Source organism: Myotis nattereri (genome assembly GCF_964212035.1).
Source record: "Myotis nattereri genome assembly, chromosome: X".
Taxonomy (NCBI): domain Eukaryota; kingdom Metazoa; phylum Chordata; class Mammalia; order Chiroptera; family Vespertilionidae; genus Myotis; species Myotis nattereri.
The window spans coordinates 55,227,397-55,288,344 of NC_138078.1; the positions used below are offsets into that span (position 1 = coordinate 55,227,397).

Below are 60,948 nucleotides of genomic sequence, written 5' to 3' on the forward strand. Positions count from 1 at the left end.
GGTGTATAGAAATGCCTCAGATTTCTTGGGGTCATTTTTGTATCCTGCTACATTGCCAAATTCATGTATTAAGTCTAGTAGCTTTTTGATGGAGTCTCTAGGGTTTTGTATGTATAATATCATGTCGTCTGCAAATAAGGACAGTTTTACTTCCTCTTTTCCAATTTGGATGCCTTTTATTTCTTCTTCTTGCCGAATTGCAATGGCTAACACTTCCAGTACTATGTTGAACAGGAGTGGTGAGAGGGGTCATCCCTGTCTTGTTCCTGTTCTTAGGGGAAATGGTGTTAGTTTTTGTCCATTGGGTATGATGTTGGCTGTGGGCCTGTCATATATGGCTTTTATTATGTTGAGGTATGATCCTTCTACTCCCACCTTGCTGAGAGCTTTTATCAAAAATGGGTGTTGAATTTTGTCAAATGCTTTTTCTGCATCAATTGATATGACTATGTGGTTTTTTTCTTTCAATTTGTTTATGTGATGTATCACGTTTATTGATTTGCGGATATTGTACCATCCTTGCATCCCTGGGATAAATCCTACTTGGTCATGGTGTATGATCTTTCTGATGTACTGCTGGATCCGATTTGCTAAGATTTTGTTGAGGATTTTGGCATCTATGTTCATGAGGGATATTGGCCCGTAATTCTCTTTCATTGTGTTGTCTTTACCTGGTTTTGGTATTAGGGTGATGCTGGCTTCATAGAATGAGCTTGGAAGTGTTCCTTCCTCTTGAATTTTTTTTAGTAGTCTGAGGAGGATAGGTTTTAGTTCTTCCTTGAATGTTTGGTAAAACTCCCCTGTGAAGCCGTCTGGTCCTGGGCTTTTGTTTGCTGGAAGCTTTTTGATGACTGCTTCAATTTCTTCCATAGTTATTGACTTGTTGAGATTTTTAGATTCTTCCTGATTGAGTTTTGGAATGTTGTATTTTTCTAAGAATTTGTCCATTTCCTCCAGGTTGTCTAGTTTGTTGGAATAGAGCTGTCCATAGTATTTTTTAACAATCATTTGTATTTCTGTGGGGTCTGTTGTTATTTTGCCTCTATCATTTCTTATTTTGTTTATTTGGGTCCTCTCTCTTTGCTTCTTGGTGAGTCTGGCTAGAGGTTTGTCAATCTTGTTTATCCTTTCAAAAAACCAGCTCTTGGTTTCGTTGATTTTCTCTATTGTTTTTTTGGTCTCTATGTCATTTATTTCTGCTCTAATCTTTATTATCTCCTTCCTTCTGCTCACTCTGGGGTTTTCTTGTTGCTCTCTTTCTAATTCTTTGAGTTGTAGAGCTAGCTGATTTACTACCATTTTTTCTTGTTTTTTGAGATAGGCCTGTAGAGCTATAAACTTCCCTCTCAGGACTGCTTTCATTGTGTCCCATAGGTTTTGGATTGTTGTGTTTTCATTGTCATTAGTTTCCAGGATCATTTTAATTTCTTCTGTGATCTCATTGGTAACCCAATCAATATTTAATAACATGCTATTCAGCTTCCAAGTATTTGAGTATTTTGGGTTGTTTTTATTGCAGTTTATTTCTAATATTATGCCATCGTGGTCTGCGAAGACGCTTTTTATGATTTCAATCTTCTTGAATTTGGGGGTACTTTGCTTGTGACCCAATATATGGTCTATTTTTGAATATGTCTTATGAGCATTTGAGTAGAATGTATATTCCCTGGCTTTGGGGTGAAGTGTTCTGAAGATGTCTATTAAGTCCATCTGATCTAGTGAGTCATTTAGGATTGCTGTATCTTTGCTGATTGTTTGTCTAGAGGGCTTATCCAGTGTTGTCAGTGGTGTATTAAAGTCCCCTACTATGATTGTATTGTTGTCGATCTCTCCTTTGATATCTTCCGGGAGTTTTTTTATGAATTTGGGTGCTCCTGCATTGGGTGCATATATGTTTACCAGAGTTATATCTTCCTGTTGTATTGATCCCTTTAGTATTATGAAGTGGCCTTCCTTATCTCTTGTTATGGCCTTCACTTTGAGGTCTATTTTGTCCGATATAAGTATTGCTACCCCAGCTTTCTTTTCCTTTCCATTTGCCTGAAAGATATTTTTCCATCCTTTCACTTTCAGTCTGTGTGAGTCCCTTCTAATGAGGTGGGTTACTTGTAGACAGCAGATGTATGGGTCAAGTTTTTTTATCCATTCAGCCACTCGATGTCTTTTGTTTGGAGCATTTAGTCCGTTTACGTTTAAAGTTATTATTGAAAGGTACTTGTTTGTAGCCATTTCTGTTTTTGTGTGGCTGTTTTCTTTCTGAGCTTTTTATTTCTTATTTTTACACCAGTCCCTTTAGTATTCCTTGCATTGCTGGCTTGGTGGTGATAAACTCCCTTAGCCTTTTTTTGTCTGTGAAGCTTCTTATTTCCCCTTCAAGTTTGAATGATAACCTTGCTGGATAGAGTATTCTTGGATTCAGTCCTTTGCTTTGCATCACTTTGTAAATTTCTGTCCATTCTTTTCTGGCCTGATGTGTTTCTGTGATAAATCATTTGACAATCTAATGGGAGATCCCTTGTATGTAACTTTCTGTCTCTCTCTTGCAGCCTGTAAGATTCTCTCTTTGTCCTGAACGTTTGCCATGGTAATTATGATGTGTCTTGGTGTGGGTCTTTTCGGGTTCACCTTGTTTGGGACTTTCTGGGCTTGTGTGACTTTTTTCTTCCCCACCTCAGGGAAGTTTTCTCATATTATTTCTTCAATAGGTTTTCTAATCCTTGTTCATCCTTCTGTTGTTCTGGTACCCCTATTATTCGTATGTTGTTTCGTTTCATGTTGTCCCAAAGCTCCCTTAGGCTCTCCTCCTGTCTTTTAATTTTTTTCTCCAATTGCAGTTCAGTTTGGGTGTGTTTTGCTTCCTTGTCTTCTAATTCACTAATTCGGTCCTCCGCTTCTCCTAGTCTACTGTTGATACTTTCAATGGAGTTTTTCATTGCAGCTATATCACTCTTCATTTTTTCTTGGGTCTTACTTAAGTTGTTGATTTTTTCATCTGTTTCTTCTAGCTTCTTGCAGAGGTTGTCGATTTTTTCTCCATCCGGTTTATGCACTCTATGATCCTTATTCTGAATTCTTTTTCTGTCATGTTGCATGCCTCTGTATTACTTAGCTGCTTTTCTGGAGAATCCTCCTTCTCTTTCCTTTGGGGGTTTCTTTGTCTACCCATGTTTAATCTCACTGACATATCTAGACGTTGAGTCGTTCAGTGGTTGCTCCCTTGGTGGCAGTGACTCCTTGGTCTGTGGTTGCTCTTCGGGCGGTTGCGGTAGCAGCTGCTCCTCAGTTGGCAGCAGCTTCTCTGGTGGGTGCTGTTCACAGCTGTGGTGGCTCTTCTGGCTGGTGGGGCGAGGTTTCACGTACAGCTGCTGTTCTTCAGCAGAGGGTGTGGTGCTCAGGAGGTTGCTGTTGCGTGGATATCCTGCGTTGATTTAAAGGCACAAAATACAACACAACAAGGCACCACGTACCAGGCACTATACACAAATATATTCACGATATTAATAACCCCAAATAAAGGTGACTGCCCGAATTAAGAGAATTAGGGGATAAGGAAGAAGGAAGAGAAAAAGATAAAAGAGAAAAAAGAAAAGAAAAGTAGGGACCAAAAAAAGGAGTGCAATAATGAAATTGGGAAAAAGGAGGGGGGGAAATAAAAGCGAGAAAAGAAAAGGAAAGAAAAAAAAAAGAGCGAAAAGAGAGAATGAAGTGGAAGAGGGGAAGAGACTTTTTTATATGAGGAGAATACTCCTATAGAACAGCCATTAATCCCAACAAATTCCAGCAACAGCTCCCTGGAGATGAATGCAAACTAGAAACAACCAATAATATAACGATGAAAATAGAATGGAGAACACTAATCCCAAAATGAAATAAAGAGAAATTAAAATGGCACTTTAAAAAAAATGGTAAAATGGTAACTGTAGTAATACTGGTTAAAAATAAGAAGGTAGAGAGGAAGAAAATGGCGGAGGTTTAGACAGACGTGTTGGTGCCTTGTCCCGGAGCAGATAAGGGCGGGCAGCTGAAACGGGTAGCATACAGCCCGAATAAGCAGAGGAGATTCAGCTGAGACAGTCTGCAGCCAGGAAAGACAGAGAAATCCTAGATAAAGGGAACGGTTAGAGGCTGAGGCTGAAACCTCTCCAGGTGTGCCGGCACAGCCGCGGAGACCGTGCCATCTTGGGTGACTGTCGCCGGCATCCAGAGACCAGCTACTAACCCGGCAACAACGGCTCTCAAGCAGAGCGACTACGTGAACTCAGAGGAACTCTGCTTCTCCCCACAGAAAGGTTAGACTTTCCCCAAAGGTGCGGTTTGCAGTTTAGGTTGGAGAGTGGAACGCGCGCAGGGGGGTGGGGGCTCTGTGCCCCACAAAGACCGCGGCCGTTGGAGCCAGCGTGACCCACGAGTGTGGAAGGGCACCCCCAGGGCTGTTGGCAGAAGGGAACGCTATAAATAAGCACACAGTTGGACGGGTCACAAACGGGCAGCCTCAGATTCCACCAGTTTGCCGGCTACTCGGTGCCAGGAGCCAGAGCGGGCGCAGAGACTTCGCGCAGATTTGGAAGGTGAAGCGTTGCGAGTTCGCACAACTTCCCAGGCTCTTAAATCTGTGCATTTGATTGTTGAACCCAGTGCAAGGGACTACCCAGTTGGGGTCAGTCACAGAGCTTGTAAGGGAAGGCTGTTTTGGGGGAGCCTGGGAAACAGAGCGGAGAGTGCCTACTGGAAAACCAGCTCTGGGCGGAGGACATTCCCAAACCAGCTTCCAGTACAATAGAGAACACCTGGTCAGAGAGGTCCTATACCCTCGGAGGTCAATCCCGACGCACTGCCACCCAGAGGCAGAGCCACGAACTGACTCTTCTGTAAATACAGATAAGGGCTGTCTGGGAAACCAATGTAGCCTGCCTTAAAATCAGGACTGTGGCTTACAACACAGAGCAACAGTGTATCAGAGGGAAATTCAACATTCTCCTGAATACCTGGTGTGCCAAAAAGAGGAGCAGAAGATCTGAAGCACCTTCATTACAGCCCATTTTTTTAAAATTATTTTTTTAAATTATTGTTTCACCTTTTAACTAAGAAACCATTTATTTTCTTTTTTCATCACCTGATTTTACCCTTTTAATTACTACATTTTTATTTTTAACCAGTATTATTACTGCTGCCATTTTACCATTTTTTTTAAAGTGTCATTTTATTTTCTCTTTATTTTATTTTGGGACTAAGGTTCTCCATTCTATTTTCATCGTTCCTTTAGCATCATTTTCCTCTACCTCAATTGTGCTGTTGTGCTAAAACTCTCTTCCCCACTTTTCCCCTTTTGCTGTCCTGTTTCTCTTACCCTATTCCTGCTTTAGATTTTCCCTATTCTTCATACGCCCTGTCTAAATTTCACCCTACTTATATATCCCTTTTCCAATCACCTGCTCTAAATCCTTATCCACCTCTCCCTTATCTTTCTTCATTATCCAAATTTTTTATTCTCTCCTTTTCTCTATTGTTTTGTTGTTGCTTGCTCGATTGTTGAGTATATTGTGTTTTTTTTCTTTTCTTTTCTTTAAGGATTGTATGTGAGGTTGTTCTGCTTTTTCTTTTTCTTTTTCTGTGTCCCATTACCCCTCCCCACCCCCCCACCCCCCCACCTGGCCAGTTATTTTTGTGCTTCTGCTTTCCCTTGCCTCACTTGATATTATTGGCTGTTTGTAGTTTGTATTCACTCCAGAGATCCGTTGCTGGAATTTGTTGGGCTTAGTGGCGGTTCTATCGGAGTTTTCTCCTCATATGAATAGTCTCCTCCCCTCTTCTACTTCATTCTATTTATCTTTTTTTTTCTTTCTCTTCTTTTTTTTTTCTCTTTTTTCTGTTTTTCTCTCTATCTTTTTCTCTTCTTTCTTCCTTACCCCCCAACTCTCTTAGCTTGGGTGGCCATCTTTATTTGGGGTTATTAATACCGTAATTCATTTGTGTTCAGTGCCTGGTACGTTGTGCCTTGTTGTGTTGTATTTTGTGCCTTTAAATCAACGCAGCAGATCCAAGCGACAGCGCCCTCCTGATCTCCACACGCTCTGTCTGAGGAACAGCTGCTGTGGGTGAAGCCTCCCTCCACCAGCCAGAAGAGCCACAACAGCTGTGAACAGCACCCATCAGAAGACCCGCTAACAACAGAGGAGCAGCTGCTACCACAACTGCCCAGGGAGCAACCACAGCCCGAGGAGCCACTGCCACCTAGGGAGCAGCCACTGAACGACTCAATATCTATATACGTCAGTGAGATCAAACATGGGTAGACAAAGAAATCCCCAAAGGAAAGAAAAGGAGGACTCACCAGAAAAGCAGCTAAGTGATACAGAGGCATACAACATGACAGAAAAAGAATTCAGAATAAGGGTCTTAGAGTGCATACACCGGATGGAGGAAAAAATCGACAACTTATCCAAGAAGCAAGAAGAAACAGATGAAAAAATCGACAACTTAACTAAGACCCAAGAAGAAATGAAGTGCGATATAGCTGCAATAAAGAACACCATTGAAAGTATCAACAGTAGACTAGGAGAAGCGGAAGACCGAATTAGTGAATTAGAAGACAGGGAAGCAAAACACACCCAAACTGTACTTCAGTTGGAGAAAAAATTTAAAAGACAGGAGGAGAGCCTAAGGGAGCTTTGGGACAACATGAAACGAAACAACATACGAATAATAGGGGTGCCAGAACAACAGAAAGAGGAACAAGGGTTAGAAAACCTATTGAAGAAATAATATCAGAAAACTTCCCTGAGGTGGGGAAGAAAAAAGTCACACAAGCCCAGAGAGTCCCAAGCAAGGTGAACCCGAAAAGACCCACACCAAGACACATCATAATTACCATGGCAAATGTTCAGGACAAAGAGAGAATCTTACAGGCTGCAAGAGAGAGACGGAAAGTTACATACAAGGGATCTCCCATTAGATTATCAAATGATTTCTCAACAGAAACACATCAGGCCAGAAAAGAATGGACGGAAATTTACAAAGTGATGCAAAGCAAAGGACTGAATCCAAGAATACTCTATCCAGCAAGCCTATCATTCAAACTTGAAGGGGAAATAAGAAGCTTCACAGACAAAAAAAGGCTAAGGGAGTTTATCACCACCAAGCCAGCAATGCAAGAAATGCTAAAGGGACTGGTGTAAAAAGAAGAAATAAAAATCCCAGAAAGAAAACAGCCACACACACACACAAAAAGAAATGGCTACAAACAAGTACCTTTCAATAATAACTTTAAATGTAAACGGGCTAAATGCTCCAACCAAAACATATTGAGTGGCTGACTGGATAAAAATCATGACCCATACATTTGCTGTCTAAAAGAGACCCACCTTATTAGAAAGGACTCACACAGACTGAAAGTGAAGGGATGGAAAAATATCTTTCAGGCTAATGGAAAAGAAAAGAAAGCTGGGGTAGCAATACTTATATCAGACAAAATAGACCTCAAAGTGAAGACCATAACAAGAGATACGGAAGGCCACTTCATAATACTAAAAGGATCAATACAACAAGAACATATAACCCTGATAAACATATATGCACCCAATGCAGGAGCACCCAAATACATAAAAAATCTTCTAGAAGATATCAAAGGAGAGATCGACAACAATACAATCATAGTAGGGGACTTTAATACACCACTGTCATCACTGGATAAGTCCTCTAGACAAACAATCAGCAAAGATACAGCAATACTAAATGACTCACTAGATCAGATGGACTTAATAGATATCTTCAGAACACTTCACCCCAGTGCCACGGAATATACATTCTACTCAAGTGCTCATGACACATATTCAAAAATAGACCATATATTGGGTCACAAGCAAAGTATCCCCAAATTCAAGAAGATTGAAATCATAAAAAGCGTCTTCGCAGACCACGATGGCATAATATTAGAAATAAACTGCAATAAAAACAACCCAAAATACTCAAACACCTGGAAGCTGAATAGCATGCTATTAAATATTGATTGGGTTACCAATGAAATCAAAGAAGAAATTCAAAACATCCTGGAAACTAATGACAATAAAAACACAACAATCCAAAACCTATGGGACACAATGAAAGCAGTCCTGAGAGGGAAGTTTATAGCTCTACAGGCCTATCTCAAAAAACAAGAAAAAATGGTAGTAAATCAGCTAACTCTACAACTCAAACAATTAGAAAGAGAGCAACAAGAAAACCCCAGAGTGAGCAGAAGGAAGGAGATAATAAAGATTAGAGCAGAAATAAATAACATAGAGACCAAAAAAATAATACAGAAAATCAATGAAACCAAGAGCTGGTTCTTTGAAAGGATAAACAAGATTGACAAACCTCTAGCCAGACTCACCAAGAAGCAAAGAGAGAGGACCCAAATAAACAAAATCAGAAATGACAGAGGCGAAATAACAACAGACCCCACAGAAATACAAATGATTGTTAAAAAATACTATGGACAGCTCTATTCCAGCAAACTAGACAACCTGGAGGAAATGGACAAATTCCTAGAAAAATACAACATTCCAAAACTCAATCAGGAAGAATCTAAAAATCTCAACAGGCCAATAACTATGGAAGAAATTGAAGCAGTCATCAAAAAGCTTCCATCAAACAAAAGCCCAGGACCAGACGGCTTCACAGGGGAGTTTTACCAAACATTCAAGGAAGAACTAAAACCTATCCTCCTCAGACTACTACAAAAAATTCAAGAGGAAGGAACACTTCCAAGCTCATTCTATGAAGCCAGCATCATCCTAATACCAAAACCAGGTAAAGACAACTTAATGAAAGAGAATTACAGGCCAATATCTCTCATGAACATAGATGCCAAAATCCTCAACAAAATCTTAGCAAATCGGATCCAGCAGTACATCAGAAAGATCATACACCATGACCAAGTAGGATTTATCCCAGGGATGCAAGGATGGTACAATATCCGCAAATCAATAAACGTGATACATCACATAAACAAATGGAAAGAAAAAAACCACATGGTCATATCAATTGATGCAGAAAAAGCATTTGACAAAATTCAACACCCATTTTTGATAAAAACTCTCAGCAAGGTGGGAGTAGAAGGATCATACCTCAACATAATAAAAGCCATATATGACAGGCCCACAGCCAACATCATACTCAATGGACAAAAACTAACACCATTTCCCCTAAGAACAGGAACAAGACAGGGATGCCCCCTCTCACCACTCCTGTTCAACATAGTACTGGAAGTGTTAGCCATTGCAATTCGGCAAGAAGAAGAAATAAAAGGCATCCAAATTGGAAAAGAGGAAGTAAAACTGTCCTTATTTGCAGACGACATGATATTATACATACAAAACCCTAGAGACTCCATCAAAAAGCTACTAGACTTCATACATGAATTTGGCAATGTAGCAGGATACAAAATTAACCCCAAGAAATCTGAGGCATTTCTATACACCAATAGTGAACTTTCAGAAAGAGAGATTATAAAAACAATCCCATTTACCATCGCACCAAAAAAACTAAGCTACCTAGGAATAATCTTAACTAAAGAGGTAAAAGACCTCTACTCAGAAAACTACAGGACGTTGAAAAAAGATATAGAGGAAGACATAAACAGATGGAAGAACATACCGTGTTCGTGGATTGGTAGAATCAACATCATTAAAATGTCCATACTACCCAAAGCAATCTATAAATTCAATGCACTTCCCATTAAAATACCAACGGCATACTTCATAGATCTAGAACGAACTCTCCAAAAATTCATCTGGAATAAAAAAAGACCCCGAATAGCTGCAGAAATCCTGAAAAAGAACAAAGTAGGTGGGATCTCAATACCAGATATCAAGTTGTATTACAAAGCCACTGTTCTCAAAACTGCCTGGTACTGGCACAAGAATAGGCATATAGATCAATGGAATAGAATAGAGAGCCCAGAAATCGGCCCGAACCAGTATGCTCAATTAATATTTGACAAAGGAGGCAAGAACATTCAATGGAGCCAAGATAGTCTCTTCAATAAATGGTGCTGGGAAAATTGGACAGATATATGCAAGAAAATGAAACTAGACCACCAACTTACACCATACACAAAAATAAACTCAAAATGGATAAAGGACTTAAATGTACGACAGGAAACCATAAAAATTCTAGAAGAATCCAAAGGCAACAAAATCTCAGACATATGCCGAAGCAATTTCTTAACTGATACAGCTCCTAGGGCACTTGAAACTAAAGAGAAAATGAACAAATGGGACTACATCAAAATAAAAAGCTTCTGCACAGCAAAAGAAACCATCAACAAAACATGAGAAAACCCACTGTGTGGGAAAACATATTTACAAATGTCATATCTGATAAGGGCCTAATCTCCAAAATTTATAGGGAACTCATACAACTTAACAAAAGGAAGATAAACAATCCAATCAAAAAATGGGCAAAGGACCTAAATAGACACCTTTCAAAAGAGGACATTCAGAAAGCCGAGAGACATATGAAAACATGCTCAAAGTCACTAATCATCTGAGAGATGCAAGTCAAAACAACAATGAGGTACCATCTCACACCTGTCAGACTGGCTATCATCAACAAATCAGCAAACGACAAGTGCTGGAGAGTATGTGGAGAAAAAGGAACACTTGTGCACTGCTGGTGGGAATGCAGACTGGTGCAGCCACTATGGAAGACAGTATGGAGTTTCCTTAAAAAACTGAAAATGGAACTCCCATTTGACCCTGTGATCCCAAATCTAGGAATATATCCCAAGAAACCAGAAACACCAATCAGAAAAGATATATGCACCCCTATGTTCATAGCAGCACAATTCACCATAGCTAAGATCTGGAAACAGCCTAAGTGTCCATCAGTAGATGAATGGATTAGAAAGCCGTGGTAAATCTACACGATGGAATACTATGCTGCTCTAAAAAGGAAGGAACTCTTACCATTTGCAACGTCATGGATGGAACTGGAGAGCATTATGCTAAGTGAAATAAGCCAGTCAATGAAGAAAAAATACCACATGATCTCACTCATTCATGGATAATAGAGACCATTGTAAACTTTTGAACAATAATAGATACAGAGGCAGAGCTGCCTCAAACAGATTGTCAAACTGCAGCGGGAAGGCCGGGCAGGGTTGGGGGGCAGGAGGTAGGGGGGTAAGAGATCAACTAAAGGACTTGTATGCATGCGTATAAGCATAACCAATGGACATAAGACACTGGGGGATAGGGGAGGCTGGGGGACTGTCTAGGGCGGGGGGATAAAATGGACACATATGTAATACCCTTTGTAATACTTTAAGCAATAAAAAAACATATAAAAAAATAAGAAGGTAGTAATTAAAAGGGTAAAATCAGGTGATGGAAAAAAGAAGAAAAAAAAATAAGAAAAGAAAAAAAATTGGTTTCTTAGTTAAAAGGTGAAAAAAGAAAAAAAAAATTGCAGTAGTGAAGGTCCTTCGGTTCTTCTATTCGTCAGTGTGGCTCACCTTAGACCTGCCAGGTATTCAGGAGAGTGTTAAGTTTCCCTGCGATACACTGTTCCTCTGTGTTGTAAACCACAGTCCTCATTTTAAAGCAAGCCACATTTGTTTCCCAGACTGCCTTATTTGGTGTTTAGCAAAGAGTCAGTTTGCGGGTCAGCCTCTGGGTGGCAGTGTTCTGGGGTTTGCCTCTGAGGCTATAGGGCCTCTCTTTCCAGTGGAAGTTCACTGCCCAGAGCTGGCTGCGTAATAGTTAGTTACCAGCGCTGTGTTGTTGCTGGGATTGAAAATCCCTCTATAGGCCTGACCCTGTTAACTCCCAGGGACTGATCAGGTTATTTTAATCCTTGATCTCATACAGGGTGGAATCTGGGTGTGGCTGTGCTCCTTGCCTGGGGGCTAGGGGGAGGAGTCTCACTCTCTGGAGAGAATGGCTGCCCCAGTCCTGGGCTCAGGGGTGTCTCAGCACTCAATTCGCTGCCACCTCTCCCGGCCCCCCTTCTCTCCTCAGTCTCTCCCCAGATTCCACTCCTCCGCACACTGTCCCTCTCTTCAGCACAGGTGAGTGTCTGTATCCGAAATGTCCCATGAACAGGATTCAGTAAAAACAAACAAACAAACAAACGCCAGCTTGAAACGGGAAAGGCTTGGTTTCTGTAAGCTTCTTCTCTTACCGGGACTGCATGGTCTGGTCAGCTCTTCAGGCTGCCCCCTTTAGGCTCAGTCCTCTGTGATCACAGAACCCAGCTCTCAATTCCCCCCGGCGGCACCAGGAATCCCGCGGTTCTCCTTTCCCCTGTCAGGGGCTGTGCCTGTCCCAAGGGACGCGGCTGTCTGCCACGAGGTCTCCCTCCGACTCTCAGGGCTCAGAGGTCTGGCAAACTTTCCTGCCCAAATCCCTGGTTTTTTTACCTTTCCAGGGGAGTTCTGCTCTTCCCGGCTGCAAACTGTCTCACCAGCTGAGCAATTTTGCCAATTCGGGGTGGATGTTACTAGTTTCAGCTGCTCACTCCATTTGCTCCGGGACACGACCTGGGACGCGTCTGCCGATACCGCCGCCATCTTGCTCCTCCTCTGGTATTCATCACTTTGAATATTTCTTGCCACTCCCTTCTGGCCTGCAAAGTTTCTGTTGAGAAATCAGCTGACAGTCGTATGGGTATTCCCTTGTAGGTAACTGAGTTTCTTCCTCTTGCTGTTTTTAAGATTCTCTCTTTATCTTTTGCTCTTGGCATTTTAATTATGATGTGACTTGGTGTGGTCCTCTTTGGATTCCTTTTGTTTGGGGTTCTCCGTGCTTCTTGGACCTGTAAGTCCATTTCTTTCACCAGGTGGGGGAAGTTTTCTGTCATTATTTCTTCAAATAGGTTTTCAATATCTTGGTCTCTCTCATCTTCTGGCACCCCTATAATTCTGATGTTGGTACGCTTGAAGCTGTCCCAGAGGCTCCTTACACTATGCTTGCATTTTTGGATTCTTTTTTCATTTTGCTTTTCCGGTTGGGTGTTTTTTGCTTCCTCGCATTTCAAATCATTGACTTGATTCTTGCGCTCCTCTGGCCTGCTGTCAGGAGTCTGTATAATATTTGTTATTTCAGTCCGTGTATGCTTAATTTCTAGTTGGTTCCCCAATATAACATCGAGGGTCTCATTAGTTTTCTTGTAGATCTCATTAAGTTTATCAGCGGCTTCTAAACAGTTCTTGAGAGACCTTAAAAGTGTGGTTCTGAACTCTATATCTTCCATTGACAATTTTGTCCTGTTTCTTTGTCTCCGCATTTTGTTATGCTTCCTTGGTACACCCCCTAGTGGTCTTTGTGCGCAGTCTTATAGTTAAACCTTGATTGTTGTAGCTAATACCAGGGAGGGTTTGACCTCCAGGCCAAGTGGCTATGATAATCAGCTGTGTCTGCAGTGAGAGAACTTCTGTCCTCTAGGGAGGTGCTAGTCTGCCATTTGCTTGAGGCTATCCAGCAAATGCCTCTGTGCAGGGCTTGGGCGGGGAGGGTCGCACAGGATCAACAGGATGGGCCGGAGAGAGCAGTTATGGCGGCTCTCAGTCCTGTCCCCAGGGGCTCTGCCTCTCTGAGTCCCAGCACCCGCTGCACACCTCGGAGAGAAAGCTGCATTCGCTCTGACCGAAGCCAGACAGTCCCGCTTCTCCCATTTGAGTCTGGGTCCCTAAAGACTCACCCGGATCTGGAGCTCAGAGTCTGCGACTCCCTCCCGATTGAAAACGCCAACCGCGCCCTCCGCCGCCAGCCCGCTCTGCGCACTCCGCACCTCAGAACCTGACTTCAGTACTGCGCCTCCTCTGAGTGTCCGTATGCGTTTCTCTTTCTTCCTAGTTGTAGGACTTCCACTCAGCCAGCGTTCCTGTGGTTCTGGGTGATGTCCGTTCCGTTTTTTAGTTTCACTTTTGAAGTAGTTGTTCAATGCAGCAAACTCCGGCGTTAACCTATGCCGCCATCTTGGTTCTCCTCCATTTACTTACTTTTCTGATGATTCCTCCTTTTCTTTCCTTTGGGGGTTGATTCTTTGTCTCCCCATTTTTGCTGTCTCTTTCTGGCCCTGGGCTCCCTGCTTGGGGTCCGAGGAGTTGAAGCCCCTAGTGGTCCAATGATCTGAGACTCGCTAGCCCAGGGGCTTGGTGTTCTTTGAGTTTCACACCTTTATTGTCTCTGCTCTGAGTTGTACCCCCTTCCGCCATGATTCTGGTCCCTTAGTTGTTCACTTCAGATTCTTGGGATCAGCGGGGGCGCATGCACAGTTCCTCTGGTGTGTGACTCCCTGTGAGGGCCCAGAGCCCTCTGGCATTCAATTCACTGTGTGGCCCCAGCACCCAAGGCAGGATGGTACCCTAGGTCTCTCTGGGAGCACTTGTAGCATGATCCTGTGACCTGTGGCTGGGCACACCAGGTTGCACCAGCAGCTCTGACCTAGGCTGGAGGTAGGGTACACACCAGGTGACAGGTCTGTGGTGGGTGCAGAGTGGGCACTTGCCTGAGGCTCTGTCTAGGTGGGGGTGGTGCGTGCACCAGTCTGTGCCTCTGTACTGGGACCAGGGATGGAGTAGGTTGCACTCACAGCACTGGGACCTGAAATGTGGGATTCTGGGATGCTGGGTTTGGGCTCCGGCAAGGAGGTGCAGCTCAGGAGTTTCTCTCTGGCTTGCACTCACTACAGACATCTGGGACCCCTGTCACGATACCGTTCTGCTCACTGCCAGGGCACAATGGTGGTTCCAGGCAGGTTATGGCTGGCCAGCAGCTCCCTGAGTAGGTCTGGGGGTGGTGTCCAAGGTTGGTGTGGATGTTGGTGTGGCAGTACTCCTGGCCTCCATTGTTCCCCTCTACAAGATGGCATGGGTTCCCATTCTCCAGGTGTTCTCTGCCTTTCTTTATTGAAAATTGTCTCCTCAGATGTGCCTAATTTGTTAATTCTGGGTTGACATTCTCTGATTTAGTTGCTTTTTCAGTCCCAGGAGGAGGTGCACAGTACCTCTGCCTATTTGGCCACTATTTTCTTCCTTTCCTCAGTCCTATTATTTCTATGCTTTAGTTTTACAAAAGTTAAATAGATTTCTACAGTTTGACCTGAGAGCTTAACTACCATGTATAATGTTTCTATAGGAGAATGCATTCTGAGTTGCCAAGGACTTAAAAACAAATTTTTAGAACAAAACCCATTTAATAGAATATAAAGTCTTGAGCCAAAGGGCTATGTATCTGTAGAGTTCCAGGCATCTGAATGCTGGTATTTGGGAGGGTGAAGGAGAGAAAAGGAACTAATCTTTTACTGAGGGCACATATCCTATCTAATAAAGATGGAATATGCCGGGGTCCAGTCTCAGCGGTCCAGGGGTTCCCAAAGGTGTGGATGGTGTCAGCAAAGAATGAAGGACATGGAGACAGCATTCAGATGATCAGCATAATTAGGTTCTTTTTTATTGCCCTGTTACAACTGTATTTATACTATTTGATTCTATAACCATGCCTCTATAGTTACATCATGGTATGTTTTGGGTCCTCCTTTGACCTTTTACAGTTTCTTGTTTTATGTTTACAGTTTCTTACCTGACTTTTGCTAAAAATCTTATTTCTATTTAGCTCTACTGATTTTAATCTTATCTATTGTCTATGTTTCTACATTCTATTCTAAAGGTTAGTCTCTGTGTTCCATTATAAGGGCTAGTTTGTTATTTCTATTCTAAGGTTACTATTCTATTGCTCCACTATTAAGCTATAAGGAAAAAACTGAAGGAGGTTTTCCTATTCTATGGCCTAAGTCAGTGGTCGGCAAACTGAGGCTCGCGAGCCCCATGTGGATCTTTGGCCCCTTGAATGTGATCTTAGGAGTACCCTAATTAAGTTAATAACAATGAACCTACCTATATAGTTTAAGTTTAAAAAATTTGGCTCTCAAAAGAAATTTCAATCATTGTACTGTTGATATTTGGCTCTGTTGACTAATGAGTTTGCCGACCACTGGCCCAAGTAAAGGTTATGTAGCTTAAGCGTGATTGTTCGTAGCTATGGTGATTAACTACCTGCCTGGCACTTAGTTTAAGTCTTTCTGCTTGCATAGCTCGCATAAGATTTTTAGATAAGGAGCCTGCCTGCATTGTTTGCAGTGGTATTTCTTTAACTGTTTGATAGTTGTCCTTTTAGCCTTACTGTTGGTCTTCCTTGGGACTGCCCTGCGTTGGCAGGCTTTTAGGGGTATAGGCTTTGGTACTTTCTCTGGTGGGCAGACCCCTGGGGATGTGGGCCTAGCAAGTCCTAAATTTATTGCTAACAGTCTTAGTCTAAGTTCCTCATAAGTGGTACATGGTATTTCTGTAACACTAGGGGGTTTTACTGATTCATTCCCTTCCCTAGTCCTGTTAATCCCTAACTCTAGGGAAACATTCTCAGCTAGGGAAACAACCTTTCCCAGGGAGGTGGCCCTGGTAAGAACACATAGCGCTAAGAAGGGGAGCAAACATATTAAAAACAGTACGCCATATACACCAGGTCCCTTGGAACATATGCTGTGCGGATGTTTCTTTCCTGCAGCAACTGTGTCAAGCAGCAAGGATGGAACGTCTTCAGGCATCAATATGCAAATTGATCATCACACTGTCACAAAGATGGTGGCACCCATATGTTCCACTTCTATGGGAACGTATGCACAGATGACCCAGCGCACCTCATTTGGATATACCAATACAGACGTCAAAGGGTACTTATTATTAATTAATTAGGCCCAGCTTAAACTAAAACTAAGAAGAGAGGAGACACAGAAAACAAAATGCAAGAATCACACAGGTTTATTTACCAGAGAGCTGATGGGTTTCAGTCCTTGGCAGGCCACCCGGAGACACTCGCTGACAGAGACACACGGAGGTCGTCAAGTACGCAGCTGCAGGTGCTCGGTCTCTTGACATGAAGAGAGGCCTCTAACAGTCTGGGCTCAGAAGAAGAGCAGGAATTGCAGTTTCCAGGGGGAAGGAGAACGTCTTGTTTGTGGAGGTCAGACAGGCGTCTAACTGCTGCTGTGAGAGTTCCTTCTTTTTATACCCAACGGGTGGGCTTCTTCAGTGTCTCATATCAGTGTGCTCCGGGGGTGCCTTCTGGGCTTATCAGGATAAACACGCAGGGAGTTACAAGTTGTTTACCAGGGGGGCATAGGCATGGAATTACAAGTTATTTATCAGGGTCACACATACACACACACAAGTTAGTTCCTCCTCTAAGTAAAGTTAAAATTCCCTCTAATACAAAATGGAGTTTGCTTATGCTAACTTATATTAACTAAACTTATTACTATAACACCATAGCCACAAGATGGTGGTGCCCAGTCCCCTCAGCCCCACCGAGTCCCCTAGTCCTTTCAACCCGCCGGGGGGAGCGGCCAAAGCCCCCAGTCCTCTCAGTCCCGCCTGGGGCGGGGGTGGGGGAAACAGCAGGCAAGCGGCCGAAGTCCCCCAGTTCTTTCAGCCCAAACTGATTACTATGGCAAGTGGACTGAGAAGGTTTTCAGCAAGTGTGAAAAGCAAGCCTTGGCAGGATTGAGGGAGTGCCAGTGGGCTCAGGGCCACTGCCACCTGGGGAGGCCCTCGGAGTTCGGTTCTGAAACCACAGGGACCCGCTCCAGTGTGGGCTGGGGAGGAAGCACCGCTGCCACCCGCTCAGCGTCAGGTCCCTGGTTAAGGAAGCGGGTCCAAGTCGCAGCCACAGAGCCTGGCAGGGCTGTCTCACCCCAGACCATCCTGGCTGAGCTCTGGCGGGGGCATCTGAGATCACTGTCTGCCCCCGGGCCACCTGCAGACATCGGTGGAGTGGGCGCAGGTTGGACATTTTTAATGAAAATGGGACACCTGCGCCCTGCGTTGCCACACCCCGGTCCCTGGCAAGGATAGGGCAGCAGTATTGGGGCTCAGCCTGGGGACTTCATTAGGCGGCACCGGGACTTGGGAGGGGCTGGGAGCAGAGGGACCCAGTCTCCATGCTGACTGCAGGACGGACCTGAGGTACCTCCAGTCACTGTCACCCACCCAGCGCTGGGCCTTGGGCCCTCACTCCAGAGCTCAGTCATTGGAGGCACCGGCCCCGGGAATGTTTTTCATGTTATCTGGCTGGAAGTACAGGAGGCAGGTGAATTAGAGTCATGAATGTAATTTAATTTCTCCAAACTCAGAGCTATTTTCTTTCCAAATACATCAGGGGCCAGGAAACATTCAAAGAACTGGGGAACCATTCCCAAATCAGGAAGGGAAGTCACAGGGTGTATACTATTGCTACAAATACAGTATTTCCTATTACTTATAACATATACAATGTAATGTATTAGATGCCTTCCTATCGCATGAAGTATGTATTCTCATAGAGTAATACTGGTACATATGCTATAGTTATGGTGGTATGTCATATCCTATCTATACTAATAAAAGGATAATATGCTAATTAGACCGAGAGACCTTCCAGACGTCGTCCAGACAAAGCCATAGTGTCGGGGCCAAGGCAGAGGCAGTTAGGGGCGATCAGGCCAGGAAGGGAGGGCAGTTGGGGATTATCAGGCTGGTGGGGGGGGCAGTTGGGGGTTAGCAAGCGGGCAGAGGGGGGCGGCGCAGTTGGGGCTGAGCAGGCTGGTAAAGGGGGGCAGTTGGGCATGAGCAGGCTGGCAGACAGAGTGGTTAGGGGTGATCAAGCAGGCAGGCAGGTGAGCAGTTAGGAGCCAGATTGGAGAGGGTGCAGGCCGGGCTACGGGACCCCCCCGCCCCGTGCACAAATTTAGTGCACTGGGCCACTAGTAGTATATATGGATCTAGGTCCTAGTTGCCTATGTTTAAATCCTAGCTCTGTCGCTTGCCAGCTGTGTGACTTTTGGCAAGTTGCTAACCTCTTAGTGCCTTCTGCTTTCCATGTATAAAATTGGATAATAGTACCAATCTCCTAAAGTTGCTGCACAAATAAAAGGGCAGACACATGTAATGCTCTTAGACTAATACCTGGTACACCATATAAATTTTAGGTACAACTGTTATAAATGCCTAGAAACTTTCTTATAGTCTTTTTTGCCTCTCTGCTTCCTTAGCCCTACCCATTAGTTTATTAGTTAATCTCTAAAGCTTCAGCTATTTTAGAATCCAGGCATTTACAGTCTTGGAATATTTGGGCCATCCTTTAACCATTCCACCCAGAGATTCTCCAGTCTATCAGTTAGACAAAGTTAGGATGTTCTTTTTAATCTAGGCCAAATCCTATATACCACAAAAGAAGTCAAGTATATTTTTGTGTGGACACCAAAGAAAGCAATTCTCATTTGTTCATTTGTTTGTTTTATATAGAAGAGTATAAAGTTGAGGAGAGTAAACTTGGGTTTGAGTTTTAAAACTTCAGATTCGAAGATATGCCTAGAATCTAAATTCAACGTATGAAGGTGATTTAAATGGGAAACTTGAAATTTCAGTGAGGTTTTTATGAATTTAGAATTTTGCTTTTCACTCTTCAATCAAATTTTTCAAACCTAATTCAGATTGCATATCATATTTGATCGAAAGTACAGCACTGTGGTTTTGCAAAAACAAATAGCCATCCTTGATACAGAAGACAAAAGATAACTTAAAAAGTTTATTAAAGAGGCCCTTTCTAAACATTTTTATGAGATAAATGCAAGAAAATCAGAAACATGTTTTGGATTTCCCTGAAATTACTCCGTAACAGAGAGCTTCAGTTCACATATAAATAGACTAAGGTTTTTAAATTAGAGGTGATCAATAATGCCATTATTATCCTACTTGGCTAAAGCAAGAGGCTAGCAAAGAACTCATGAAGAACTCTAGTATATCTTCATAGAATATGTAGTTAACGTTTGGCTAAGGACCTCCTCACTCATGCCTCCATCATTCTTTTTAAGTATTTGTTGCACTTTTAGACATATTCAAGAGAGCAGATTTTGAAGGATGAGAGAGAGGATTAAAAAATGTAGTGTTAGGCCGATAGTGCAATATAATCCTTAACGGCCATTTGCAAGCTTTCCACCACAGGAGAACAATAGACCAGGAAAAACTCGTTGGACATCAGAACTTACCAGTGGTTCTCAACCTTGGCTGCACATTAGAATCACCTGGGAATCTTTTTAAAGTCCTGATTTCTGGCCCTCTTCCTTCGGAAATTCTGTTTCTTTGTTATGGGGTGGGGCCACAACATTAGTAACAAAGAAACAGAATTTCCGGAGGATGTGGCCCAGAAATCAGGACTTTAAAAAGATTCCCAGGTGATTCTAATGTGGAGCCCAACGAGCTGATCCGGGGCTACAGGATCTACTACACCATGGAGCTGGAGCACCCCGTGGGCAACTGGCAGAAGCACAACGTGGACGGCAGCCTGCTGACCACGGTGGGCAGCCTGCTGGAGGATGAGACCTACACCGTGCGCGTGCTGACCTTCACCTCTGTGGGCGACGGGCCCCTCTCGGACCCCATCTAGGTCAAGACGAAGCAGGGAGTGCCGAGCCAGCCCATGAACTTCCGGGCCGATGCCAAGTCTGAGACGAGCATCGGGCTCTCATGGAGCCCCCACGGCAGGAGAGCATCGTCAAGTATGAGCTCCTGTTCCGGGAAGGCGACCACGGCAGAGAGGTCGGGAGGACCTTCGACCCGGCCACAACGTTCGTGGTAGACGACCTCAAGCCCAACACGGAGTATGCCTTCTGTCTGGCGGCACGCTCCCCACAGGGCCTGGTCACCTTCACCTCGGTGGTGCGGCAGCGCACCCTGCAGTTCAAACTGTCTGCCCCCCCTCAAGATGTTAAGTGTGTCAGCACACGCTCCACGGCCATTTTGTTAAGTTGGCGCCCGCCACCGCTGGAAACACACAACGGGGCCCTGGTGAGCTATAGCGTCCGCTACCGACCGCTGGGCTCAGAGGACCCGCAACCCAAGGAGATGAACGGCATCCCCCCGACCACCACTCAGATCCTGCTGGAGGCACTGGACAAGTGGACGGAGTACCGCATCACGACTGTCGCTCATACAGAGGTGGGACCAGGGCCCGAGAGCTCGCCCATGGTCAGCCGCACCGCCGAGAATGTGCGCAGCGCGCCGCGGTGGAAGGTGGAGGCGGAGGCGCTCAACGCCACGGCCATCCGCGTGCTGTGGCGCTCACCCTTGCCAGGCCTGCAGCATGGCCAGATCCGTGGCTACCAGGTCCACTAGGTGCTTATGGAGGGCACCGAGGCCCGGGGGCCACTGCGAATCAAGGACATCATGCTGGCTGATGCCCAGGAGATGGTCATCACAAACCTGCAGCCTGAGACCACCTACTCCATCACTGTAGCCGCCAACACTATGAAAGGCGATGGCGCTCGCAGCAAACCCAAGGTGGTAGTGACCAAGGGAGCAGTGCTGGGCCGCCCCACCCTGTCGGTGCAGCAGACCCCCGAGGGCAGCCTGCTGGCACGCTGGGAGCCCCCAGCTGGCACCACTGAGGACCAGGTACTGGGCTACCACCTGCAGTTCGGCCGAGAGGACTCGTCACCCCTGGCCACGCTGGAGTTCCTGCCCACCGAGGACCACTGCACAGCGTCAGGCGTGCACAAGGGGGCTACGTATGTCTTCCGGCTGGCAGCCCGCAGTCGAGGTGGCCTGGGCAAGGAGGCGGCGGAGGTCCTGAGCATCCCGGAGGACACACCCCGCGGCCATCCGCAGATCCTCGAGGTGGCTGGCAACGCCTCTGCTGGCACCGTCCTGCTGCGCTGGCTGCCGCCCATGCCTGCAGAGCGCAACGGGGCCATCGTCAAGTACACGGTGGCGGTCCGGGAGGCCGGTGCCCTGGGCCCCGCCGGGGAGACTGAGCTACTGGCAGCGGCCGAGCCGGGTGCTGAGAACGTGCTCACGCTGTAGGGCCTCAAGCCCGACACGGCCTATGACCTCCAAGTGCGGGCCCACACGCGCCGGGGCCCCGGACCATACAGCCCCCCTGTCCGCTACCGGAGGTTCCTGCAGGACCAAGTCTCGCCCAAGAACTTCAAGGTGAAGATGATCATGAAGACGTCGGTCCTGCTCAGCTGGGAGTTCCTTGACAACTACAACTCTCCCACACCCTACAAGATCCAGTACAATGGGCTCACACTGGAAGTAGATGGCCGCACCACCAAAAAGCTCATCACGCACCTCAAACCCAACACCTTCTACAACTTCGTGCTGACCAACCGCAGCAGCAGCCTGGGCAGCCTCCAGCAGACGGTCACGGCCTGGACTGCCTTCAACCTGCTCAGCGGTAAGCCCAGCGTGGCCCCCAAGACCAGTACCGACAGCTTCATCATGGTGTATCTTCCCGACGGCCAGAGCCCCGTGCCCGTCCAGAACTACTTCATTGTGATGGTGCCGCTGCGCAAGTCTCACGGTGGCCAGTTCCTGACCCCACTGGGCAGCCCGGAGGACATGGACCTGGAGGAGCTCATCCAGGTCATCTCCCGGCTGCAGAGGCGCAGCCTGCGGCACTCACGCCAGCTCGAGGCGCCTCAGCCCTACATCGTGGCTCGCTTCTCCATGCTGCCCCCCACCTTCCAGCCCTGGGACCAGAAGCAGTAGGGCGGCTTTGACAACAGAGGCCTGGAGTCCGGCCACAGCTACGTTCTCTTCGTGCTTGCCGTGCTGCAGAAGAACAAGCCCACATTCGCTGCCAGTCCCTTCTCAGACCCCTTCCAGTTGGACAACCCAGACTCCCAGCTGTGGGAAACTGTTTATTGCCTTCACTATCTGATAAGCGTAGACAGAGAACTCCCCGAAACCCCCCGAAGGCTGGGTGCCTTTGAAGCCCTAGCAAAGGTCAGAGCTAGGCACCACCTCTGTTTGTCCAGACAGTGGTAGCTGAAACTACTCCCCCATTTATTATTATGTAAATCCTTGCTGATGGGCTAGTCTGCTTGTTACTAGGGGGTCACCTGCCTAAGGGCTATGCTATGGGTGCATCCCAGATCAATTAAAGCTTGGTGAGGCCTGAGCAAGGAGGAAGTCCTTTGGGACTTGCCGCCTGGTCCCCCAATATTGCAAAATTATCTCGTGTCTTTTTCTCTCATTTGTTGTGTGGCTCCTCTTTCAGATACCGAAACCTACTCCACGCGGGATGTGGAAGGAAACACTCAACATCTGGCGCCCGACGGGTAATCTGGAAGTGCAGGTCTCGCTGGAGCGAGAAAAGGAAGTTTTCACCGAAAGGTGTGGAAAACTCACCAAAAAAAGGTGAGGGGAATTCTACCGCACGCAATGCCCAGGATCAACTACAGAAGCCCAGGTCTGTAAGTACACTGGGAACGTTTTCTTAACCAGGCTAACAAACGGGGCAGGATTTGGCTTTAAAAAAGTAGATTCGGCTTTAAAAATGTATATTTGGCTTTTAAAAACTAAGAAACTTTATTATAGACTTTTGATTTGCATGTTTAAAGTGTTAAAATTTTAGAAGGTAATCTTTTACAGATTTTGCATGTTATTATAGAACATAACCTTTGTTTTTCTTGAAAAAGGTACTCTTTTAGATCAGGCTGAAAAAATAGTGCCATGGTCATCTTAATGTGGTTTCTTGTCCAAATTAAAATCTTAATTTGTATTTGGAATCTAAAATCTGTAATAAGAAATGAAACTCTGCTGCTGAGTCCGCCTCTGGTGTGGAAAGATTCAAAGGTGGCAGGAAAAGGCAGAGCTATAAGCTCTCCCACAATGAGATTACTTAATGTTCTGTTTAAGAATTACCTGAGAACATGTCGGGAAGTGCAAAGTCTATCCAAGGCCACCTTGGGTGCTAGCTATTACTTTGGGAAGCGAAAAAAGAAAAAAAAACAAAACTTTAAAATCTGTTTTTCTATTAAGCATGACTTTGGGAACAAATACCCCATCTGAGTCATTTGCTGAAACTTCCCCCAAAGCAGGATGTGGTGGAAAGGAAAAGGGAGCACATGGCGATCCAATATGGACGCCTCTTCTAATTTAAAGTCTCCTTCTCATAATTGAAAAGTTTTACAAAAATTTAAAATGCGTCTGGGATTTCTGTTCACATGTAAAGAGAAAACTTGGCTTGGAACTAATGCGTGCTCGTTCCGATTTTGGACATTTAGATAGAGTGTTGAGCTGGAATTTCTTTACAAATGTGCAGAATAAAACCCAAGACTGATTATTTCCTAAAGAAAATGGCGAATTTGACCCAGGGTAGAAATTCTAGCAACAAGATTGGTATTTTTCCATAATAATGTTAATGAAGCCTATTCCAAAGCTAACTTTAAGACCTCTAAAAGGAATATCAGTAAAATTGTCTCTGTTACAAAAATTTGCTAAAGTAAATGCCTTAAAATAATCGAATTTGAATCTCAAAAATTATTAAAATCTCTAATTATAAAAATCTAAGTAGCCCGGTAAAAAACCGGCCCTTTGTTTATTGAAAAGGCTGGCCAAAACATTTCTAATGAGAAAAGGGGCTAGTTGCTTCCCGCCTGTAGCAAATTCTTAAAGAATGTGGTCAATTTACATCTGATTGGTCCAGGGTAGGCCAAACCTGTTCTTCCAGGGAAAACAGCCCCCCTCCCTCTTCCTCCCCCAGGCCAATTTTGAAAATTCCCACTGGCAAGCAAGGGGCAGGAAACAGTGTAGTTACAACCTTGTTTCTTGACCTTCCCTAGAGGAAAAAAATATGGTCCTTTTAAAATCAAAGGCTGGGCCAGGCCTGCCTTGCCAGCCTCAAATGTGGTTTTCCAAAGCTGCTGGGAAATTTAAGACCTTGGAGTTTATACCTAGGTATCTTGAAGTGACATAATACTGAATTAAATGAGATCTGAGTATTCCTTGTACAAAATCTAGAGGACAGTATTAAATCTGTTGGTTGATTCTGTCTTGCATTTTTGAAGTTTATTCTTAAAAATGTTACTGATTGAGAAATCCTGAATATTTGACTTGCCAGTTAAGAGTTTAAGATTCGGATTGAATTGGGAAAAAGTGTATAATTATGATAGTTAAATGCTTAAAAAAAAATTTTATTTTTGAGAAAATAATTTTTGTTTTCTCTGAAATAATTAGAATTCAAAATATGTTGCTTATTGATCTGATTAAAAAAAGAGGATTAATTTTTAAGATCTCAACTGAAATTTTTAATACAAAAACCAGTTTAATTTGATGAATATTCTTTAAGATAATTATAAAGGGTATAAACAGCTAATGATATTTCTGTTTGTCTACAATATAATGTTGGTCATCTATCTTTTAGGGGTTTTGGTTTGCTCTGTCAAAGAACAGTGTAGATAGCTGCCCCTTTGAGCTGTGTGACTTGGCAGCCGCCATGTTGGCCACATGGCTTACCACGCCCCTGGGAGCCGCCATCTTGAAACAGCAAAGGCCCCACCCTCTGATTTAGCCAATCACAAAAGGAATGTCTGCTCACTGAGGCAGGATGGGATTTCAGGGGTGGTGTTTTAAGGCGGAGTTTTACTGTGGAAATGCGGATGGGGCAGAAAGTGTGCTTGCCTCTCAGATTTATTTAATACTATTTTTAAGAAGATATTTTTTTTTATTTATTGCTTAAAGTATTACAAAGGGTATTACATATGTGTCCATTTTATCCCCCCGCCCTAGACAGTCCCCTAGCCTCCCCTATCCCCCAATGTCTTATGTCCACTGGTTATGCTTATATGCATGCATACAAGTCCTTTAGTTGATCTAGAAGGTATTTTTAATGCTTAATAAATTAGCAATCATGGTCTTAATATAATTTCAGTGGTATGATAGACCAAAGTTTTAAGCAGTTGGCTTTATAAGGGCCGACAATAGAGCTCATATTTCTTAAAAGGCTTGTAGATACATTTTTAAAAGATATCTTAAATTCTCAGTAGAACCACAGTTTTGCATATATCATAAACAAATTAAGAGTAATTGATTCCATGGTCAAGACTAGATCCTATTATGTTGAGAACTGTTTAAAAAGTGTAATGTTTTAATTAGATATGTATTTGGAAGTTTTTCCCGAGTGCAATATTTCAAAATATAATATGCTTGGTTGCATAAGGAATTTCTGCCAAATAAAAGAAAGAATTGATTTATTAGTAGCAAAGTCTTTATTTAAAGTAGCAATGTCTTTTATTTAAAAGCTCCTCACCGCTGCATTTTAATTAGGCTGGAAGTGGTGCAGTGTTTACCCCTAGTAAATCAAAAGTTTACGAAATACTAAATTTACTTGCTTTGCTTTTTAAAAAATACTTACTTAAATTACTATCCTTGTAAGCAATTAAATCCTAGTAAAGTAAAATTCTTCTAAAAAGGTTACTGAAGGCTTCCCACAATTCCTCTGTATATGCAAATAAGCCAAAGGGTATACTCTTTAAAAATATAATTGCTAACATTTACAGATTGTTGTTAAAATACTAAATCTGACAATAATTATTCACCATAAATGAAAAATCACTTGAAATATACAGCTTTGCGACAGTATTTGTTAAAATCTCAAAAGGCAACCATATTCCTTATGTTTGTTGCTTGTGTGAGAAAGAAAACTGTCGGGAAGGAAATAAAAAGAGGTTTCCTTCAGATGTCTAACTAAAATTAAAAATCAATATATTGGGCCTCATAAACTAAAGTAAATAATTTGTGTTTTGCCTCCTTAAACAAAGTTTATGTAAGTTTACCCAAGACTAATACCAGAAATTTAATTAATGTCATTTACTGTCCATAAATTAGGACAAGTAAAGTTAAAAGAATAAATGTTATTTCAAACTGACTTAAATTGGCAAATTGGGCTAAGTGGATATTCAGGGGAATTTAGCTGTCACCTATTAAAATATAAACTACTACAATTTTTATATAAGACCTCCATCATTGTACCAAAAAAACACTAGGCAGGAACCAATTCCTGGAGCTTTAACTGTTTTTACTGATGGGTCATCAAATGGGAAAGCTGCCTATCATACTATAAATTCTGACCGAGTCATACTGACCAGTCATACTTCTGTGCAAAGAATTGAGTTAGAAGCTATTAAAGCTGCATTGCAAGATTTCCAACAGCCTGTTAACATAATTTCTGATTCCTCTTATGCTTCGGGCCTAGTAAGTAGAATTGAAACTGCCCTGCTGAAATGGCTTAGTGACCAAAGTTTATTCTTACTATTTAAGCAGATTCAGCAGATTGTGCAGCAGAGAAAATACCCTTTTTATATCACTCACATCAGGGCTCACAGTGTATTACCGGGCCCATTAACTAAGGGAAATGCACATGCTGATCAATTGGTTGCTTTATTAAAAGAGGCTTCGGAGTCTCATCAGCTTTTACATCAGCCTGCTAAAATGTTGTCCAAACAATTCTCAATCTCTCGACAGAAAGCAAAACAGATTATCATGGAATGTCCCAGTTGCATGTTACATCTACCTCAAGGGCCTAACACAGGAGTCAACCCTAGAGGTTTGCTAAGGGACCATATCTGGCAAATGGATGTAACACATTATACTCCTTTTGGACGTCTTGGGGCGTTACATATCTCTGTAGATACTTTTTCAAAGGTCCTATGGGCCACTGTCTCTACAGGAGAGACGGCATAACAGGTTATTAATCATTGCCTAGCTGCTTTTGCAGTCATGGGAATTCCAAAGATTATTAAAACTGATAATGGACCTGCTCATACAAGCTGTCAATCCCAGGAATTTTGTAAAAAGTGGAAAATTCAGCACATTATGGGAATACCATATAATTCCCAAGGACAGTCCATTATTGAACGTCAACACCAATGACTGAAATCTCAATTAGAAAAACAAAAAGGAGGGATGATGGAGAAATCACCTGTGGGTAGGCTGCATCAAGCCTTAATTACTCTAAATTTTTTCACTTGTGATGATGATGGAAAGACACCTATGGAGCTACATTGGTGTCAGAATAAAACAAGAGAAAATGGTATAGTTAAATGGAAGGATCCCAAATCTGGTTTATGGAAGGGACCTGACCCATTATTAACCTTTGGCAGAGGGTACGCTTGTATATTCCCAGAGAATTTTTCCAAACCCATATGGATTCCTGCTAGAAATATTAAACTGCATCAGGAATCTAGCCAGACTGAAGATATTGCGCCTGGAGCCATAACATGTAGCTGTAAACAATCAACTACCTCAGCCACAGAGAGCAGCGACTCCACGCAGTCCACTGAAGATGAAGAACAGGAGGAAGACAAACCAGACAACCAACAGCCCAGAGACCACCTGGGGCACGGTAAAGGGAAGTATGGTAACAATCCTTTCAGGTAAAAACTATAGTTTCATACTGGTCTTAGAAGGCACATTTTTCCTTTACCTGGGAAGGACAGCACAGCTATCCCAAAGTCAGAAGGCTCCAGTTAGCGTGTCAATTCAGTGCTCTGGAGACCCAGAACTGTAATTTAGATAGCATGCTGTCTCTGCTTCTGTAAATTGCTTTTTTTTTTTGCTAACTAGGTTCCTCATTCCAAACCTTGAGACAGCCAGTTTAAAATTAAGTTGTCATTACCTAGAGCAAAGAATATTCTTACATGGTATTATTCTACAAAGTTTTATTAATAATTTTTGATGCTTTACAACAGTATATTGTGCATTTATCCCAAACAAATTTACAAATGAATTTGAATGTTTTACATGAAGGGATTTATTCCTTTCCACTGTGTGGAGGGCCTCCTGGGGAAGACACTTAAGCATTCTGTATTGACCTATCTTGACTTTTTTTTTGCCAAGAGGAATCCCATTGCCTACAGCTGTTACCTGAGCTCTCTGTTCAAGCTGGGATCATGAAAAGCTGGTACCATGGATCTGTCTCTTGCCCAATGACGTAAGCTGGGCCCTCTCTGGAGAAGAAACCTGGGTTCCCTATGATCAATGCCGGGGCCCCGCAAGAAGGCGAGGGGATCCAAAGGCAGTTGCTGGGCATGGAGGCCAGAGGGACATAGGTTAACAAGGAGACAGAACTGAACCTCACATCACCCTACTTGGCCCAGAGATGGTTGGTAGTCAAAGACGGGTAAGAGCCCACAGGGTGGGGCAACCGAAGTCAGGCACAGCCAGGGGCCAGTAGGAGAAAACTTGGGGTGCAACAAAGGTGAGGCACAGACCCCCCCCAATGGTGCACGGGCTTGAACACTCGCCCCTTCTGAGGAAGGTCTCCTGTCCCCATGGCTGCTTCTTGCTTCCCATGCCCAGCCCAGATCAGGAACCAAATAAAGAAGAGATTTGGTCCAGCTGAAATCAGAATCCAGATAAGCGGAGGCTTGGCTAACAGACCCTATCTAGCCTGACAACATGAATGCTCAGAGCCTTCACAAGGATGTAAAGTGATCCTTTTCATTAATATTTACAGTGTAAATTAAGATTATTGTTAAAATATTAAATTTGACAGCAAAATAGTTTTCAAAGTAATTAAATTCAAGTTTTCAAATTAATTAAATTTGGCTAACTTGAAAGAAGTAATTATTCAAAAAGTATTAACAAAAATTTTCATTTCATGGTAAACATGCTATGAACCTAAAGCATGTTCAGGTTCATTGTTTTTTTGTGCAAAAAATTAATATTTAAAGCTATCTAAACTGCATTATAAAATTTCCAAGAAGTCTCCTAATTAAATAAAAAAATAAAGGGGATAGTGGAAAAATATAGTGGAAGAATACCATGTAAAGAAATAGATCCTGTAACTAAATTACATTTAGAGAAAAAAATTTTTTTGTTTATAATGCTAATAGTGAGACACCAGAAAAAACACATAGTATGCCAGGGTAAGCCAGGGAAAGATCATTTTAAAGAAAAGACCCCAAGTAAGGTGTTTTTTTTCCTTTAACCTTTGGTCGAGTATATGTTTGTATACTTTCAGAGAACAGCTACAAGACCATGTGAATTCCTGTAACAACGGATCACAGAAAGCCAGCCACAAAGACAGAAGAGACAGTTCAGAGATGGAGATGGTGAAGACGCCTTGCCATGCTAGCAGTCAGCAGCTGTGCATCGCTGCAGGGTGCCCAGGACCAAACCAGAAAGGACCGGACCTGCATTTTCCACCATCCAGAACCAACATTTCATTGCTGGCATGTAGACATGAACTTTTGGACATGGAAACATGGACTCAGAACTTTTGGACATTGAAATTGGGACTTGATTATTTGTTAAAGAAAAAATAAGGGGGAGATGTGGGAAACTGTTTATTGCCTTCACTATCTGATAAGCATAGACAGAGAACTCCCCGAAACCCCCGAAGGCTGGGTGCCTTTGAAGCCCTAGCAAAGCTTGGAGCTAGGCGCCACCTCTGTTTGTCCAGACAGTGGTAGCTGAAACTACTCCCCCATTTATTATTATGTAAATCCTTGCTGATGGGCTAGTCTGCTTGTTACTAGGGGGTCACCTGCCTAAGGGCTATGCTATGGGTGCATCCCAGATCAATAAAAGATTGGTGAGGCCTGAGCATGGGGGAAGTCCTTTGGGACTTGCCACCTGGTCCCCCAACATTGCAAAATTATCTCGTGTCTTTTTCTCTCATTTGTTGTGTGGCTCCTCTTTCAGATACCGAACCCCTACTCCACACGGGACGTGGAAGGAAACACTCAACACCCAGCCCATCGTGGACAGCAAGGAGGGGCTCATCTGGGTGATCAGGCCGTTCTGGCGGTGGTCTTCATCATCTACATCGTTATTGCCATCCTGCTCTACAAGAACAAACCTGACAGTAAACACAAGGACTCTGAGCCCCGCACCAAATGCCTGCTGAACAACGCCAACCTTGCCCCCCACCACCCCAAGGACCCCGTGGAAATGAGGCACATTAACTTCCAGACACCAGACATGCTTAGCCATCCACCGATCCCCATCTCAGACATGGCGGAGCACACAGAGTGCCTCAAGGCTAATGACAGCCTCAAGGTCTCCCAGGAGTACGAGTCCATTGACCCAGGCCAGCAGTTCACGTGGGAGCATTCCAACCTGGAAGTGAACAAGCCCAAGAACCGCTATGCCAATGTCATTGCCTATGTCCACTCCCACGTCATCCTCCAGCTCATCGAAGGCATCGTGGGCAGCGATTACATCAATGCCAACTATGTGGACGGCTACCGATGGCAGAATGCGTACATCACCATGCAGGGGCCGTTGCCCGAGACCTTCGGGGACTTCTGGCGCATGGTGTGGGAGCAGCGCTCGGCCACCATTGTCATGATGACCCAGCTAGAGGAGAAATCGCGGGTCAAATGTGATCAGTACTGGCCCAACAGGGGCACGGAGACCTACGGCTTCATCCAGGTAACGCTGCTGGACACCATCGAGCTGGCCATGTTCTGCGTGCGGACCTTCTCCCTGCACAAGAATGGCTCCAGCGAGAAGCGTGAAATCCGCCAGTTCCAGTTCACAGCGTGACTGAACCACGGGGTGCCCGAGTACCCAACCCCATTCCTGGCTTTCCTACGGAGAGTCAAGACCTGCAACGCCCGCGATGGCGACCCTGTCGTGGTCCACTGCAGCGTCGGGGTGGGCCACACGGGCTGCTTCATCGTCATCGACACCATGTTGGAGCGCCTCAAGCCAGAGAAGACGGTGGACGTGTACAGCCACGTGACGCTCATGCGGTCCCAGCACAACTACATGTTGCAGACCGAGGACCAGTACAGCTTCATCCACGAGGCCCTGCTGGAGGCCGTGGGCTGCGGCAACACGGAGGTACCCGCCCACAGCCTCTATGCCTACATCCAGAAGCTGGCCCAGGTGGAGCCCGGCGAGCACATCACCAGCATAGAGCTCGAGTTCAAGCAGCTGGCTAACTCCAAAGCCCACACATCCTGCTTCATCAATGTCAGTCTGCCTTGTAACAAGTTCAAGAACCGCCTGGTCAACATCATGCCATAGGAGAGTACGCGGGTCTGCCTGCAGCCCATGCGGGGCATGGAGGGCTCCAACTACATCAATGCCAGCTTCATCAATGGCTACAGGCAGCAGAAGGCCTACATCGCCACGCAGGGGCCACTGGCGGAGACCACGTAGGACTTCTGGCGCATCCTGTGGGAGAACAACTCCACCATCGTGGTGATGCTCACCAAGCTGCGGGAGATGGGCCGGGAAAAATGTCACCAGTACTGGCCGGCCGAACGCTCCGCCCGCTACCAGTACTTTGTGGTGGATCCAATAGCGGAGTACAACATGCCACAGTACATCCTGCGGGAATTCAAGATCACGGACTGCCGGGACGGCCAGTCGCGGACCGTCCGGCAGTTCCTGTGCACGGACTGGCCGGAGCAGGGCGTGCCCAAGTCGGGGGAGGGCTTCATTGACTTCATCGGCTAAGTGCACAAGACCAAGGAGCATTTCGGCCAGGACGGCCCATCTCTGTCCACTGCAGTGCCGGAGTGGGCAGGACCGGCATCTTCATCACGCTCAGCATTGTGCTGGAGCGGATGCGGTATGAAGGCGTGGTGGACATCTTCCAGACGGTGAAGATGCTGCAGACCTAGAGTCCGGCCATGGTGCAAACGGAGGACGAGTACCAGTTCTGTTACCAGGTCGCCCTGGAGTACCTGGGAAGCTTTGACCACTATGCAACCTAAAGCCATGGTCGCCCGGCCGAACTTCAACGGTTCCAGACACCTCTGCCCGAGCCAGGTGGGGCCCGGGAGTCCTGGACACCACCCCCCCCCCCCCCCGCGGCAGCGTTTCTACACGGTCTCTGGGAACGACGCGGCCCCCAGCAACCTCCCTGGCACCGGCTGCCGCCTTCAAATACTTGCCACATTCCTCGTTTCCTTCTGATTCCAAAATGAGCAATTCCGGGGTGGGGGATGGGGGGGTGAGCAAATGGGGGTTCTCCCCAGAACCAGAGGAGGGCAGGGGCCATGAACTTGACCCCTCGTCCCCGTCCCCCCCCCCGCCCCCCCCCCCCCGCCAGATAGCCTTCCAGCCCTGCACTCTGGGGGCGCCGGGCTGGGAGGGCAGAATTCAGCTTTCTTTTCTCCCTGTAACTGTCCAGTGACATTTTCTTTTTTTTAAATAGCGTATTTTTTTCCAATTTTTTTTTTAAAAGGAAGAAACAAACTGAAAAAAAAGTGACTTGCAGTCAATGAATTTAAAAAGAAAAACCTTGCTTATTCCTGTTACAAAAAAAAAAAAAAATGTAGTGTTAGGCCTATAGTGCAATATAATCCTTAACGGCCATTTGCAATCTTTCAACCACAGGAGAATAGACCAGGAAAAACTCGTTGGACATCAGGACTTATCAGTGGTTCTCAACCTTGGCTGCACATTAGAATCACCTGGGAATCTTTTTTAAAATCCTGATTTCTGGGCCTCATCCTTTGGAAATTCTGTTTCTTTGTTATGGGGTGGGGCCACAACATTAGTAAACAAATATACAGAATTTCCGAAGGATGAGGCCCAGAAATCAGGATTTTAAAAAGATTCCCAGGTGATTCTAATGTGCAGCCAAGGTTGAGAACCACTGACTTAGACCATACAAGGAATGAAAATTGACCTGAAGGCACCTGATTACACACCTGCATTCTATCTGCATTCCAAGCCCACCAGCTCAGCCCTCAAACACACTGACAAGTTTCCTGCCAGAGACTGCATATAAGGATGAAATTCAAGATCCTGGGGGCTGCCATCATCAACCCAATATCCCCTTGGCTCGGTGCTGTGCAGACCTTCCCTTTGGATATCCCATCCCACATCCTCTTCCCTTAAATAAATTCAATTTTCTTAAATCACCCTCTGAGATGGCTATTTAGCCTACCTGCGCACCACCATGCTAACCCACCATGTTCATCTTGTAAACGTAAAAACATTGAAACCTGTAAAGAATTTTTGTGAGTTTATTTGAGCCAAACTGTTGACACATGCTGGGAAGCAGAACCTCAACGGATTGAGATAATGCTCCAGAGAACAGCAGGTTTTCATCTATTTTTATAAATTGCAATCAAAGGAGCGGACATAGGTGGGTTACATAAAATCCAATGGTGATAGATTAGAGAGGTGGGAGAAAGCAAAGCAGGAAAACCCTTGGGATTGGATAAAAAGTAAAATGATAGACACATACTTAGGTGGGTGCAGTTTAGTTAATAGTCAACAATTAACATAATAACAATAACAATGAAGGATCCCAAGGGGTCTGGAAAAAGGGAAGTTACAAGTTACCCAGGCATTTCAAGTATATGTTATCATAGACACAAAAAGACAGATAGGCTCAGTTAAGGTAAAGGTTGACCTTGTCAGTGAAGATACTGGCCTAGGACATAAGTACCCACCATAACTGCTTTTAGATAAAGTTTAATTTTAGACCATCCTTTGTGGTTACTTTAGGTCTCTGAGTTTGCAAGACTGCCATGCAGGCCTCCCCTGAGCTTGTGTTGTAATGTACCCCGCAAATCACAGAAGGACGCCTCAAGAAGTCGAATTAAAGAGTCACATTTATTGCAATCCGGGACTATGAGGGGCCATTCCCAAATCTCATAGCAATAAGATGGTGGCAAAACCAGACTTATATAGGCAAAAATCACAAAGGTATTGATTACATCCCAGGGTTTGGAATGTGGCACCTGGCTCCCAAAAAAGCAGATTACAGAAGCAGAATTAAGCATGTTAATTACAGTTTCGGGTCTCGGGGTCACTGAATTGACAGAAATACATTATCTAGAGTCCTTGGGTAACCTGGGTTAAATTTAGGCATGTTATCTAAATTACAGTTTTGGGTCTCCGGATCACTGAGTTGATAGAAACACATTATCTAGAGCCCTTGGGTCTCCCGACCACTGAGTTGTCAGGACAATTTAGAGTAATTGTGCTGTCCTGGTCTCGGAACCACTGAGGCAGCTGGAACGCACCACCTGTGGCCACTAAAAAAATTTAGGGTAATTGTGCTGTCCTGTTTCCAGATACAGTAGAATGTGCTCTCTAAGACCAGTATGATAACAATCAATGGAATAGTCATTCAATCGATAAGGCATTCAATTGAATGGGATGACTTATCCAATTCAGAAAATCAAAATAACCTTTCTATTGTGAAGCCAAACAACAGGGTTAGAGTTAAACTACAGTTTCAATCTGAAATGGTTGCTACCATACTTCACTTGTCAGGATAACATGTGGCCCCTTTTGTCCACAACCTTTCATGTAGGTCATCCAGTTATACCTTTCATAGCTCCAGCCAAAGACAATAGACACAGGTCCCTGTGTGTGACAAGTTGCAGTATGTAGTGAAAAGATGAAATCTGGATTCTGCTGCTGACCATCATTTTCAAAGCTCAATGGGTAGTTGTGAAGACTCAATGAGATTATTGGTGAAAAGGTGCTTTGTAAACTAAACCACTGTGCATACTCAATACTTTCCCTCTGTGCACTATTTCATGCCTTCAATAAAAAATCAGGTCTTTAGTATTATATCTCAATTGCCAGTTGTTAAGTCATTGAAGGCATGGAGCATGTCTGCCTTTTTCACTGCTATAACCCTGCACCTTGTGCAGAGCCTGACACAGAGTTTGCTTTTGTGGCACTTTTCTCATCCTTAGTGCCTTCTCTGTTGCAGAGCCCTAGTGCCTCATACTTTCCCCCTTAAAAACGCCCTGGGGAAAAGAACAAATAACTTCATTTACAAGATATCAATGGTGAACAATACTTACTGGGCTATTCTCTGCCCCTCTTCCTCTTGGGGAATTAACATTCTAATAGGCGTGAAAACCTAAGGGACAATTTTTAATGGTTAGAATTTCAGTAATCAATGGCATGTGGGGAATGCCTGATTTTATTCGAGAAGCTTTTGGAAGTCACTGATTCCCAGAACCAGGATTAGGGTCAAGTCTGGCACTTACCTTTGTTACAAAATTCAAGAAAGCATCAAAAAGTCAGTAATCAGAGATCAACTAAAGGACTTGTATGCATGCATATAAGCATAACCAGTGGACATAAGACATTGGGGGATAGGGGAGGCTAGGGGACTGTCTAGGGCGGGGGGATAAAATGGACACATATGTAATACCCTTTGTAATACTTTAAGCAATAAAATAAAAAAAATAAATAAAAAAGTCAGTAATCAAAATAAATAATATTTTAATGTAATTAGTTATTCTACAGCTTTATTGAGTTATAATCTACATGTCATAAACCTCACTTATTTAAAGTGCACAATACAATGGTTTTCAGCTATTTACAGAATTGTGTGACCATCACCAAAATCTATTTTTAGAACATTTTCATCACAGCATAAAGAAACATTGTATCCATTAGTAGTCAGTCCCCATTCCTGTCAATCCCTTTCTTTCTTTTTTTTCTGCTGCTTTTTAAAAAAATTAAATTTTTATTGTTCAGATTATTACAATTGTTACTCTTTTTTTCCACCATAGCTCCCCTCCACTCGATTCCCACCCCACCCTCTGTCCTTACCACCCCCGCCACTGTCCTCATTCATAGGTGTACGATTTTTGTCCAGTCTCTTCCCACACCCCCTAAACACCTTTCCCCCCAAGAATAGTCAGTCCACTCCCTTTCTATGCCCCTGATTCTATTATATTCACCAGTTTATTCTGTTCATCACATTATTTATTCACTTGATTTTTAGATTCACTTGTTGACAGATGTGTATTTGTTGTTCATAATTTATATCTTTACCTTTTTCTTCTTCTTCCTCTTCTTAAAGGATACCTTTCAGCATTTCATATAATACTGGTTTGGTGGTGATGAACTCCTTTAGCTTTTCCTTATCTGTGAAGCTCTTTATCTGGCCTTCAATTCTGAATGATAGCTTTGCTGGGTAAAGTAATCTTGGTTGTAGGTTCTTGGCATTCATCACCTTGAATATTTCTTGCCACTCCCTTCTGGCCTGCATAGTTTCTGTTAAGAAATCAGCTGACAGTCGTATGGGTACTCCCCTGTAGGAAACTGACTGTCTCTTGCTGCTTTTAAGATTCTCTCTTTGTCTTTTGCTCTTGGCATTTTAATTATGATGTGTCTTGGTGTGGTCCTCTTTGGATTCCTTTTGTTTGGGGTTCTCTGTGCTTCCTGGGCTTGTAAGTCTCTTTCTTTCACCAGGTAGGGGAAGTTTTCTGTCATTATTTCTTCAAATAGGTTTTCAATATCTTGCTCTCTCTCTTCTTCTGGAACCCCCATAATTCGGATGTTGGAGTGCTTGAAGTTGTCCCAGAGGCTCCTTACACTATCTTCATATTTTTGGATTCTTTTTTCTTTTTGTTTTCCGGTTGGGTGTTTTTTGCTTCTTCATGTTTCAAATCGTTGACTTGATTCTTGCAATCGTCTAGTCTGCTGTTGGAACTCTGAATAATATTCTTTTTGGGGGCGGGGGGTACCAAATTACTTTATTGGAAGGAACGGTACAAATGACAGACATGAGTGGATGATTTGGTACAAGTTATAGAACAGGTAAAGGTAGCTCCAACATGCAGTACTGCTTGGGGGACCAGGAAGTCTCCCCGAGGCCACGGGAGGCAGCCAAGGCTTAACTCTCATCGCTGTCCCCCAGGGTGTGCTTGTCAAAGAGGTACTTGGCCATCCCCATGTCAGGGGCCTCCAACCTGTGCAAGTTGGTGACATGGTCGCCCAGTTCTTTGATGGATTTCACCTGCTCATTCAGGTAGTGAGTCTCAATGAAGTCACACAAATGAGGGTCATTTTTCTCAGTGGCCAATTTGTGCAAGTCCAGTAGTGACTGATTCACACTTTTTTCCAAGTGCAGTGCACACTCCATTGCATTCAGCCCGTTCTCCCAGTCGTCGTGGTCTGGTTTCTTGATGTCCTGAAGGAAGATGCAGCCGCCCTGCTGGTTCTGCAGCTTCATCAGCTTCTCCGCGTGCTCCCTCTCCTCATGCGATTGGTGAAGAAAGTATTTGGCAAAGTTCTTCAAAGCCACATTGTCGTGGTCAAAGTAGTAAGACATGGACAGGTAGACTTAGGACAGGTACAGCTCCAGGTTGATCTGGTGGTTGATGGAGGCCTCCGAGTTCTGGTGGTAGTTCTGGCGTGTCAAGTAAGACTCCCTACATGTTCTGCGTGGAGTAGGGTTCGGTATCTGAAAGAGGAGCCACACAACAAATGAGAGAAAAAGACACGAGATAATTTTGCAATATTGGGGGACCAGGCCGCAAGTCACGAAGGACTTCCTTCCAGTGCTCAGGCCTCACCAAGCTTTTATTGATCTGGGATGCACCCATAGCATAGCCCTTAGGCAGGTGACCCCCTAGTAACAAGCAGACTAGCCCATCAGCAAGGATTTACATAATAATAAATGGGGGAGTAGTTTCAACTACCACTGTCTGGACAAACAGAGGTGGCGCCTAGCTCCGACCTTTGCAAGGGCTTCAAAGGCACCCAGCCTTCGGGGGGTTCTCTGTCTATGCTTATCAGATAGTGAAGGCAATAAACAGTTTCCCACATGTCCCCCTTATTTTTTCCTTAAAAAATCAGAAATAAACATATAAGAACAAAAAATGTTTAAGTCCCAAAATCTATGTCCAACAGTTCTGAGTCCAAGTTTCAATGTCCTACAGTTCATGTGTACATGCCAGCAATGAAATGCTGGTTCTGGATGGTGAACAAATGCAGGTCCAGTCCTCTCTGGTTTGGTCCTGGGCACCGTGCAGCGAAGCACAGGTGCTGACTGCTAGCATGGCAAGGCATCATCACCATCTCCATCTCTGAACTGTCTCTCCTGTCTTTGTGGCTGGAGCAATCTGGTCAGTTTCTTTCCGGTATCCATTGTTGCAGGAATCCACATAGTCTTGGAGTTGTTTTCTGAAAATATACAAACATATTCTCGACCAAAGTTTAATAAAGGAAATTTTACTTGGGGAATCCTTTTTATATTTGCCCAAATGATTTTCCTTTGGCTTATTTTGACACCACATATGTTTTTCATGGGTGTCTTGCTGTTAGCATTACAAAATGAAAAATAAATTTTTCTAGAGGTAATTTAGTTACGTGAAATTTTTTCTTTTTTTTTAATTATTAGTATTATTAGTTAAGGTATTACAAATGTGTCCTCATCCCCCCCATTAACCCCCAACCACCCCCCCACACACACAAACTCATGCTCCCATCCCCCTGTTGTCCATGTCCATTGGTTTGTCTTATATACATGCATACAAGTCCTTCTGTTGATCTCTTCCCCTTACCCCCGCCCTTCCCTACTTTCCTTCTGGGGTTTGATAGCCTGATCGCTGTTTCTCAGTCTTTGGGTCTGTCCCTTTTCATCAGTCTATGTTGTTCTCTATAATCCACAAATGAGTGAGATCATGTGGTATTTATCTTTCTCTGACTGGCTTATTTCACTTAGCATAATGCTCTCCAGTTCCATCCATGCTGTTGCAAAAGGCAAGAGTTCCTTTTTTTTTTACCGCAGCATAGTATTCCATTGTGTATATGTACCACAGTTTTCTAATCCACTCATCGGCTGATGGGCACTTAGGCTGTTTCCAAATCTTAGCTATGGTGAATTGTGCTGCTATGAACATAGGGGTGCATATATCCTTTCTAATTGGCGTTTCTGGTTTCTTGGGATATATTCCTAGTAGTGGGATCACTGGGTCAAATGGGAGTTCCATTTTTAGTCTTCTGAGGTAGCTCCATACTGTTCTCCACAGTGGCTGCACCAGTCTGCATTCCCACCAGCAGTGCAGAAGGGTTCCTTTTTCTCCACATCCTCTCCAACACTTGTTGTTTGTTGATTTGTTGATGATAGCCATTCTGACAGGTGTGAGATGATAACGCATTGTCGTTTTGATTCGCATCTCTCGTATAATTAGTGACTTTGAGCAGGTTTTCATATGTCTTTCGGCCTTCTGTATGTCCTCTTTCGAAAAGTGTCTATCTAGGTCCGTTGCCCATTTTTTTATTGGATTGTTTATCTTCCTTTTGTTAAGTTTCATGAGATCCCTGTAAATGTTGGAAATTAAACCCTTATCGGTGGTATCATTGGTAAATATGTTCTCCCATGTAGTGGGTCTTCTTGTTGTTTTTTTTGATGGTTTCCTTTGCTGTGCAAAAGCTTTTTATTTTGATGTAGTCCCATTTGTTTATTTTCTCTTTAGTTTCCATTGCCCTAGGAGCATTATCAGAGAAGAAATTTCTTAGGCATATGTTTGCGATTTCGCTGCCTGTGGATTCCTCTAGTATTTTTATGGTTTCCCGTCTTACGTTTAAGTCTTTTATCCATTTTGAGTTTATTTTTGTGTATGGTGTGAGTTGGTGGTCTAGTTTCATCCTTTTGCATGTATCTGTCCAATTTTCCCAACACCATTTATTGAAAAGACTGTCTTGACTCCATTGTGTGCTCTTGCCTCCTTTGTCGAATATTAATTGGGCATAGTGGTTTGGGTCGATTTCTGGGGTCTCTATTCTATTCCATTGATCTATATGTCTGTTCTTGTGCCAGTACCAAGCTGTTTTAAGAACAGTGGCTTTGTAATACAGTTTTATATCTGGTATTGAGATCCCACCTACTTTGTTCTTTGTCAGGATTGCTGCAGCTATTCGGGGTCTTTTTTTATTCCAGATGAAGTTTTGGAACGTTCGTTCTAGATTTGTGAAATATGCCGTTGGTAATTTAATGGGGATTGCATTGAATCTATAAATTGCTTTGGGTAGTATGGACATTTTGATGATGTTGATTCTACCAATCCATGAACACGGTATATTTTTTCCGTCTGTTTATGTCTTCCTCTATCTCTTTTTTCAGTGTCCTGTAGTTTTCAGCATATAAGTCTTTTACCTCCTTAGTTAAGTTTATTCCTAGGTATTTTAATTTTTTTGGTGCAATGGTAAATGGGATTGCTTCTGTAGTTTCACTTTCTGTAAGTTCACTATTGGTGTAAAGAAATGCCATGGATTTCTTAGCATTAATTTTGTATCCTGCTACATTGCCGAAATCATTTATTAAGTCTAATAATTTTTTGATGGCGTCTTTCGGGTTCTGTATGTACAGTATCATATCGTCTGCAAATAAAGACAGTTTTACTTCTTCTTTTCCAATCTGGATGCCTTTTATTTCTTCTTCGTGTCTGATCGCAATGGCTAGTACTTCCAGTACTATGTTGAACAGGAGTGGTGAGAGGGGGCATTCCTGTCTTGTTCCTGTTCTTGGGGGGAATGGTTTTAGTTTTTGCCCATTGAGTATGATGTTGGCTGTGGGTTTGTCATATATGGCTTTTATTATGTTGAGGTATGATCCCTCAATTCCTATCTTGCTGAGAGTTTTTATCAAGAAAGGGTGTTAGATTTTGTCAAATGCTTTTTCCGCATCAATTGATATGACTATGTGGTTTTTTTCGCTCAATTTGTTTATGTGATGTATCACGTTTATTGATTTGCGGATATTGTACCATCCTTGCATCCCTGGGATAAATCCTACTTGGTCATGGTGTATGATCTTTTTGATGTACTGCTGGATCTGATTTGCTAGGATTTTGTTGAGGATTTTGGCATCTATGTTCATGAGGGATATTGGCCTATAATTCTCTTTCATTGTATTGTCTTTATCTGTTTTTGGGATTAGGGTGATGTTGGCTTCATAGAATGAGCTGGGAAGTATTCCTTCCTCTTGGATCTTTCGACATAGTCTGAGGAGGATAGGTTTTAGGTCTTCCTTGAATGTTTGGTAAAACTCCCCTGTGAAGCCATCTGGCCCCGGGCTTTTGTTTGCTGGAAGCTTTTTGATTTCTGCTTTGATTTCCTCCATAGTTATTTGCCTATTGAGATTTTTAGATTCTTCCTGGTTAAGTTTTGGAAGGTTGTATTTATCTAGGAATATGTCCATTTCCTCCAGGTTGTCTAGTGTGTTGGAGTAGAGTTGTTCATAGTATTTTCTAACAATCCTTTGTATTTCTATGGGGTCTGTTGTTATTTCTCCTCTTTCATTTCTGATTTTCTTTATTTGGGTCCTCTCTCCTTGTTTCTTGGTGAGCCTGGCTAGAGGTGTATCAATCTTGTTTATCCTTTCAAAGAACCAGCTCTTGGTTTTGTTGATCTTTTGTATTGTTTTTTTGGTCTCTATGTCGTTTATCTCTCCTCTGATCTTTGATATTTCCTTCCTTCTGCTTACAGTGGGCTTTTTTTGTTGCTCTCTTTCTAATTCTTCGAGTTGTAGAGTTAGGTCATTTATTCTCATTGTTTCTTGTTTCTTGCAGTAGACTTGTAGAGCTATGAACTTCCCTCTCAAGACTGCTTTTGCTGTGTCCCATAGGGTTTGGATTGTTGTGTTTTCATTGTCATTTGTTGCCATGATGTTTTTTATTTCTTCTTTGATCTCACTGGTGACCCAGTCATTGTTTAATAGCATGCCATTTAGTCTCCATGCGTTTGATTTTTTTGGATTGTTTTTGTTGTAGTTGATTTCCAGTTTTATGCCTTTGTGGTCTGAGAAGATACTTGATATGGTTTCAATTTTCTTGAATTTGAAGAGACTTTGTCTGTGACACAATATATGGTCTATCTTTGAAGATGACAAATGTGCACCTGAGGAGAATGTATATTCTGTGGCTTTGGGGTGAAATGTTCTGAAGATGTCAATTAATTCCATCTGATCTAGTGAGTCATTTAGGATTGATGTTTCTTTGCTGAGTTTCTGTTTAGAGGATTTGTCCAGTGGAGATAATGGGGTGTTAAGGTCCCCTACTATGTTTGTATTGCTGTCAATCTCTCCCTTGATCTTCTCCAGAGGATTTCTTACGTATTTGGGTGCTCCTATATTGGGTGCATATATATTTACCAGAGTTATTTCTTCTTGTTGGACTGCTCCCTTTAGTATTACGAAGTGGCCTTCTTGATCTCTTTTTATGTCCTTCACTTTGAGATCTAATTTGTCAGATATAAGTATTGCTACCCCGGCTTTTTTTTCACTTCCATTGGCCTGAAAAACCTTTTTCCATCCCTTCACCATCAGTCTGTGTGCGTCTTTTTTTCTGAGGTGGGTTTCCTGTAGACAGCAGATATATGGGTCATGTTTTCTTATCCACTCATTTACCCTATGCCTTTTGACTGGGGAATTTAATCCATTTACATTTAAAGTTATTATTGATAGAAACTTGTTAGTCGCCATTTTTGTTCTTTACCGCTGCGTTCCTTCTTTGTTTCCTGTTTTTTCTATTTACAGCAGACCCTTTAGCATTTCTTGCATTGCTGGCTTGGTTGTAATAAACTCCCGTAGACCGTTTTTGTCTGTGAAGCTCCTGATTTGACCCTCAATTTTGATTGATAGCCTCGCTGGGTATAGTATTCTTGGATTCAGACCCTTCCTTTGCATGACTTTGTATATTTCATTCCATTCCCTTCTTGCTTGATGTGTTTCTGTTGAGAAATCGGTCGCTAGTCTGATGGGGGGATCCTTTGTAGGTAACTTTCTGTCTCTCTCTGGCTGCTTTTAAGATTCTTGCTTTGTCGTTGGTGTTTGCCAATTTAATTATTATGTGCCTTGGTGCCGGTCTTTTCGGGTTCATTTTGTTTGGGACTCTGTGAGCTTCTTGGATTTGTGTGAGTTTTTTCCTCCCTATATCAGGGAAATTTTCTGTTACTATTTTTTCAAACAGGTTTTCTATTCCTTGCTCAGTTTCCTCTCCTTCTGGCACCCATATTATTCGGATGTTGTTTCATTTAGCATTGTCCCAGAGTTCTCTTAGGCTCTCTTCCTGCTTTTTAACTTTTTTTTCTAGAAGCTGTTCTGTTTGGGTATTTTTTTCTACCTTGTCTTCTAGCTCGCTGATGCGGTCCTCTGCTTCTTCTAGTCTACTGTTGATGCTTTCTATTGAGTTCTTTATGGCAGTGATGTCATTTTTCATTTCTTCTTGGTTTCTCTTCCTTTCCTCTTGGTTCTTCTTCATTTCCTCTTGGTTCCTACACATATTGTTGAATTGGTCTTCCATTCTTTTCATCCACCTTATGGCCATTACTCTGAATTCTTTCTCTGACAGGTTGCTTGCCTCCATTTCGTTTACTTCCTTTTCTGATGATGCCTGTTTTTCTTTCATATTTGGGTTGTTTCTTTGTTTCACCATGATTTCTCTACTCAAGGTGTTTGGTTATGTAGTTCTCTCTCTGCTGCGCTGATTCAAAGGCACAAAATACAACACAACAAGGCACAACGTACAAGGCACTGAACTAAATGCATTCACGATATTAATAACCCCAAATAAAGCTGACCCCCAAGCGAAGAGAATTAGGGGATAAAGAAGAAAAAAGAGAAAAAGATTAAAGAGAAAAATAAAAAACAAAAAGGAGTGCCAAAATGAGATTGGGAAAAGGGAGAGAAGAAAAAAACAAAAAGACAAAAAAAACAAAAACAAAACACAAACAAACAAACAAACAAAAAGTAAGAGAATGAAAGAGAGGTGGGGAAGAGGCTATTTGTATGGGGAGAGCGAGGGATTGGAAATTAGATATATAAGTAGGGTGAAATTTAGACAGTGGGTAGAAAGAAGGAATAGGTAAAATCCAAAGCAGGAATAGGGTAAGAGAAACAGGACAACAAAAGGGGAAAAGTGAGGAAGAGAGTTTTGGCTTAAGGGTAAATGTGAGATAGAGAGAAATAATGCTAAAGGAACGATGAGAATAGAGTGTAGAACACTAATCCCAAAATAAAATAAAGAAAAATAAAAAAAAATAATAAAAAATGAAATGACACTCGAAAAAATGGTAAAAGGATAGCAATAATACTGGTTAAAAAAGTGTAGTAATTAGAAAGGTAAAACCAGGTGATGAAAAAGATAAAAAATTAAAAAAAATATGTTCTTAATGAAATGGTGAAAAAAGAATTAAAAAAAATATATATCAAAATATTCGGAAGTGAAGGTGCTTCAGATCTTCCACTCTTCTTTTTTGCACGCCTCAGTCCTGCCAGGCATTCAGGGGAGTGTTGAACTTCCCTGCGATACACTGTCCCTCCGTGCAGTAAACCACAGACCTGATTTTAAGGCAGGTTGTATTTGTTTACCAGACTGCCTTTATTTGTGATCGCAAAAGAGACAGTTCGTGGCTCTGCCTCTGGATGCCAGTGTGTCTGGATTGACCTCCGAGGCTATAAGTCCTCTCTATCATTAGGGTTTTGTTTTTGTTTTTTTCCCTCTATGGTATTTGGAACTGATTCGTGAAAGACCACTGCCCAGAGCTGGTTCCTTGTCACTGTCCGCTGTTTCCCAGGCTCCCCAAAAAGAACTTTCCCCTACAGGCTCTGCAAATTACTCCACCTGGGGAATCCCATGCACTGGGTTTAATAATCAAATGCACGGATCAAAGGGGAACTGTAACAAGAGCCTGATAGTTGTGCGAATTCACAAGCCTCCACCTTCCAGGTCTGCGCACAGTCTCCGCGCCAGTCTCCACGCGCCCACTCGCCCCTGGCACCAAGCAGCCAGCAGATTGGCAAAGTCCAAGGCTGCTCCTTTACATCCAGTCCAGCTATGGGCTCATTTTTCATGTTCCCTTCTGCCAGCAGCCCTGTGGGGCCCCTTCCCCACTCGCTGGTCACGCTGGTCCCAAAGGCTGCGGACTCTGTGGGGCGCAGATTCCGCCCCGCGCGAGCGAGCTCGGTCCTCCCTCCAACCCGAACTGCAAACTGCACCTTTAGGGGATGTCCAACCTTTCCGTGAGAAGAAGCAGTGCTCCTCTGAGTTCACGCAGTCACGCTGCTTGAGATCCCTTGTTTCCAGGTTAGTAGCTGGTCTCTGGATACCGGCAACAACCACCCAAGATGGCGCAGTCTCCGCTGCTTAGCTGGCGCACCGGGAGAGGCTTCAGCTGCAGTCTCCAACTGCCCTTTTTTTCCTGGGGGTTCTCAGTCTTTCCTAGCTGCAGACAGTCTCTCAGCTAAAAATCCTCTGCCTATTCGGGCTGAATGTTACCCGTTTCAGCTGCTCACCCTTATCTGCTCCAGGACAAGGCACAGGACACGTCCGCTTATACCTCCACCATTTTTCCTCTCCTTACACTGATCGAAATTTTTTCTTATAAGGTATTCTTCCACTATATTTTTCCACTATCCCCTTTTTTTTATTAAATTAGAAGGCTTCTTAGAAATTTTAAAATGCAGTCTAGATAGCTTTAAATATTAATTTTTTGCACACAAAAAAACAATGAACCTGAACATGCTTTAGGTTCATAGCATGTTTACCATGAAATGAAAATTTTTGTTAATACTTTTTGAATAATTACTTCTTTCAAGTTAGCCAAATTTAATTAATTTGAAAACTTGACTTTAATTAATTTGAAAACTATTTTGCTGTCAAATTTAATATTTTAACAATAATCTTAATTTACACTATAAATATTAATGAAAAGGATCACTTTACATCCTTGTAAGGCCCAAGCATTCCTGTTGTTAGGCTAGATTTAGACATAGGGTCTGTTAGCCAAGCCTCCGCTTATCTGGATTCTTATTTCAGCTGGACCAAATCTCTTCTTTATTGGGTTCCTGATCTGGGCTGGGCATGGGAAGTAAGAAGCAGCCATGGGGACAGGAGACCTTCCTCAGAAGGGGCAAGTGTTCAAGCCCGCGCACCATTGGGGGCGGGGGGATAAGGATCTGTGCCCCACCTCTGTTGAACCCCAAGTTTTCTCCTACTGGCCCCTGGCTGTGCCTGTCTTAGGTTGCCCCACCCTGTGGGCTCTTACCCGTCTTTGACTACCAACCATCTCTGGGCCAAGTAGGGTGATGTGAGGTTCAGTTCTGTCTCCTTGTTAACCTATGTCCCTCTGGCCTCCATGCCCAGCAACTGCCTTTGGATCCCCTCGCCTTCTGGCGGGTCCCGGCATTGATCACAGGGAACCCAGGTTTCTTATCAAGAGAGGGCCCAGCTTACGCCATTGGGCCAGAGACAGATCCATGGTATCAGCTTTTCATGATCTCAGTTTGAACGGAGAGCCTAGATAACAGCTGTAGACAACTGGAATCCTTTCGGCAAAAAAAAGGTCAAGAGAGGTCAATACAGAATGCTTAAGTGCCTTACCCTGGAGGCCCTCCACACAATGGAAAGGAATAAATCCCTTCATGTAAAACATTCAAATTCATTTGTAAATTTGTTTGGGATAAATGCACAATATACTGTTGTAAAGCATCAAAAATTATTAATGAAACTTGTAGAATAATACCATGTAAGAATATTCTTTGCTCTAGGTAATGACAACTTAATTTTAAACTGGCTGTCTCAAGGTTTGGAATGTGGAACCCAGTTTTCAAAAAAAAAAAAAGAAGAAGAAGAAGAACTATACAGAATCAGAGACAGTATGCTATTTAAATTACAGTTCTGGGTCTCCAGAGCACTAAGTTGACAAGTTATCTGGAGCCTCCTGTCCTTGGGATAGCTGTGCTGTCCTTCCCAGGTAAAGGAAAAATGTGCCTTCTAAGACATATGAAACATAGTTTTTACCTGAATTAATTGTTACCATACTTCACTTTACCATGCCCCAGGTGGTCTCTAGGCTGTTGGTTGTCTGGTTTGTCTTCTTCCTGCTGGATTACACTTGGAGAACTTCTACTTAAAAAAGAAAAATCTTTCTCTTTTACACCAAGTAACTGATAGGGTTACTTCTTAGGTGTTGACTGATAGTGCCACAAGGCCATGTATTTCAAGTCAAAGTCACTAAACATTTATGGTGACTGTACTTATTTACATATTTGGTATTTTAACAGCAAATCATTAGATTATCCTGTAAATATTAGTGCAACATATTTCAAAATATTAAAATTTCTCCTTTTTATTAAATTTAAAATAATGTCTTTAAACAGCGTTCCCTTTTGGCTTATTTGCATATGCAGAGGGATTATGGGAAGCCTTTAGTAACGTTTTAGAAGAATTTTACTTTACTAGGATTTGATTGCTTACAAAGATTAGTAAATTAAGTAAATATTTTTTAAAAAGCAAAGCAAGTAAATTTAGTATTTAGTAAACTTCTGATTCACAAGGGGCAAACGTTGCCCCACTTCCAGCCTAATTTAAAATGCAGTAGTGAGGAGCTTTTGTTATTTCAAATTACATCTTAAAATTTCACTCCTGTATTTTAATAAATATCAAACAAAATAACTTGTTTTGCCCTTTCTCAGAGGCAAAACCTTAAAATATATTCATTAATTTTTATTTGATAAAGCTTTCCATGTGATTTCAAGGGTATTAAATTTAGCTAAATTATAATATCCTTTAAAAAGAGAGAATAAACTTTTGAAAACATTTCAGGGCCCTTGAAATTTCTCAAAGTCATTCCTTGGTTATTGTTTTGAAATCCAACTTGAAAGACCATCAAATATATATAAATATATATATATGATTTAAAAATTATATACTTATTATAATTATTAAGAGATATCAGTTAAATTTAAACTGGTTTTAAAATTTTGGCTGGGGTCACAGAAATTGGATTACTGTTATCAGTCCTTTTTAATGCTTTGACATAAGCTATTTAACTTTTGTTTAGGGAGGGAACATATAACCTTTAATTGTCCTTAGTTTAAGGAAAGCAGGGTTTTCTAGATTTAAGAGATTAGAAATACTTACTGCCCCATCAGCATTTCTGTAGTGAAATTCCCTCTTAAAGCTCCACCACTGAAATCCTGCCTCAGTGAGAAGACTTTCCTTTTGTGATTGGCTAAATCAGAGGGCGGGGCCTTTGCTGTTTCAAGATGGCGACCCCCAGGGGCGTGGTAAGCCATGCAGCCAACATGGCGGCTGCCAAGTCAGGCAGCTCAAAATGGCGGCTGTCTAAACTGTTTTCTGACAGAAAAGATGATTTCCTTATTCTCACAATAAACAAGGGAAGAGCAAACCAAAATCCCTAAAAGATAGATGGCCAACATTATATTGTAGACAAACAGAAATCTCATTAGCTGTTTATACCTTTTATAATCATTTTATTTAAAGAATATCAATTAAGTTTAAACTGGTTTTTGTATTAAAAATTTTCAGATGAGATCTTAAAATTAATCCTTTTTAATCAGACCAATGAGTAACATATTTTGAATTCTAATTATTTCAGAGGGAAAAAAAATTTTCTCAAAAATAAAATTTTTTTAAGCATTTAGCAATTATAATTATACAATTTTTCCCAATTCAATCCGAATTTTAAACTTTTAGCTGGCAAGTCAAATATTTAGCATTTCTCAAATCAATACTTTTACATTTAAGGACACATTTCAAATAAAATATAAGCAATTTCAATTAATAGATTAACTTCTATCTTCTAGACTTCATACTAGGCATACTCAGATCAACATTTCAGTATTGTAAATCTCAATACTTTTAGATGATTTGAACTTAAAAGTTTTAAGTTTCCAGCCAATAAGCCTGGCATAGCTGCTAAATTTCAAAATGGCCACAATTTTCCTGCTGGGGAAGTCAAGAAGCAAAACCATAGCTATTCACATGTAAACTTGTCTATCAACTTCCTGGTGGTACTTGCCTCAGGGCGGGAAATTTCAAAAGAGCTACTTTAAATCACCTTGGGAAACCAGCCTGCATTTCTTTCTCAGGTTCATCTCCGCCATTTTTAAGGCCAAAACAGTCTCGGGTTTTTATTCTGTACACAGCAAAAGGTCGAGTTCAGCTCAAAACTATGCGCACTCGTTTTTAAACTGGCCTTTTCCCTTTACATGTGCATAGAAATCCCAGATGCATTTATAAATTTGTAAAAGCTTTTCAATTACAAGAAGGACTTTAATTTTAGAATACTTCGGGAGGGGGCGTCCACACTGGATCGCCACGTGCTCCTTCTTCCCTTTCCCCACATCCTGCTTTTGGGGGAAGTTTCAGCAAATGACTCAGATGGCGTATTTCTCCCAAAGTCATGCTTAATTGAAAAAGACACTTTAATTTTTTTCCTATTTCGCTTTCTAAAGCAATGGCTAGCACCCAAGGTTATCTTAGCTAAAGTTTGGTTGTCATAAGATGTTCTCTGGTAATTTTTAAATAAAACATCGAGTAATCTCATTGTGGGAGAGCTTATAGCTCTGCCTTTTCCTGCCACCTTTGAATCTCTCCACACCAGAGGAGGATTCGGCAGTGGGATTTCATTTCTTATTACAGATTTTAGATTCCAAACACAAATTAAGATAAGAAAAGACATTAAGATGACCATGACACTATTTTTTCTGCCTGATCTAAAAGAGTACCTTTTTCAAGAAAAACGAAGGTTATGTTCTATAATAACACACAAAGAACTGTAAAGGATTACCTTCTAAAATTTTAATACTTTAAACATGGAAATCAAAAGCCTATAATAAGGTTTCTTAGTTTTTAAAAGCCAAATATACATTTTTAAAGCCGAATCTACTTTTTAAAGCCAAATCTTGCCCCGTTTGTTAGCCTGGTTAAGAAAACGTTCCCAGTGTACTTACAGACCTGGGCTTCTGTAGTTGATCCTGGGCATTGCGTGCGGTAGAATTCCCCTCAACTTTTTTTGGTGAGTTTTCCACACCTTTCGGTGAAAACTTCCTATTCTCGCTCCAGCGAGGCCTGCACTTCCAGATTACCCGTCGGGCACCAGATGTCGAGTAAGACTCCCTCCATGTTCTCTGTGGAGTAGGGTTAGGTATCTGGAAGAGGAGCCACACAACAAATGAGAGAAAAAGACACGAGATAATTTTGCAATATTGGTTGACCAGGCGGCAAATCCTGAAGGACTTCCTTCCAGTGCTCAGGCCTCACCAAGCTTTTATTGATCTGGGATGCCCCCATAGCATAGCCCTTAGGCAGGTGACCCCCTAGTAACAAGCAGACTAGCCCATCAGCAAGGATTTACATAATAATAAATGGGGGAGCCGAAACCGGTTTGGCTCAGTGGATAGAGGGTCGGCCTGAGGACTGAGAGGTCCCAGGTTCGATTCCGGTCAAGGGCATGTACCTGGGTTGCGGGCATATCCCCAGTAGGAGATGTGCAGGAGGCAGCTGATCGATGATTCTCTCTCATCGGTGTTTCTAACTCTCTATCTCTCTCCCTTTCTCTCTGTAAAAAATCAATAAAATATATTTAAAAAATAAAAATAAAAAAAAATAATAAATGGGGGAGTAGTTTCAGCTACCACTGTGTGGACAAACAGAGGTGACGCCTAGCTCTGACCTTTGCCAGGGCTTCAAAGGCACCTAGCCTTCGGGGGGGTTCTCTGTCTATGCTGATCATATAGTGAAGGCAATAAACAGTTTCCCACACTGGCGAACCTGCGAGGCGGGCGTGGTGGACATGGCGGCAGCAGCTCTGGAGTGGAGGCAGGGGCCTTGGGTGGTCGGAGGTCCGAGGCGCTGCAAGGAGGAGGAGGGAGGAAGTGGCGGTGGCGGCAGGTTCCGTCCAAGCACTGTTGAAGGAGGAAACCTCGGCCGCTCTCCGCAGAGACCTGGAAATCTGTATAATATTCTTTATTACAGTCAGTGTATGCTTAATTTCTAGTTGGTCCTTTTTCATAACCTCGAGGGTCTCACTAGATTTATTGAGGGTCTCACTAAATTTACCGGCAGTTTCTAGAAAATTCTTGAAAAACCTTATAAGTGTGGATTTTGAACTCTATATCAAGTAGTTTGGTTTACTCCATTTCTGTCATTTGTGACCTGTTTCTTTGTCTCCGCATTTTTAATGCTTCCCTGGGTTGATAGAGTGGCTTTGTGTGCTAGGTGTCCTATAGGGCCTAGTGGCTCAGCCCCGCAATTAACTGAGGTGCACACTCTTGGTGCACCCCTTTGTGGGCTTTGTGCACAGTCTTGTTGTAGTTAAGCCTTGATTGTTGTAGGTATCACTGGGAGGAATTGGCCTCCAAGCCAATTGGCTGTGAGAATCAGCTATGTCTGCAGTGGAAGAACTTCTGTGCTGGAGACACCCTTCTGGGGAAGACTTACTTCAGTGGGGCTTTGGTGCTCACTGAGTCTGCCCCCTTAGTGTGTCCCTTATGGATCTGAGAAGTTGTAATCTGGATAGTCCCACTCTGACCACTGGGTACACTGGCTCTTGGATCTCTAAGGAGGTGCTAATTTAGCCTCTGCCTGAGGCTACCCAGCAGGAACTATGGAGAGATCTTAGGTTCCTCTTCTTTGTTTGGGGTTTGGAGGTGCCCAGATGAGGCCCAGCTGTGAAACAATGCATGCTTCTGTGGGGCCTTGGGCCTTCTTTTGGATGTTCTGTGTCTCTCGGTCCCAGCTGCAGTTTGTTAGGCAATTTTCAGATTGCAAAGGGTCAGGCCATTCATATGCAAAAGCCTCTGTGCACAGCTTGGGTGGGGCGGGGTCTCAGGGGATCAACAGGGCAGAGCAAGCAGCAATGGCAGCTCCTCAGTCCTACCCTAAGAGGCCCCGGGTCTCAGTGTCCCGGTAATCGCTGCAAACACCTCTTAGAAAAAGCTGCTCTCGAGTTCTGACTGATGCCAGACAGTCTAGTTTTTCTCCGTATGAGTCTGGGTCCCCAGAGATTCGCCTGGAACTGGAGCTTAGAGCAGTCGGGAGCTTGAGGCTCCCTCCCAATTGAGAAAGACAACCATGTCCTCAGTTGCAAGCCCTTTCCAGGTGCTCCTCCGTACCTCTGCACTTTACTTCTGCACCTCCTCTGAGTTTCAGTGTGCTTTTCTCTTTCCTTCTAGTTGTAGAATTTCCACTCAGCCAGTCTTCCTGTGGTTCTGGATGATGTCCGTTTTGTCTTTTAGTTGTATTTTTGAAGTGGTTGTGTGAGGCAGCAATTTCTGGTGTTTATCTATGCCGTCATCTTGGTTATCCTTCCCTGTCAATCCCTTTCATCCCAGTTCTAGGCAACCACAAATCTATTTTCTGTCTCTATACATTTGTCTATTCTAGACATTTTATGTAAGGGAAATTATACCATATGTGGGGTTTTTTTTATTGCCTTAATTTAGTGTAAGGTTTTCTAGGTTCATTCATTGTATGGATATACTACATTTTGTTTATCCATTCATCAGTTGGTTGAGTAGTTTCCACATTTTGACTATTATAAATAATGTTGTTATGAACAAGATTTGTATGGACATGTTTTCAATTCCCATGAGCATATATTTAGGAGTGGAACTGTTAGGTCATATAGTAAGTTTAGATTTAGCTTTTTGAGAACCTGACAAACTATTCCTCATTTTACATTCATATCAGCAGTATAAGAGGGTTCCAATTTTTCCACATTCTTGCCAATGCTTTTAAGCCTTTTTTATTACAGCCATTCTAATGGGTATGAAATTGTAAATGCAATTTTAGAAAATTAACACAAAAATCCATGATGAACAAATATTTAAAATATTGTTGTGCTGAGCCATAAGAGACCCTGAGGCAAAAAAAAAACGCCCCAACATGTGTTCCCATTGTCAATGTAAGAGACATTCAAACCTGGGAAGAATTTTTATTTTTATTTTTATATGGTTTTTATTTTTTTAATTTTTTTAATTAAATCTTTATTGTTCAGATTATTACATTTGTTCCTCTTTCCCCCCCCCAATAACTCCCCTCCTCCCAGTTCCCGCCCCACCCTCCGCCCTCACTCCCCACCCACTGTCCTCATCCATAGGTGCACGATTTTTGTCCAGTCTCTTCCCGCATCTCCCACACCCCTTTCCCCCCCAAGAATAATCGGTCCATTCCCTTTCCATGTCCCTGATTCTATTATAATCACCAGTTCATTCTGTTCATCAGATTATTTATTCACTTGATTCTTAGATTCACTTGTTGATAGATGCATATTTGTTGTTCATAATTTGTATCTTTACCTTTTTCTTCCTCTTCCTCTTCTTAAAGGATACCTTTCAGCATTTCATATAATCCTGGTTTGGTGGTGATGAACTCCTTTAGCTTTTCCTTATCTGTGAAGCTCTTTATCTGATCTTCAATTCTGAATGATAGCTTTGCTGGATAAAGTTATCTTGGTTGTAAGTTCTTGGTATTCAACACTTTGAATATTTCTTGCCACTCCCTTCTGGCCTGCAAAGTTTCTGTTGAGAAATCAGCTGACAGTCGTATGGGTCTTCCCTTGTAGGTAACTGAGTTTCTTTCTCTTGATGTTTTTAAGATTCTCTCTTTATCTTTTGCTCTTGGCATTTTAATTCTGATGTGTCTTGGTGTGGTCCTCTTTGGATTCCTTTTGTTTGGGGTTCTCTGTGCTTCTTGGACCTGTAAGTCCATTTCTTTCACCAGGTGGGGGAAGTTTTCTGTCATTATTTCTTCAAATAGGTTTTCAATATCTTGCTCTCTCTCATCTTCTGGCACCCCCATAATTCTGATGTTGGTACACTTGACGCTGTCCAAGAGGCTCCTTACACTATGCTCGCATTTTTGGATTCTTTTTTCATTTTGCTTTTCCGGTTGGGTGTTTTTTGCTTCCTCGCATTTCAAATCATTGACTTGATTCTTGCGCTCCTCTGGTCTGCTGTTTGGAGTCTGCATAATATTCGTTATTTCAGTCCGTGTATGCTTAATTTCTAGTTGGTTCCCCAATATAACATCGAGGGTCTCATTAGTTTTCTTGTAGATCTCATTAAGTTTATCGGCGGCTTCTAAACAGTTCTTGAGAGACCTTAAAAGTGTGGTTCTGAACTCTGTAGCTTCCATTGACAATTTTGTCCTGTTTCTTTGTCTCCGCATTTTGTTATGCTTTCTTGGTACACCCCCTAGTGGTCTTTGAGCGCAGTCTTATAGTTAAGCCTTGATTGTTGTAGCTAATACCAGGGAGGGTTTGACCTCCAGGCCAAGTGGCTATGAGAATCAGCTGTGTCTGCAGTGAGAGAACTTCTGTCCTCTAGGGAGGTGCTAATCTAGCCATTGCCTGAGGCTACCTGGCTAATGCCTCTGTGCAGGGCTTGGGCGGGGCGGGTTGGGACAGGATCAACAGGGTGGGCCGGAGAGACCAGTTATGGCGGCTCTCAGTCCTGTCCCTAGGGGCTCTGCCTCACTGAGTCCCAGTGACCACTGCAAACCTCAGAGAGAAAGCTGCACTCGCTCTGACCGAAGCCAGACAGTCCCGCTTCTCCCATTTGAGTCTGGGTCCCTAAAGACTCGCCCGTATCTGGAGCTCAGAGTCTGGTACTCCCTCCCAATTTAAAACGCCAACCGCGCACTCCGCACCTCAGAATTTGACTTCAGCACTGCGCCTCCTCTGAGTGTCCGTATGCCTTTCTCTTTCCTCCTAGTTGTAGGACTTCCACTCAGCCAGTGTTCCTGTGGTTCTAGATGATGTCCATTCCGTCTTTTAGTTTCACTTTTGAAGTAGTTGTTCAAGGCAACAAACTCTGGCGTTAACCTATGCCACCATCTTGGTTCTCCTGTGAAGAATTTTTGTGAGTGTATTTGAGCCAAACTGTGGACCATTGCTGGGAAGCAAAATCTAAAGGGGAATTGAGATTATGATCCAGAGAATGGCAGTGTTTTGTTGGGGTCCATCCCCAGCAGGTCCAGGCGTTCCCAAAGGTGTGGACGGAGTTGGCGAAGAAGAAATGACACGGAGACAGCGTTCAGTTGATCAGCAGCCTAGCCAGGTTCTAGCCAGGTTCTAGCCAGGTTCTCTAGCCAGGTTCGGTCTTTATTGTCCTGTTACATCTGTATTTATACCAGTTGATTTTAATCCTAACCATTCCATTCCAAAGATTAGGGTGTTTCTTATCTCCATTTCAAGGTTACTTTATTGTTCTATTAAGCTACAAGGAAGTAACTGAAGGAGATTATCTTAAGTAAAGATTAAGCGTGATTGTTCGTAAAGTGATTAACTACCCGCCTGGCACTTAGTTAAGGGGTTTTACGGATTTATTCCCTTCCTTAGTCCTGTTAATCCCTAACTCCAGGGAAAAATCCCTACCTGGGGAAACAACCTTTCCTGGAGAGGTGACCTTGGTTAAAACACATAGCGCTAAGAAGGGGAGCAAATATATTAAGAACAGTATGCCATATATGCCTGGTCCCTTGAAACATATGCTGTGCAGATGTTTCTTCCCTGCAGCCACTGTGTCAAGCAGCAAGGATGGACCGGCTTCTGGCAGTGTTTCACCTTATTTTATACATTACAATGAGGAGGAATATAGGGGGCAACCAGTCACACCAGTGACCAGTGTTCTAGTGCACACCCTTGTTAGCCTATAATTAAGTCACTGCCCCTTCCTTAGGCAATAGTCTGTTTTCCTGGGTGCTCCCAGTTTGCAGGGGCCATGGGCAGGGCCCTTGGGCATCTTGGCCAGAGTGGGAGTTGCTGGTGTCACCCAGGCCAGGCATTTAGATACAATCTAACTTCCCCATTCTAACTGACTCAGGAGGGGCTGTGAAAGCCCACCACAAAAGCCTGGTCGTTAGTAAACAAAGAAACTTAGGAATATATAAGGGGTGATCTCATTGTATTAGTTATTCAGGCTTTGGATCTTCGAATACCCTGAGCCAGCAGTGCTGCTTTAAATAAACGGTTTTTCCTGAATCTTTGAGTACTCATTGTGTATTTTCCAGTCGCCTGGTAAATTCTGCAACAACAATCAAAAGAGAAGACATAACTGGGTTACGTGAAATTCATTGGTGATTGATTAAGGAACCAGGGAGAAAGCAAAGGGGGGATCTTTGGGATTGTATAAAAAAATAAAATGATAGATATATACATCTTTTACATAGGTGGGTACAGGAATGTTAATAGTCAACAATTAACAGGATAAAAATAACAATGAAAGGATTTGTAGTCTCTGCTCTGGTGCATTGGTTGTGCCCTAAGTGATCCAGACAAAGGGGCCTTACCCTGACATTCCAAAGGTATGTTATTTTAGATGCAAAAGAAAATAGGCTTAATTAGGGTGAAAATTGATCTTTGTCAGGGGAGATTCTAGCTGAGGATATGACTACCCAAAAGTTTTCATTTCAGAGCATCTTTTGTGGTTATTTTAGGTGTCTGTTTGCAAGGCAGCCATGCAGGCCTTCCCTGAGCTTGTCAGATTAGCATGTGGCCTCTTTTTGGTCAATAGTTAATGCAAAGGATATCTTGATGACCAATATTTTGTTTGGATAAAGAGGTTCCACAGGTAGGAACTTTTGTTATGGGGTGAGGCCACATTAGTAACAAAGAAACAGAATTTCTGGAGGATGAGGCCCAAAAATCAGGATTTTAAAGAGATTCCCAGGTGATTCTAATGTGCAGCCAAGGTTCAGAAGCACTGCTCTAGACAAAAGAACTGCTCCAGCAATCAGCTTGGGTCTCCTCCCTGCAGCAGGGAGCTTTTTGTAATAAAACTTTGCTTTCACTTAGCTCTTTGTCCTTGGAACTCATTCTTCGATTTCATGAGACAATGAACTTGGACCCAAACAGAAATTTTGGATATCAATTACAATTACCATTTAAAATTCCAGAGGCCAGAAGGACAGTAAGAGTTTCATTTTTTTTTTATAGCCATTGTAGCTTCTATTGGAATTAATATAGTTCGTAGTCTTTGTTAGACTAGGGGGTAAGCACATTATGATAATTAGGTTTTGACATTTATATATAAAATTAGAGGCCCGGTGCACAAAAATTTGTGCACTCGGGGGTGGGGGGTCCCTCAGCTCGGCCTGCGCCCATTTGCAGTCTAGGACCCCTTGGGGGATGTCCACCTGTTGACTTAGGCCCACTCCCCAGGGAATCAGGCCTAAGTTTGCAGTCAAACATCCTTCTGGCAGCCAGGGAGCCCTCGGGGGATGTCCGACTAAAGGCTTAGGCCCCCAAGGGATTGGGCCTAAACTGTTAGTTGGACATTCTTAGTGCTGCCACGGAGGTGGGAGCGGCTCCTGCCACCACCTCCGCACTGGCCAGCCATGAGCCAGCTTCTGGCTGAGTGGCAATACTCCTCGGTCTGACCTAAACCCTAGAGATTAGTGCTTCATTTTACAGCTTTTTTCTCGGTTTGTAGGCAGCAGCAAACTCAGACCATACAGTCGGGTATGCAAGAAATGTTGCTTTCTTTATTGTTTAGTAACCAAACCTAACTTCAACTTCAGCCCCCATTCTGCCAAGTGAAAAAACAAAAACAAAATATTATTTAACTTAGGTTCCCCACCCCCTTCTCTGGAGCTGTGCTTCCATGTCAGACAGTTTATATCTCAGGCAGAGGTGCCAGAGAACACCTGGGTCAAGGACATCTGGACCTCAGTCTTCTGTCTGGGCTGGCCCCCACCCAGCTGCCCTTGACCCTCACCTCAGAGCTGTGTGGCTGCTTTCAGACCCTCTGTCTCCTGCTGCCTTAGGGAGTGACTCAGTGGGAGGGGAGGGTCACAGTCCTTTTCACATGGCCGCCAACAAACACGCAGTGTTCCTTCCCTCTAGTTCTCCTTCTCCTCCTCACCCCAGTCCAGGCACGTCTTTGTGCAGGGCAGGGGAGGGTGGGAGGCAGGGGTGTCTCTGACCCAGCACACAGGCTTCCAGATCCACTGCTCCCCCAGGAGGACTTCCACGCTCTGGACCTCAACACCCAGAACCTGTCCCCTCTCAGCTGCAGGTCTTTGCCTGCAGTGGTCAAGTCTGTTTAGAACAGTGGTTCTCAACCTTGGCTGCACATTAGAATCACCTGGGGATCTTTTTAAAATCCTGATTTCTGGGCCTCATCCTCTGGAAATTCTGTTTCTTTGTTACTAATGTTGTGGCCTCACCCCATAACAAAGAAACAGAATTTCTGGAGGATGAGGCCCAGAAATCAGGATTTTAAGATTCCCAGGTGATTCTAATGTGCAGCCAAGGTTGAGAACCACTGGTTTAGAGGCTTGAAGTCAAGAAGTGCCTCTTTGTTCTCTGCTTTCTGGAGGCGGTCAGCGTGAAACATTCCTGCCTGGACTGGGGAGGGGTCTCTGGGTGTTAAGAATACCAGGAGGGGGAGCACAGACTCCTCTGAGAGCTCTGAGAGGGGAAAGGCAGCACCCCCTCACCTCTAACCCCAGGACATTTCTTTAGAAGCAGAAGCCTCGTCCCATGCAGGGGCCTGTGCTGGCTGCCTCAGTTTCTCAGAGACAAAGAATTTGATGAATGTCTTTCCCCACTGCAGTAGCTGCTTCATTTGTTTGTTCTCGAATTTTTCATTTTTCATTAGCTGCTAAATCGCCCCTGTGGCTGCAAACCTGTTGTGCCTGACTCAGCCAGCATGGGGCTATGGGAGCTGTGCAGGGACAGGGGAAGGGGAAGGGGGGCCCGGCCTGCAGGGAGGGTTAGTGGTGCCTGCCAGGCTGTCTCAGAGGATGTGGCTTAGGTTAGGTCTTGTCCTTTGACAACTTTAGGAGGGGAGGCCATGTCCTCCGCTCCCCACTTTGACTCAGGGGCAGAAGTTCTCCTTGCTCTCTGGCCTCATAACTCAGTGGATCATGGTGGGATGCGGCAGGCAGGAAGCTTTTGCGGCTGCACACGGGCGCCGGCCTGTGGCCAGGGACTTGGATCCCTGGATCCCCAGATCCGGGTCCCAGGCCGCAGGCAGGCGGCTTCTGCGGCTGCACACGAGGGCCTGGATGGTGGCTGGCGCCAGCTCATGCTGTCCCGCCCTGCCTGCAGTATGCAAATTAGCCACCATCTTTGTTGGTGACCCGCACCTTGGAGAGGGTCCAATGGGTAGAGGCGGAGTGGGATGAAAGACCAAGAGACGGGGTTGGGAGGACTGGCACAAGGCACCAGCACCAGCACCAGTACCAGCAACTTTATTCTTTACACACACTGCTTTATATCTAAGCTGTGGCTGGTCATGCTTCATAGATCACTGCTAGGACTTGGCCCATTATAGGGAAGTAACAGATCGTTACAGGTTGGGCAAGACTGGGCAAGCTTTGTCTAGATCCATCTATGTTTGATAGTTACTATGACAATCAGGTTATGTTTTAGTAACTGCACTTTTAGCCACCGAGGTCGTGCCTCGGTCAAGCCTTGTCTAGTTCCACTTTGCTGAAAACTCTAATAAAGCCTTAAACCTTTCCTGAGCTTTGACCTTAAAACCTTCCAGGATCGACATAGGGTAGAGTCCAGGGCTTTGCCATGTCCTCTGGTCAGCTTAGACTTTGCCAACACTCTGTCACTCTGTCACCTGCTGCTGGTGATGGCCCTCCTTGTACCTGCTGCCAGTGCCAAAGCCACCACTCGCACCCATTGCTGGCGCCCGGCACTGGTCCCAATTGCTCTCCACCTCCCCCTGCTCCTGAGGGGTGACTGGGGCAGCAGCTGCCACTCTCACCTGCTGATGGCGCCAGCCCTGCTTGCATCTGCTGCTGGAGCAGGCCCCAATCGCTCCTTGCCATCAACTGGTGTGAGCAGGCCGGCACTGTCAGCATGTGGGAGCGGTGGTGGTGGGAGCGGGGCTTCCAGCAGACAGGGAGCCAGGGGCAGGGATGGAGCATGAAAGATGGGCCGAGACCTGCCCCTATGCCCACCGCAGCCTCATGGCCCACAGTTCCTTTCAAGGTGCATGAATTCATACACTGGGCCCCGAGTATCTCAATAAAGCTGTTGTTTTAAAAATGTGAATGTGTTGCTAATCTGAGGAATTCTAATTCTTTATTTGTCACCTAAAAATTAAGGTTTTTAAGAGTTAACAAATCTAATTAAATTGGAAAGAAATTGTACGGTTTTGGTAATAGAAGGCATGAGGTATGGACATACATTTTGGGCTTTTAAAAATCTTTATTGTATTATTTTTATTTTTTTTTCAAAAGCACTTACCTTTTTTTAAAATTAAATCGTTATTGATCAGATTATTACAGTTGTTCCTCTTTTTTCCCTCAAAGCTCCCCTCCACCTGGTTCCCCCCCCACCCTCCACCCTAACCCCGCCCCCCCCACACTGTCCTCATCCATAGGTGCACGATTTTTGTCCAGTCTCTTCCCGCACCCCCCACAACCCTTTCCCTCCAAATAATAGTCCACTCCCTTCCTATGCCCCGATTCTATTATATTCACCAGTTTATTCTGTTCGTCAGATTATTTATTCACTTGATTTTTATTTTTTATTTTTTTAATTAAATCTTTATTGTTCAGATTATTACATTTGTTCCTCTTCCCCCCCCCAAAACTCCCCTCCTCCCAGTTCCTGCCCCACCCTCCGCCCTCACTCCCCACCCA

The 60,948-nt window shown here is 43.5% G+C and overlaps 1 long non-coding RNA gene and 2 pseudogenes across 3 annotated transcripts; 2 read left to right on the top strand and 1 right to left on the bottom strand.

Moving 5' to 3' along the window:
- Window positions 1-16,618: 16,618 nt before the first annotated feature.
- LOC308511713 (receptor-type tyrosine-protein phosphatase S-like) lies at window positions 16,619-32,665 on the top strand (annotated as a pseudogene). Its single transcript has 3 exons — window positions 16,619-16,710; window positions 20,240-22,704; window positions 30,558-32,665. The product of its transcript is annotated as a receptor-type tyrosine-protein phosphatase S-like (transcript).
- LOC308510836 lies at window positions 26,427-30,461 on the top strand. The gene is made up of 2 exons (XR_013995439.1): window positions 26,427-28,790; window positions 29,823-30,461. It is a non-coding gene; the product is annotated as an uncharacterized lncRNA (long non-coding RNA).
- Window positions 32,666-37,294: 4,629 nt separating the features above from the next.
- Window positions 37,295-59,981, bottom strand: LOC308511714 (ferritin heavy chain-like; annotated as a pseudogene). The gene is made up of 2 exons: window positions 59,919-59,981; window positions 37,295-37,994 (listed from the first exon to the last, which is right to left on the bottom strand). The product of its transcript is annotated as a ferritin heavy chain-like (transcript).
- Window positions 59,982-60,948: the final 967 nt, after the last annotated feature.